Raw genomic sequence first — 72,089 nt, forward strand, 5'->3', positions numbered from 1 at the left:
TAAAATCCTCACAAACCAAAACAACGAAAACTGTTCTTTTTTTCCCACCACTATAAACATTGTCTGAGTTAAAGTTCCCAAGGTCTACAAGCCCCAGACTGGGGCTGAAAGAGAACTTTCTGCTGTTGCCGATAGAAAAGTGACAATCTGAAAAGAAACGCAGAGCCAACAGGCAGGGGAGGCAGGCAGACCGGAGCCTGGCCTTCTCCCTTCCAGATTACTCAGACTCCAGCTGCTCAGGTCCTCACATTCCCCAAAATCCTAGCAACAAAGTGCTGTCGCTCAGCCTGTCATGAATCATGTGAATGTAACCTTTTCACCTGGCCACCAGAAGGTTAATTCAGCAAAATAGATGTCTTTATTTATTGCCTCTGTGTAGGGTGGGGATGGGGAGGAGGGAGGAGTGGTGGCTCTGAGCATGCTAATGAGAGGTTAGCCTCTGAAATACACACACACACACACACACACACACACACACACACACTCCAAAATCGGGCCCACCCATCTCCTTGGGGACCCCTGGCTGGTTTAGCTTCCTATCTGTCTCCTCAGTGGTTGGCATTTCCCTTTACATTCAATCTGGGAAATCTTCCTGAGATGGTGTTGCCAGCCACAGCAATATTCCATAGGGAGAGACAGTGAAGTGTCCCTCCCAGAAAATGAATGAATACCAGGGTCTTAATTCTTGACCACACACCCATCCTCTCTTCCTTTTCATGTATCATAGGGTGGTTAGTTGGCACAGACCAGAGAGTATAAAATTGTAAGCTCCTTGAGGGCAGGAGCTGTCTTTTGTCTCTTTTGGTACCCCCAGCACTTAGCATGGTATCTGGCACATTGTTGTTGTTGTTCAGTTGTTTCTGACTCTTCGTGACCCCTTGGACCACAGCACTCCAACGCTGTAAATGGGGTTTTCTTGGCAAAGGTATTAAAGTGGTTTTCTATTTCCTTCTCTAGTGGATTAAGGCAAATTAAGGTTAAGTGACTTGTCCAGCGTCATACAGCTAGTAAGTGTCTGAGGTCAGATTTGAACTCAGGTCTTCCTGACTCCAGGTTTAGTGTTGTATTCACAGAGCCACCTGGCTGTCTCACCTGGCACATGATAGATATTTACTAAATATTAATTGATTGATTGATGTGTAGTTGGGAAGACCTAAGTTCAAATCTTGTCTCTGATACTTACTATCTCTGTGACACTAGGCAAATAACCTCTTTCAATATCAATTTTCTCACAGGGGGATAAAGTGTAAAATAGGAATAATACTAAAGCATACCTCACAAGATTGCTGCAAGTATTAAATAAAATAAGAGAGTATGTGTTAAATATTTTCAAACCTTAAAGCTCTAGCTAAATAAATATTGCTTCTTATCCTTTCTCACGAATGTTCCCCCCTCCCCCACATGTATCACTCCCCCTCTACTTCCCTCAGATTCCTTCCCTTTCTCTGTCACACTCATCTCTCTCCTCTTACAGCCCCCAGCAATAGTTGGTAGAAAGCCCAAGGTCAAAAGAATCGGCTTGATACAGGAAATGAACTGAATTGGGATATTGTTATGACCCCAAAAGTCCAGATGGAGACATTGGTCAGGAAACTGTAATCTTCAAAGAGGTAGCTATCACTTTAGCCCAATTCATGGCTCTACTTCATCACCTCCCACCAAGTGGTCATCCAGTCTCCATCTCAACAACTCCAGTAATGGGCAACTCACTATCTCCAGAGACAGCCCATTCAATTTAGAGGTATCTCTAATGATTAGGAAGCTTTTCTGCATATCAAGATGAAACCTGTCCTTCTGCAAATTCCATTGTTCTCCTCTGAGACCAAACAGAGCAAGACTAATTCACCTTTTACATTATAGCCCTTCAAACATGGCAGCTATTTAGTCCTTTAAGTATCTTCTTTAAACTAAATATCTCCAGTTCCTTTAAGTAGTCTTCCTATGTATGTGGTCTCCAGTCCTCTCAAGATGCATGTTCTTTATCATGATCATCCAGATGTTATCACATAACAGAAAGATCTAGGATTTCATCCTGTGGAACACTACCAGTATGGGGACACTGTCCACCAACATAGACTCAGGTATGATTTCAATAAGCCCTGGGGAGTTGCCTGAGGTACAGAGAAATTAAAATGCCTTGCCCAGGGTCACAAAGCTAGTGAGGGTCAGAGGAGACATTTGTACCCAGTGCTTCCTGACTGTAATCCCAGTGATCTATTCACTACACACCACTAATTCTAAGGTCCTGGTGTTATTTTTTGTTATTATTTTTTTTTAGTGAGGCAATTGGGGTTAAGTGACTTGCCCAGGGTTACACAGCTAGTAAGTGTGAAGTGTCTGAGGCCGGATTTGAACTCAGGTACTCCTGACTCCAGGGCCAGTGCTCTATCCACTGCGCCACATAACTGCCCCCTGATGTTATTTAATAATTGTGTTATTGTTTGCCAGAGGTGAATCTGATTATGTCATAATCACTATACTGATCCTGTTGGGATAGGAATCGTGAAGTTTTAGTATAAGCTTTCAGTTTTGTGATTGAAATTAATGGAAAAAATATTACTGGTATTATATAATTTAATTTAGTTCAATTTAATAAAAGTGTATTAAATTATGAAAGGTAATGAACTGGCCTCAGAACAAGAAAAATTCAGGTTCAAGTCTTGACCATGACATATGTTGTCTGTCTGACCTTAGACAAGTCATTTAACTTCTGAGTGCTCAAGACAACTTCCCAAGATTATGTTATGGAGAAGATGCATAGCTAGAAGGAATTTCTTCATCAGAGAGTTCCTACATTGATAAATTTATGTCCAGTCCCTATTTCTATTATTAAATTGTTATAGGGCAGCTAGGTGGTGCAGTGGATAAAGCACCAGCCCTGGATTCAGGAGGACCTGAGTTCAGATCTGGCCTCAGACACTTGACACTTACTAGCTGTGTGACCCTGGGCAAGTCACTTAACCCTCGTTGCCCCTCCCCCAAATGTGTGTGTGTGTGTGTGTGTAAATATAATATATACACATTATATATTATATATACACGCATTATATATTATATTTATATACACATTATATATTATATATCTATATATATAAATGGGCAGAGCAATCTGCTATGTGCTTGGAATACAAAGACAAAAACAAAACCTCAACCCTCTACATTGGGAGGGAGGGGAGTAGGAAAATCAGGTCAAACAGAAAGTACCACATTAGTTTGCTTTTTTAAAAAAATTTTGTTGTTATTAGTATCTTCTCTTTTTGCATTACTTCATTTCCTAATATATCCCTTCTCCTCCCTTTGTAACCAAAAAAAATTAAAGGAGAAAAGTATCATTTCAGCAAAACCAATCACAATATGTATGTATCTGACAGTATATCAGATATTCCATACCCACAGACCTCCCACTTCTACAAAGAGGGGAAGAGGGAGCACATTTATATCATACTTTGAGGTATGTGTCAGAGACTGGATTTAAACTCAGATCTCACCTTATAGTCATGGTTTCTTTCCAGACACCACTTTGCTACAGAGATCACTTTCTACTGTGGTGGGGCAGGACAATGAATAGAAAATGAATTTCCATGCTGATGGAAGGAGGACCCACCACAGAGCTACATAGAAGCCTGGCTCTGACTTATCAACTAGATCCTGAGCAGTCAATTAAAGCATATAGAGGTGGTGATAGAGACACACAGATAGTGTCAATAGTAACACTTGAACTCAGGTCATACAGACTGTCCAGAATTCTATCTACTAAACACATCATTGGCATTTATTTCCAGAATTAATATCTCTGTGGACAATTGGATAATGAATGGAGACCAGTGTATTGACTCTGAGCTTCCATTTACAAGATTACCTTTGGCTTCTGAGTTCTCAATTCATCCCACCCCAATTTCCTTTCCAAAACACCCAGGGCTCTGCCTTCACTCGCCCCTGGCCTGACCTAACTAGGGTATATGTCCCTGACTCAGGGTTTGACCCTCTTGGAGGCAATGCCCCTGGCTGAAAAGAAAAGGAAGGAGACCAAAGTGTTCTATCTAGGAAGACAAAAGCAAGCTGAGAGCAGTTAGTTTGGGCAAACTGGATTAAAGGAGAGGTAAAGAATCATAGGATTTTAGACCTGAAAAATACCTGAGACTTTCTAACCCCCTCTTTATTTATTTATTTTTTTAGATAAGGAAACAAAAGTCCAGAGAAGTAAGACTTGCCCAAGGTCACACAGATGGCAAATGACTGAGCTGAGATTCAAACCTAGTTCTTCAGACATCAGATCTAATGTGAGCTCCACTAGGACAAGGGGAAAATCTATGAAAAGCTAGAGCCTCCCTCCATAGCAGTTTCATCTACAACCCCTGGAACATGAAATTCCAAGTTGGAGTAGGAGTTTCTCTTCTCAATCCTTGAAGTCAGGGATCATGTTTTTGCTTTGCTTTGTATCACCCATGTTTACTACAGTGCCTGGAACATGGCTGATGCTTAATAAATACAAGTTAAAACAGACTGATGAGGTTTGGGGAGAGGGGGGAAAATATTAAGTCCTCATCCTTCTGTTCTGCTCAGGTGGTTAGCATAGCTGCACTCAGTCAAGAATACCTAAATGAGGGGCAGCTAGGTGGCACAGTGGATAGAGCACCGGCCCTGGAGTCAGGAGTACCTGAGTTCAAATCTGGCCTCAGACACTTAACACTTACTAGCTATGTGACCCTGGGCAAGTCACTTAACTCCAATTGCCTCACTTAAAAAAAAAAAAAGAATAGTTAAATGAGTCTTCTTTTAGGAGTTCCTCCTCTCCCTCTTTCCCACCCAAGATCTCTAGCCGTTGTTGCCCCACACCCCCACACCCCCTCTCCTAAACAGCCTATCCTTTGACCTCCTTTGACCTGTTTAGGAAAACTTTGCATCAGGCTCATGAAACCTTAGGTCAGTAGTGAAGTTTCAGTTCAGTCCCACTGCAGAAATAACTCTTTGCAGGAGCATTTGGTTCATGGAATGGCCCTTCAGTAATATACCAAGCCTGAAAAGGGGCAGTGAGGTGGTGCAGTGCATAAAGCACTGGCCCTAGAGTCAGGAGGACCTGAGTTCAAATCTCACATCAGATACTTAACTAGCTGTGTGACCCTGGGTAAGTCACTTAACCCCAGTTGTCTTAAACATCCAGGGCTATCTCCAGTCATCCTGATATAGATCTAGGACCCAAATGGCTATGGAGGAAAGAATGAGGTTGGTGATCTTGCATAGCCCTGCCTCACTTAAATCCAATTCAGTGCAATTCATGACATCACCCTGATGTCATGGTCTTCTTCGAGAACAAAGGAAAAACAACCACAACAACCAAACCTGAAGAGAGTTGGTGAGGCATGACTGACTGGGTGGAAGGTTGGCCTTGAAATCAAGAAGACCTGGATTCAAGTATTGCCTTGAACACATGCCTTAGCTGCCAAGTGACCATGGGCAAACAATAACTTCTCATGCCTCCAAATAAGCACATAAATTCCAAACAGTTTGCTCTTGGTGGAAACTCCAGAGAAAGGGTAAATTCAAATCATACACCCCACTTCCTCCTGCCCTTTCCCCACTCCAACCCACAGTGGGATATGTGACCTGCTGCAGCTGCAGTGGAACCAGACCAACTGGTAAGTGACAAAGCTGGGTGTCTTTGTGTGGAAGTCTGTGATATGACTGTGTACATATTACTGGTTTTCTCCTTAGAGAAGCTTGGAGTAGTGAGCCTCAATCTGGAAGTAGCCCAAAGATCTGGGTTCCTTTCCCATACATTTGCTAGCTTTGGTGGTTTTGAGCAAGTCATTTTTACATTTTTGAGTCACAGTTTCTCCTCCATAAAATGATGACAGAGTTAAGGGTTTATATATTTATGAAATGAAATGGTGTATGTGAAATACTTTAGGAAGTCAGTGTAAGTGCCAGCTATTAGTATGAAACTGGGTACTTCCCAAAGGACGATAGAACTGTGCATACCCTTTACAATTACTCTTCTAGCTGCACATAGCCTTTAATCCAGCAATATCACTGCTAGGTTTATATCCCAAAGACATCCCAAAAAGAAAAAAAGACCTATTTGCACAAAAATATTTATAGCAGCTCTTTTTGTGGTGGCTAAGAATTGGAAGTCAAAGGAATGCTCATCAGTTGGGGAATGGCTAAACATGCTGTGGCATATGATGGTGATGGAATATCATTGTGCTATAAGAAATGACAAGCAAGATGATTTCAGAAAGGCCTGGAAAGATTTGTATGAACTGAAGTATGGTGAAGTGAGCAGAACCAAGAGAACATTGCACACAGGGACAGCAATGCTGTTTGATGAAGATCTGTGAATGACTTAACTATTCTCAACAATACAATGACTCAAGACAATTCCAAAGGACTATTGTTTTTTTGGGGGGGGGTCCTTTTTGGTGAGGCAATTGGGGTTAAGTGACTTGCCCAGGGTCAGACAGCTAATTAAATATCAAGTGTCTGAGGTCGGATTTAAACTCAGGTCCTCCTGACTCCAGGGCCAGTGCTCTATCCATTGCACCACCCAGCTGCCCCCCCCCAAAGGACTATTGATGAAACATACTATCCACCTCCAAAGAAAGAACTAATATTGATGGAACACAGATGGAAGCATGCTATTTTCCACTTTCTTTCTTTTTTTCTTTTACTCAAGTTTTCTTATATAAAATGACTAATATGGTAATGTTTTACATGATTACACTGTATAACCCATATCTGATTGCTTACCACTTTAGGGAGTCGGGAAGTGGAGGGAGGGAAGGAGGGATAAAAATTGGAACCCAAAACTATAAACAAAAATGTTTATTACTTTTTAAAAAAATAAACTGGGCACTTGTGTGGGGTGTGTAATTTGTTTGGCATACAGAACATCTGTGATGCTGTATTGTGTAACTAGCTGGTATTGTGGAAATTTATCAAGTTTGGTTCAAAGGCTGGGTTTCTATGTGCTACCTATCCTCTTGGATAGGTAATATTTCTTGGATAGGGGAATATTTACATGTTCCATTTGAAAGAGATGAAGAGTTTTAGGGAGAGAATAACTGACAGGATACTACAACATCATACTTTTAAAAAGTGATAGATACATTATGACCAAGTTGGATTTCTACCAGGAATAAAAGTTTGGTTCAAGAGAAAAAAGCTGTAAGCATCATAGACCATACTATTTCAAAATCACTGTTTACTTAGAGCTTTCAATTTTGCAAAGCACTTTAGCTGCATAGTCTAATTTGATCCCTACAACAACCCTGTAAGACAGGTAGTGAAGGTATTCTTATCCCAGTTTTAGAGTCAGAAACTGAGGCTCGTAGAGATCAACTTCCGTGACACCACCAAACGTCATACACAAATGTCAGGGGAGGGGTTCGAAGGGAGCTCTTCACTGACTGAAATTCGACAACTCTTTAGACTCTACTGAGGATCAGGCAGGAGTAAGCGGCTAGGGGGTTTTCCTGTGGAGGTAGTTTCAAGCCTTAAAGGCTTGACAAAAGGAGGTATTGCACTTGGTTGCTCTCATCTCCCAGACAAGTCTTGGGGCTTCACAGTTCCAAAGCTGTGACTGTGTGTGTGTGTGTGTGTGTGTGTGTGTGTGTGTGTGTGCAAGTAGCTGAACCTTCCCCGACCGCCTCTCCCAGCCTATGTCTAAATGTACGGGGACAATCCCTCCCTTCCCGGAGCTGGGTTAGGGACCCGCTGGCATGTAGGTTGGATGCAGAACGAAAGGTGCAGGTGGGGGCAGGGAGATCCGGGTCGGGGAAAGGAGAGGGAAGGAGAGCAGGGTGTGGATGGCACTGCTCCCCAAAGAAGATCCAAGCCAAGGTCTGGGGAAATCGAAGGAAAGGAGCTGTTTCTCCCTTGGAACTTATTTGGGGAGCACATAGAAACAGAAGTTTCCTCCTAGTAGGAAAGCGGACGAAAGGAGTCCCATACTCCATGCAAGACACCCGGGCCTGGCTAATGACCGTGTAAACTCCCTCGAACTTGGGTTTCAAACAGCGCGAATGTTTGTTGAGGAATCCGGACCCGAGACCAGCAAAGCTGTGGGAAATCCGAGATGCCTCGCAGTGTCAGCCCAGTGTTGAACGGTTCAGGACCAGGCTGTCTCTCTCATTCTCTCTCTCCCTGGCCCTTCTGGGGATCCTGGAAGGCTCGGTCTCTACCTCCAAAACCGAGAATTGAGACTTTTCTCTACATGTTGCAGGACTCATAATATCTCCCAATGCTAATGTGATAATTTTCGGGAACTTGCCTCAATTATCTGTTTGCTTTGGTGGTGAAGACAAGAAAAAAAATCGCATAAATACACTGTAAAGCTTCTTCGAATTTTCTTTACCATGTTTCCCCTCCCAGCCCCAATGTAATCAGTAATCTTAGAGTCCTGAACTCCAAGCCATCCCCAAACTGGGCTCTGGCTGCCGCCAAACCCGCACAAAGCGAATACCTGTCTGGGAAGAAGTGTACACTAACCTTTCCTACCCCCAGCCTCGCCCTCATCTTCGTCCTCGTTCTCCACTTTCTCACGTATTCTTCTGGGATCTATAGGCTTGTACTGGAGGTGAACTCGAGTTAAATTCCTGTTCCCCAAACGAAAGCCAAGCTGAGGATGACTTGAAGCATTGAAGCCTCTCCCTTAGCCTTCCGCAAAGGGCAGTGAAAAACCTCAAAGTGAGTCCCAGTGAACTAGCTATCGGCTCATTCAGAGCCCCCGCCCGCTACTCCTAACTCAGGGCTTGTTCCTTAAAGCTATTTTAATACCGCACCCTGTAGCAAGCTCACACAAACGCCGTGTTTCAGGCATTCAGGCATCTTCACCAGCCCAGGCCCTCAGATCTTGCTTGGGACCCACACCGGCACATCTCTGAATCACACCTGATCCAAATATCCAACCTTCGGGTTGACGTTGAACTTATTTTCCAACCCTGGCTCCAATCCCTTGAAACGGGCCTGGGGTCCTGCTCCCTCAGTCCCCCTCAGGACTTTCTCCCTGCCCCCAAATTTTGTGGATAACTGAGGAGTTCCGAGGCTGGAGGAGACTGAACAATGGAAATTTGAAAGGTGTGATTCGAAGAGAGACGGGCTGAGAAACACTGGAAGCGTCGGGATGGGACAGGATGGGGCGTGCCAAGCCAGCGTGCTTACTGCACAAAAGCCAAGAAAGTAGTCGAAGCAAGTGTCCCCACCCAAACAAAGCTGCATTGGCTGAAGGAACTGACTCGGAGAGCCAGAGACTGGGAGGAGGTGCGGGGTTATCTTCGGTTCCCTTCCTGACTCCTAAATTTCCCCAACAGTTTCAGAGTTAGCAGGCTCCATTTAGCGCAGTATCCTAAAGCCCAAGATGGAAATGGTGAGACTGCCACGGCTGAGACATGTTGGATAATACGTGCCAACACAGCACCTGAGAAATGTTCCGTAGCATCCCAAAAGGAACACGCACTACTCCGTGGGTGAGGAATAACAAAATATTTCTATGCTCCCCGTTAGATTCAAAATATGACACCTCAACATTTCAAAGGTCCGTGGTTTCATTGATGTAGAGTACTCCCTCCACCAAAGAAATTCACAATCCTTCTGCCATTTAGAAGATCGTTCTCAAAAGTCTCCGTGGCTAAAAAATTCCTGCCCTTGCAGCCAACCTAGGGACAAGTCTCTCCAAATTTAGCTAATCTGGTCCTTGGCTAACAGCCTTAACAGGCTTTCATTGAGTCACACTAAAAATTCTCTGACGACTGGGTAGAACCTGCTAGAGCCCGTTGCTTCATGGGTATAGCCTTTGAGAATCCAGGGTCCTCTTCGCGACTTGAGAACTCACAATAGGACTTTCCTGGAGGAAAATGTAGGAAGATATAGATTGTATATATAATCTGTAATTATTTATAAACCTATTATAGTCTTGTATTTCAAACATGTGTACATCACATATCTTGAGGATAACTTTATTGTAATTATACACTTAGGCAATAAGTGATCCCACATATAATCATATATGTATTAATTTTATAGCTAATTTTTTTGGGGGTGAGGCAATTGGGGTTAAGTGACTTGCCCAGGGTCACACAGCTAGTAAGTGTCAAATGTTTGAGGCCAGATTTGAACTCAGGTCCTCCTGACTCCAGGGCCCACTCTCTATCCACTGCACCACCTAGCTGCCCCCATATATGTATTCATATAGTTGAAATCACAAACGCAGGTGTGCAGAGTGCAGCCTGAGTTGGGAGTTAGCCTTGGAATCAGGATAACCTGGTTCCATCTCTGACACATCCTAACTGTGTGACATTGAAGGAGTCACAACCTCAATGTAGATGGTGGGGATGGATGATGATGATACAGTTGTATATTCGTATATACATGCATCCATTTGTGCCTTATTGGAATAAGAAAAACACACACATGTATGGATGCCTGGTGTAGAGAAAGAGCTTGGTATAGAATAACCAATAAAGGTAAAATGATGGGTTCGGAGTTTTAACCTCTTACTTCTTCCTCCTGTGTATGACTATGGACGAATCATTTCAATTCTGAGTGTTCTTTTTTCTTCTTTTTAGCTTGTAAAATTGTAACAAGTTATTTGTAGGGAAGATGTATGCGACCTATTTTTTTTAATTAAAGACAGAGCATCTGATATATTACTGAAGTAAGAGTGATGGGGTATATTATAGTATAATATCCATCAGCTTTATAAAATAATATATCCTTTGGGGTAAAAAGAATAAAATGTCATGCTTATATATGTATGTTGTGTGTATGCATGTATGTAAAATACATTATATGTACCATGCTTCCTAGAGCAGGAGAGTAAAATGTATTTATTACAAATCATACCAGCTCGCAGAACAAGAAACTATGTTATTCTTATACATAACATTTTACAACTCGGAATAGCATTGTGCTACATACTATATGTCTACTATAGGACACCAATACATTGTGTTATGCCATGAAGACGCTTCTGTCTCAGAGAGATATGGTCCCATCACTCTCTCTTTAAGCCACTTGGTTTCTGGGGTGTCCCAGGTCCAGGTGGTTGCCAAGGCAGGGCTGCGAGCTTCACTTTGAAGAAAGTTGGACTTTCTCCCCCACCTCCCACCACAGTTACAGAAGCCACGTTGCCCCCTTGTTTTAGGACCTATTTGAGTCGAATTCTCAGTACCCCAAATGAAGGTTTAGCAGTTGAGCCGGGGCGCTTTTGAGTGAATTCTGAGAAAGGCCTTGTTAGGAACAGTAGTAGGAGTGGGGAGTTCGGAACTCTAGGAATTGGTTTTGGGATCGGATCGACCTAAAAAGTCATTGTCTCACAATACAACGTCAGCTGAACTTGGAGTTAGCTAAGGCTGTTTTATCGTTTGTAAAATAAGGTGTGTGTGTGTGTGTGGTGGGGGGGAGATGGGGGAATAATAGGTACACTAATTATCTCACAGGTAGTTCTTCACAGTTGTGAAGAAAGTGCTTGTAAACTTTAAAGTATTGCTATCAGTATTAAGCCTTTGTCGGCTGCAGGAACCCAAGGGCTGGGTTTCTGAAGTAGGGAAGGCTGCCTTGGGCTTCTGGACCCCCAGTAGCTCATGGATGACGTGGAGAAGGAACCATCAGACCTGACATTTGATTCCTTTCGTTGACTTTAAAATGTCTTCACTAACCCCGCGGCGACGGCTGGACCGCTCTCGGGGTAGGGAATCCCACCGCTGGAGAGAGAACTCAGTAAATTGGCTGGGTCCTTTCTCCAACAGCTGGGTCCCGACCCTGAGGAGCAGCCTGGGCTTACGGGACGGCTCTTCTTTGAGCTTGAGACCCAGAGAACGAAACTTTTGCCTAGGGTATGAGGGCCCTTATCTTATGTTCTTCAAAGTTGAGACACTTATATTCAGAATCTCTTCCGGTTCCTCCAAAAACCCACCTCGAATATCCACTCCCACCTCCCACCCCAAGGCTTTTGCTTGGTGCAAGATTCCGAGTTTTTCCACTTGTTTAATAGTTCAAAAGTCCCACCACGGTGTAGACAAGAACACACAGCAAATTCTGTCTTGGGACTCATAATTCCAACTACCTTGCGCCAGGTGTCCTTAAGCTTTGGAGTGTATTCGTGTTGCTCGTTGTGGGAAACTAATATTGGATTTGGACTCACCCTCAGCTTCCAGCCGCCCCTCCAGGCTTCGGCCGGCTTCCGGGTCAGACAGGCCGCAGGGTTCGAGATCCCGCTTTGGCTTTCAAAACCACTGCTTGGCCCACTGCATGGGCAGCGTACGTACGGGGCTGGGAGTGGAGCGAGACCCAGGGGGACACACCTTTTTTGCATTTAGAATAAATAATCAACCAATTCATCTCTTAGTTGCCCTCTGTTCCAACATTGGGAGACAGACCCAGAGAACCCGGCCCTGGAAAAAGAGAATTTTGCCCACCAGATCATTCAGGCCCCTTCCAAAGAAGCCTGGGATTTCTCTGCTTCGCTCCAGCCTGAAGCCAAATTCCCAGAGAAAGCCGTGCAGGGTCACGTGGTCCCTCGGGCCAGAGCCCGGGAGCTGACCCGGGCTGGGGGCTCAGGGCTGCCTGGAGCCCCCCAGGAGGGCGCCGGGAGATGGGGCGGGCCGAGTCGGGCGGGGCCGGCGCTGACCTTTGGAGAAGCTTAGCGGCAGGGGGGTGGGTTCGAGGGGAGTGGAGGGGAGGGGCTGGGGCCGGCCCGGCCCTCGGCGGGATTCCCTGCGGCGCAGCCTCTGGCTCCCAGGTTGCTCGTCCGCTTCGGCCGCTACCCCCTCCCCTCCACGCCACAGTGAGTATGATGTCTCTGCCCACCTTTTATCTGCCCGCCCGGCCTTATCTGGTATATGGGCCGCTCTGCTCCCGTGTGGATGCGGGCTCCCCGTGGAAGCAACTCTCCCTAAGGCCCCCTCCCACCCCAACCCGGTCCCCGCCTCCCTCTCCCTGCTGGAGCACTGGGGCCCTTCAGGCCGCTGCAGGGTCTCTGAATCTCAGCCGATCCTGCCGGTCTATTTCAAGGCAAGACTTTGTCATCCCGTTAGGCCTTGATGGTGCCAACCTAGACACTTTCCGTGGGCCTACACTTAGCTCCCCCCCCCGGGGGGGGCAGCTGTTCCGTGGGCGCGCCAGGGAGAACCAGAGACTCCCCTCACCTCCCGCGTACTCAAACGCTCTCCTGGGACAACCTGAGGAACTAGGTCTAAGGAGTGAACGCCCTCGCCGTTTTCTCTCCTTTCTTCCTTCTCCCTTCTCCTCTCCCGGGGAGTCCAGCTCCCTGGAGACGCTCTCCTGCGCCGGTTCTTTCCTTATTCTCCATGGTGTCCTAGTCCTAGAAACTTAGCTTTCCGGAGTCGGCGCAGTGCAGAGGGTTTCTAAGATTAGTCACGGTTTAGTGGTGCAATTTTTCACCAATCTAGTCCACCTCAGGGTCCCCAACCTCGAAAAATCTTAGCTCAACTTTTCTTGCCTGGAGGGAATCGGGTCCCTGCAACCTGGGTGGGGGTAGACGTGTGGAAGTGGAAGTTACCTAGGTTGGTTCTCTCTTGTCATTGCTTCTCGGTCACCCTCCTCCGAAAAAAAAAAGTGCTGGAAAAAGCCCTTTTCTTTAGTTTAAGACATTTGTTGGGTTTTACTTAGAAGCGAGTCCGAAAACGTAGTACCGAGGTTACAGCAATCGCCTGATCAATTACTCTTGCTTTTGCGGGGGAATGGAGTTCCTAGGTAATAGGGAATGGGGTAGGGTGAAGAGGGAGTATTGAAAATTGGCTACGTTGAGAGCTGTCTTCAGCCAGGCCTTTCAGACCCCCAATCTCCGAACCTATTTCTCTTTTCGAGGGAGCCGGGTATTGCCTCTATTCTCAAGCTCCACCCTGGGAAGTGTGAAAGGGATAATATATCTAACCAGCGGAGCTAAATGTGAAGTGAATCTCCCATTGGTGTTTCAGGTCTGGTTAGGGCTTCTCCGGGATTAAGCAGGATGGCTCTACCCCGGAGACTGAGGAAGGAAACAGGGAGAAGACTCAAATGCGGAGGGCAGGTGTAGTCCCGAAAGCTGATGGGGCGTTTAGGGGAGGAGGGTGATTTAGGGGTGCAGAGAAAAGTTCTGGGTCCATAAACAAAAAAGACCAAGTTGATGGTCTTGTTTCTCTTTTTCTCCTCCCTCCAGGTAACATCCTTTCCTGGCAACATCTGGATACCAGTCCCCTAAGTCGACCCAGATAGCCAGCCAAATAAAGGAGAGAAAAACACCCAGGTCTTACACTGGGGGTAAAATACAACCGAATCCTAACGCTTTGTTCCTTTGGTCTCGGCACCTGGCTCTTGCTGTACCCCTCCCGCTGAGCTTCCAGTTTTAAGCGCATCTCCAGCCGCCCCATTCTGGGCCAGGAACTACAAGGCCTACTTAGAGATGTACCAAAGTTTGGCCCTCGCTTCGAACCCCGGTCAGACGCCCTATGCCCACGACTCCAGTAGCTTCCTGCATTCTTCAGCGGCCAGTTCCCCCGTATATGTGCCCACGACGCGGGTGCCCTCCATGCTACCCACGATGCCCTACCTGGCGGGCTGTGAGGCTGCACACCAGAGTCATCCGCTGGGCAGTCACCCGAGTTGGGCCCAGGCAAGCAGTGAGGCCTCGGCCTTTAACCCCAGCAGCCCCCACCCGCCGTCTGGTTTCTCCTACTCTCACAGCCCTCCGGGGGGCAGCGGCGGGGGACGGGATGGAACCTACCAGAGCCCCTTGCTCCTGAGCAGTGGCACCAGGGAGCAGTACACCAACCCGTTGGTGCGCTCAGTCAGCGGATCCTATTCCAACGCCTACCCAGCCTATGTAAGTCCGGACATGGCCCCCTCCTGGACCACAGGCCACTTCGAAAGCAGTGTTCTACACAGCCTACAGAGCCGCCAAGCTGGCCTTCCGGGCCGGAGATCCACCTTTGGTGAGTTTCTTCCTCCAGTCAGCCGGTGCCCCTCACCACCTTTCCTGTGACTCTACTCTGTATTCCTAGTCATTCTATCTGTGAGTTCCCCACCACATTTCCAAAACCCAACCAGAATTCGGCCCTGCTGCTCCTGCGGTGGAGTGAGGAGGAGGATGGGAAGAGTAAAATGGAAGGTTGGGGAGTAGTTAAAAGGGTAGAAAGGGGAAACTTGTTTCTCTTCTTTATCCTTATTTTGGAACAAAATTTATTTTTGTTTTTCTGAAGAAGCAAGTCCTGGTCACCTGCTCCCCTTTTCTGAAATGTCTTAGTGCCTGAGGTCAGGTTCAGAAGCTCACAACTAGTCTGGAGGAGTTCCCATCCCCACCCTTCACCCCCAGTCTCTAGGGGATTAGGTCCCAGTGTCTTTGAGATAGGAGGCTTCCCTTGAATCTTTGCCCTTCTCAAGGTGGGGGAGGTGGGGGGGGGGGAGGGAGAGGGAGATTAGGATAAGGATCATTTCTTTCAGGGACAGACCCTTTCTACCCTACTCTAATCTCAAAATCTCACTGGTTTCTGGAAGGGTAGTACATATTCTCAACTGTTAGCCCTTGCCTACACAAAGGAAGTGTGGGCATGTTATTGTAAAGATTTGTTAAGAGATTTGTTATTTAGATCAATTAAAACACTCTCACCCCAATTTTTAAAAGCTCATGCAAAAATAGCAAAAACTGTCCCCCTAAAACACCCTTTCCATCAATAAGAGGGATTTGGGAATGAGGACAGCCTCATAATTATTCTGATCCCCCTGTATAGCCATGCCAGGTATAACCTACAGTTCACCCCATACCCTCTCTGGAGTCTGAGGAAGGGGAAGGGGTTTTTAGAATAGGTGAAGCTCTGCCCTAGCTCAGTGGAGGAAAACTTCTTTGAAACAGTCTGTAAGCTCCAAGTTTCCCATAGGAGTCTTTCAACCAAAGCCAACTTCTCCAGAATCTTTTTCTTTGCCCTCACCTGGGTTCAGTGGTCCCTGTCTGCTGAGCTAAAGGCCCAGTGTTTAAGCCAGAGGAGCATATTTACAGGGCTTTAACATTTAAGTAATTTATTGAGGTAAATTAGTTTATATCTGAACCGACTTTTGGTCTCCTGATTCAGCTTCCAAATAATTCCCAAGTTGCCTTGTTCTCCCCCTTCCAAGGAGATAGTGAAACTCAATTAGGAGGTGGTCAATAAAAGCCGATTGGGTTCAGGGCCATTTTAGCCCATTCTTTAACTCACACCAACCCCCACACCCCCTTTACACACATGCAGAGTCACACCCTTTTGCTAGGTAGCCCTTTCCAGGACTAAGTTGCTTCTTCTTTCCTTGTGGTGGGTGCTCAAGACCCTTTCTACAATTGCTAAAGTTCCTCATTCTCCTCTCCCCTCTATTTCTTTTCCTCCTCTCCTCTCCTTTTCAGTCCTCTCCCTCTCCTTGTTCTCTTTCTCTTCTTCACATCCTTTCCTTTCTCTCCTTTTCCGTTCTTTTTTCCTCTTCATACTTAGTACTGTCTCCTTCTCTCCCTCCCTCTCCTGCTTTCTTGCATCTAGATTTCCTTTCCCTTTTTCCTTCTCTATATTTACAACTGTCCTGTCAGTCCTCTTCCACCTCTTCTTTTTCTTCATTCCTCCCCTCCACCTTCCTCTTTCAGTGCTCTCCTATATGAAATCTCCAATTCCACCCCCTCCAAAGTTGATGTTTTGTTTTGAAAAGCACTTCAAGCCCTCAGTGGAGTTATCTCCTTCCCAGCCACCCTCGCCCCCACCCCCCATCAACTCTATGCCTAGGCTCCGGGGAGCTTATCTCCACAGAGAACAAAGTCACCCAGAGGAGAGGGTGTGAGGCCTCCGCCTTCTCTACCCCTCCTCCTCCACAATTGCACAGCTCCCAACCTAAGTTGGGAAAATATTCCATCCCTTCTCCCCCAGTCATAGACCAGCTTTACACATCTCAATTAAATGGATAATTTAGATACACACACTCACTGCCAAGACCCAAAGGATCATCCAAATAGACAATGATTGTCTGAAAACCAACATAACCTTCCATTTTCCTTCTGGTTTGTGCTGTGAGTTACTCTGTAGATTTGCCTTGGGGTAGAAGGAAACTGGAGTTTTGGCTTGAGGGAGCATGATAATGAAGAAACTTCTGGTTTAGGATCCAGAAGATGAAAAGCTGAGTATTTCTTGGCCTGGCATTCACTAACTAGCATCAGCTTCCCCAGTTGAGTCTGATGTTCCATAATGGCTCATCTATTTATTTGATCACTTTCCCACCACAGATTCCCAGTACCTCTCCTGTTCTGCCCTGGAGGAATGTACTGCCTAAGAATTTGAAAGACTCTCGGTCCACTACGGGGAAAGGAGGCAATTGACCTGGGAAATTCCAAATCTTCTTTATCTGGATGAATATCAGTCAAGAACTAGCCTACTTTTAGACTCCCTCCTTGCCCTTAGGATGTGTACTTTCTTTATGCAGCCATAAGGTCTAGAATTGGAAAAGATCTTAGAATATAAAAATATCAATTGCTGGAATGGGTTTAAGAGCATAGATTGGCAGAATTAGAAGGGATCCTAGAACATTTATTGTTAGAGCTGTGGGGGGAAGAAAGGAATTTAAAGAAGGGACCTAAGGTATCTTAGTCAAAGTCCTTCGTTGAAATAGAGACGCAGAGGATGGGCAATGGCTTGCCCAAGGCCAAACATGTAGTAAGTAGCCAAAATTATCAGAAATGATGACTACAGCATACTGTGCTCCTGAATAATTAGGTCATCAGTGAGTTTGAGTTTCTTGGGATTTATCCATCACCTTTCTTGGCCGGCATTTACTGGAGGGACTGGGGAGATGCTTCGGAGCCAGATGACAAGCGGAGCTAAGAATTTCGATTTTTCAAAAGGAAGTATTTATGCGTGTGGCCTCTAGCTGCTGCTCGCAAGACGACAAAATGGAGTGGACTAAGCCCCGGGCCTCCTCACTCTCAGCTCTGTCCTAGTCCTAAGTCTAGGGTCTCTGGTCCCGGGTCCAGTCCCGCCTCCACTCCCCCCTACCTCCGCCCCCACCCTGGCGCGGCTCCTCTGTCGGTCCGTGGCAGCCCGGCCCGAGGTGTGATTGATCCTGCGTCACCTCCCCCCTGCCCACCCCCTCCAACAATCCTAGCGCCCGCGGCCCCCACACACATTCCATCCGTCTTGGCCCAGCCTGCGCGTCGCCACCAGTCAAAGCCCCCAAAGGTTTGATGGAAATCAGGGAAGCCCCCGAGTCGGCCCCCAGCCCCTCCCACACCCACCCACTCACCCACCCCCGCCTTTAATCGCCTTACAATAACATCGCTTCTGAGCCCTGTTTAGACAACCCGGCCAGCGGGCCAGTCTGTCCGCCGTGCCGGCCTCAAAGCTCAGCCGGGCTTGGGGAACGAGCGGAGGCCAAGGGCTGGGTTTGGACAGCCAGGGCCCCGGCCTTGGGAGAAAAGAAGGCAAAAGCCGCGACATTAACACCCTAAGCTGGGGGTGGGAGGGAAGTGCGGGGGTAGAGGGAGGAAGGACAGAGAGGAAGACTGGAGAGAAAGGGTGCGTGGGCGCAAGGGATAAAATCAAACTTCTTAGCTCGAGACACTCAGGAAGGTTAAGTAGAAACGAAAACAGGGAGACCTGGCCAGGCTTTGATTAACAGATCGGTACTAATTTCCACTCTTCACCCTTCAAACCCTCGGAGGTGGGGATCTAACTGGGAGCTTTCTGGATTTCCCTGTACCTCGTCTTAGAGGAAGGGCAAGGATGTTTAGCCATGTGAACTAGGGAAGAAAAGACTAGCCCAGGAAAAAGCAGGGAAAGATTTCGGTCCCTCTGGCTCTTTGCTGTTATAGACATTCCTTCCCTAAGCGGCTCCAAGACCAATGAAAGCGGAAAGGGGAGATACTTGTCAGGAAATTACAGAGCGCACAGAACTCGGGTTCCTGAGAGTTCTGTTTTCGAATTCCCTTTCTAATACTCACTGCCAGACTCCGGATTGCCAAGATGTAGTGGTAAGACCTTGGACAAGTCACTAGTCCTAGAGGTCTCAACTTTTTGAGATTGTAAAATGGGCTCCTTGGATTACATGACCTCTCAGTTCCTTCCAGCTCTGAATTCTGTACTTTGGGAAGTTGGTTTAGGATTCTACCACGAAGAAGGTGGACATGATGGCACTAAATTCTATGTCACACTTCCCCGTTCTTTGTGTATTAGGTGAAGTCACAACCCTGAAGCCAAGGCTTATAAAAACCGAAGCTTCAGGCCCCAAGGATTTGGATTTGGTGTGTTTGTTGTTTACACACAACACATTCAACTTTGCCTTCTCCTTTCCAATGAGAAACACCAAAATCTATTATCCCCCATACTCTCCTCTACCTACATCCCTCCCCTCCCCCCCCAAAAAATTTCAAAAGCCTGGCAATTAGGTCAGTCTTCTGTTCCTGGGTATAGGGGATTTAGATGTGGAGAGACATTAAGGGGGAGGAAAGAGCACTGGATTTTAAGTCGGAAGGCGGCTCTGCATTAGCTGAGTAATCTTAGATGAGTCGTTTTACCCTTCTGCCCTCAGTTTCCCCAGCTGTAGAGTAATGGGTTTGGACTAGATGGTCTCAGAAGTCTCTTCCAACCCTAAAAACTCTGATGTGGAGGGAAGGGCGTCCCCGGCTCTGCAAATGCAGCGTTCCCCCTTCTCCGCAGACGGGACCTGAACACCTTTCATTCTCCCTCAGTTTCAGAATTCCTGGAAGAGTTCCCGGGTGAAGGCCGAGAGTGCGTTAATTGTGGGGCTATGTCCACGCCGCTGTGGAGGCGAGACGGCACTGGTCACTACCTCTGCAACGCCTGTGGCCTCTACCACAAAATGAATGGCATCAACCGGCCGCTCATCAAGCCCCAGAAGAGGCTGGTAAGTCAGAACTTGGGAAGACGGACACGTCGGGGTATTGTGGCCAGGCACTGTTCTTTCTACCTGGGAGAGAGACTAAGTCTCCGCCCTGGAGCTAGGAGAGGAGGGGGATTACTCGCACGAGGAAGGCTAACAAAGCAGCATTTTTCTATGTCCTTGAAGTACCTGGAAAATTCACTCCGGGATCTGTTCTGACTTGGAGACCCTGAACACTGAAGCGGAAGGAGAGGTCTCGAGGGAGAGAGGAGTGGAGTAGCTGGAGGAAGCGAGGTTGGGAGGGGGGAGGGGGGAGAGAAGGGTACAGGAGAGGTGCTGCATCTGCAAAGCAGGGTCAGTTAGATGAGTTTTTTGTCCAAACCCACACCAGAGGCAGGACTGGTGCTCTAGGGCTGACCTCTTGGGATGGGGGAGGTGGAGTGTGCAGTTTGTGTTCCTCTCCCCTTCCCCGCCCCCCACCTTGGTAAAGCAGCTGGGCAGAGGACAATGTTCAAGCGAAGTGAATCGTAACAGAGTTGAATGGGACCTAAGAAGCCATCCAATAGTACAACTACCTCATTTTACAGATAAGGAAACTGAGACCTAAAGATGTTAAGTAATTTGCCCAAGGTCACACAGAAAATAAGCATCAGAGGCGACATTTGAACCATGTCCTCTGAATTCCTTTCTGTTGCCCCAAAGGTTGGTTTCTGAATTCCAGAATAAAACATGTAACTTTTACTTGACTCTTTCCCCCTCACTTTAGGGCAAATGGGTTTGAGATTTAACCTGTCAGTGCCTCCTCCCTCACCTCGCCCCTCCTCCCCGCAGCTTTCAGACTAAAGCCTAATTGAGAAGGGTACCCCCTTTCATTTGGCTTCTTGCACTTTCGAGTTGACTAGTTCGGGACAGAGTAACCAGCGGGATTGTTTCCCCGGATTGTAGTCCAGAGCATTTAGAGCGTGAACTTGAGGCAGGATGCTCACAGAGGCCAGCACCTTGGAGCCTACTCCAGACCCTGGGGAGCTCAGTTTCTGAAGTATTTCTCGGTTTGTGTGATTGGGAACTCTTCCACTGTCCCCCTTGGAGGGGAAAAAAATTATAAATAAGCTATTTTTAAAAGACGTTTTCCTACCCGTAATGAAGCTGATCTTTTTGGGTTTTGATTGCGGCCAAAAAAAATCGGTCCTGTTAGGGAATGTACTCAAACAACATTCATAAAGCTCTGGGAAGAGGCTCCCAGCCGGGGCTACGACTTGGGGGGGGGTGTCTAAACACACTAGTAGAGGCTTCCTCTGAAAGCATATTCTCTGTTGATCTCTGAGAAAAGAGGTTGAACAACCCGAGGGTTGTCCATACGGGGAAAGACTGTAGACTCCGGAAATACCACATCCCCAGAGTTAGTGAGAAGTCATATTTGATGTTCGAATTAAGATTCTAACATCTTTCTCTGCAACTTTCCTTCTTGGTTTCCAAAAGAACCTAGCTAGTATGGTGCAAAACCAAAAACAAAATCCGGCGTTCTTGATACATGGTGACAAGTTTACTCTCTGAGTGTAGCTGCTAAGGTTCCCCAGGGAGCACTTCTCAGTTTGAATCACACCTGCCCAAAAGCTACATCTTAGGACCTTGGCTATAAAAATGTAAAATCATTCTTCCCCAGAAAGGGGAAAAATATTTCACACAAACAGAACTAAAGTGTTTTGGGCAATGTAAGAAATTCTCAAATCACTCCAGCAGAATTTTAAGCTACTGGGAGAGAGAGAGAGAGAGAGAGAGAGAGAGAGAGAGAGACCTAAATTCTTTAGCAATTAGCCATTTTAATGACATTAGGTGTCTTTTATTTTCTAATCATTTTGTCTATTCCTAGAGGCATATGCCCTTAAACAGAAGCCCCAGGGCAAGTGGCTGAATTTTCTTTTCTTAACTTGGAATGGATTATTTATGTTGGCTTCAACCTGGGCTTTCCATTTGTTTTGAAAGGTTTAGCACCTCTTGAGAGTGTGGAGAGCCTAGTAGATCTGGGGAAAGAAAACAGGAATTGGTCCGAAACTTCTGGTTGGTTGACATTGATCAAAGCCCACTGGCTTCAGAGGGATAAGGAAGCTGCTTGACTTTTTGAGTTTTCCGCAATCTAAGATGTAGTTACCTTTGGAATTGGGCTGGGCTGGGTCTAAAGTAGTTTCTCTTGTGTAGGACTTGGGACTAGATCCTTTTTATGGCAGTTTGTGAATTGACTATATGGTTTGGGAGTAGGCATATACCTACTTCATCTTTAGAATACATTTTAGACATTTCCATAATTCATTTAGGTTTGTGTACACCTTTCCTTACAAGGTGCTGAGTCAAATGTTCTCAAGTCCTCAGGTATAAGGCCCAGTAACTCGGTTTAATGCTTGCTCCCATACACCAAGATAACCCCACTTCAGAAGAGTTGAATACAGGGCAGCTAGGTGGCACAGTGAATAAAGCACTGGCCTTGGATTCTGGAGGACCTGAGTTTAAATCCAGGCTCAAACACTTGACATTTACTAGCTGTGTGACCCTGGGTAAGTCACTTAACCCTCATTGCTCTGCAAAAACAAAAACAAAAACAGAAGAGTTTATGTTTTACATTTATGTTCATATAGTTTCTATAGTAACAGTAAATATGGTCTCTGTCACTATCATGAGGCTCAATTGAGAAATTCTATGTACTTTGCAAACCACCTAAATGACTGCCTAAATTTCAAAAATGACTTTCTCTCTCTCTCTCTCTCTCTCTCTCTCTCTCTCTCTCTCTCTCTCTCTCTCTCTGAGACACACACACACACACACACACACACACACTAATGGTTCCCTATGAGCTCCATTATCAAAAATAAAATCCTCTCTTTGGAATTCAAAGCTTTTCTTAACTTGGTCCCTTCATACCATTCTATTTTTTCTTATACCTAGCACTCCTCTTCCCTCACCCCACATACTCTGAATCCAGTGATATGGGTCTCCTTGCTGTTTCTCAAACAAGATACTCCATCTCCAGATCCCTGGCATTTTCACTAGCTCTCCCTCAGGCCTGGAATTCTCCATCCTTTTCTGTCTTCTAGCTTCCCTGCCTTCCTTCAAAAGCCAGCCAAATTAGCAAGTTCTACAAGGAAGAAGCCTTTCCTGATCCCCCTAATGCTAGTGCCTTCCCTCTGTTGTTTATCTTCAATTTATCCTGTATATATCTTTTTACATACTGTCTACCTGTTTTCTCTCTTATTACATTGGGAGCTTCTTGAAGGCAAAGACTGTTTTTTGCACAGTGTAGGCACTTAGACAAGAAGGACCAGAATTTAAGAATACCTTTAAAAGGACCAAATTATGTCAATTGACTAAGTGCATTTTTTAATCCATAAGGCAAAGAAAATGGGGATAAGATAAATGTTTGAGTTTATAATAAAAAATTTGTTTCAGTTGATGAACCTGGTCCTTCTACTGTTAATAAATACTTGTTGACTAATTAAGTATTTACTATTATCAGGGATTGTGTTAAATGCTGGGGTGTAAATACAAGGGAAAAAATAGTGCAAGCCCTCAAGGAGCCCAGTTCTAATGGAGGAAGACTAAAAAGCAGAGAGGTAGGAAGGTACCCTGGAGGTATGGTGTTCAGAAGCAGAGCCAGGAGACTTATGAAGGAAGCTAGACATGGGCCCCTCCCCAAAATGGAGGTTCCTCATCCAGGGAGACAGAGGTGGTTACAAGGTGAGAAGGCCAACAAAGACTAAGGGAAAATCCAAGATGAGAAGGGAACTGAGGCATGTGTCAAAGTCCATAGGGTCAGAAGCTGAATGAAGGAATATTATTATAAGGTACTTTTTAAGCCAAGATTTTAGTAATGATAGGACCTCCAATGTGTATCACTTGATAGTATTGGTGGTAATGGTAATTTACTAATACTTAATGATCTTTTGTGATAATGGCACTTCAGTGACATCAGTAATAATTGGTTGCAGCAACTCTTGAAGAGAGTTAATAATACCTCGTAAATTTTAGAAGGATTGGAATTTCTATAGATGGAGGGAGTATTCACACTGACTAAATGACAGATCTTTGATGTCTTAATGTAGTGTCCTAATGTAGAGTCCTAATACAGAGTCTTAATGCTTTAGCAGATTAATATTAAATATTAAAATTTAAGCTTGAAAAAGCTTAAAGCTTCACTGAGACTTTTGGGACACTCCATAGGCGAATATCTTTAAACCAAATTTGGTTTAATTTAAAAAAAAAATCTGTAAGTTATTGTCTATTCATCAGCTGATTTTGTTTGAAAATAATTAAATGGTAAAAATCCAGTTAGTTGCAAGCCTTTTTTTTTTTTATGAGATATTTTATTTTTTCCGTTACATGTAAAGATAGTTCTCAACTTTTGTTTATACATGCTTTACAATTTCAGATTTTTCTCCCTCCCTCCCCTCCCTCCCCCCCTCCCCTAGACAGCAGGTAATCTGATATAGGTTATATCTATATATCTCTATACATATACATATATATATATATACACACACACACATATATATACACATAATAACATTAATCCTATTTCTGCATTAATCCTGTTACAAGAGAAAGAATCAGAGCAGTGATGCAAAACCTCAAAATAGAAAAAAAAAACACAGCACCCAAAACAAAAGAAATAATGTGGTTCAATCAGCATCTATACTCCACAGTTCTTTCTTTCTTTTTTTTTTTCTTGGATTTGGAGATCCTCTTCTATCATGAGTTCCCTGGAACTCTTCTGTACCATTGCATTGGTGAGAAGAATATAGTCCATCACAGTAGATCAACACTCAATGTTGATGATACTGTGTACAATGTTCTTCTGGTTCTGCTCATCTCACTCATCATCAGCTCACGTAAGACCCTCCAGGTTTCTCTGAACTCTTCCTGCTCATCATTTCTTACAGCACAATAGTATTCCATTGTATTCATATACCACAACTTGTCCAGCCATTCCCCAATTGATGGGCACCCCCTCAACTTCCAATTCCTTGCTACCACGTAAAGAGCAGCTATAAATATTATTGTACATGTGGGTCCCTTTCCCCCTTCCATGATTTCTTTGGGCAAAAGACCTAAAAGTGGGATTGCTGGGTCAAAGGGTATGCACAGCTTTATCGCCCTTTGGGCATAATTCCAAATACTTGCAAGCCTTTTAATGTTGATGAAGTTTTGTTCAAAACCAAGGTTGTAGTACCATGAGATTTGAAATTAGGTCTCTTTGGCAACTCACCTAAGAAGCATTTTCACCCTTTATCACCCTGAAGAAATATAAATAAGTCCAATGTTCTGGGTCAAGAGTAAGGTGAGATGGTTTAGGGTGGGACCAAAAATAGCAAAGCCCTAGATGGGGCTCGACACAGTTAAATATAAGCACTTAATACGTGCTCTCAGATGATACATTCAGGTAGTGTCTACACAGGGTTTCCAGATTAACCATTTGACTGAACTGGCAGCCAATTTGGTTGAGTAATTGATTTTGTGTGTGTGTGAGAAGCAATTGGGATTAAGTGACTTGCCCAGGGTCACGCAGCTAGTAAGTGTTAAACGTCTGAGGCCGGATTTGAACTCAGGTACTCCTGATTCCAGGGCCAGTGCTCTATCCACTGCGCCACCTAGCTGCCCCTGAGTAATTGATTTTTTAAAAACTGAGCTCACTATTTTTCTGCAATTCTATAGACTTTCCCATTAAAATTCTTCCCATTAATTTCAGGGAAGGAGGTAAACTCTGGGGCTGGGGGGATGGCTTAATGTAGAGAATAGCTAGATAGGCTTGGAATCAAGGAGACCTAGACTTTCTTCCCCTAACGATTGAAAGGCAAGTTTCTTAACGTCTTGAAACTTCACTTGCCTCATCTCATGGAGATACCAGTATCTGTAGTACCTACCACAAAGGAGATAATGCAAATAAAGAGCTTTGTGAGATATATGTGTGTGTGTGTGTGTGCGCGCGCGTGCGTGCGCGCGTACACACATAAATTTCACATACATGTGTATATATACGTGTGTGTATACAGATAGATAACAGCCATTACTCAACTAAATCTACTACAATTCCATAATAAAGTGTTTCCATGGGGGGTGGGGTCATTTTTTAAAAAAATTGTACTTTGAGAATAAGGATCTTAGAGATGGAAAAAAAAATCATTAGAGATCTAGTCATGTCATTATAAGATGTCAGAATTGGGAGAGGTCAAGTAGTTTAGCCTTCTCATTTTATGGAGAAAGGATATCAGAAAGGATAACTGACATACCCATGTGACACAGTAAGTCACACAAAAGCCAAAGACAAAAGCAAAAACTTGAACAAACAACAACAACAACAAAACCCACCCTAGAATCTGAATCTTCGATAATACTACCTTCCGGAGGGAGGGAGGATAGGGGAAGATCTTTCCTGCATTTCTTTTCAGAGGGAATGAATACGAAGCCTCACAACTACAACATTAACCTCAGATTACTCCTTTCTCTAAGTCTGTTGGTCCCTGTTTTACACTGTTTGTTTCTCAATATCTCTGTCTCTGTCTCTCTAACTCTGTATGTCTCTTTTGTCTCCTCTTCTTTCTTCTTTCTGTCTTCTCCTCTCCTTGACCTTTTCTTTTTCTCCCCTTTTTCATTTTTACCAAGGCTAGAAGTGCAGCAGCCTCTCCCAGGCCTGTCTCAATGCTGACAGGAACAAAAGCTTTTTCAACCTGGGTCAGTTTGACCCTCCTCAGAAAGGTTGGTGGCCCTCTGCCCCTGAGGGCTCACAATAATTATGTCAAGGTTAAAGTGAAAACCCAATTAACTTTAGCCCTATCTGATCAGCTTTAGCTTAGAACGTCTAAACTCATGTGATCCATTAGCCTCAACCTTCCTCAGTAGCAGGTATTATGGGCATGTGCCACCATGATTTACCTATTACTTTTAGAAGTGACTGATGAGGCCATCTGTCATCTTGTACATGAAATGTTCAGGAAAGGAAACAATTTCCAGTTGACAGCCTATTTTTAAAGATCCTGGACTAGAAACCCCCATGGTATTATTTAATAATATGGAGAAAATTCTTGATATTTTTAAAACAAATGGAGTGGGCATGACTTCTTAGGATGGTTTCTTGTTTTTCACTATCTGGAAATGTGATAGAATGTTTATTTTATTTATGATTGAGCCCAGGAACTGGGTTGAGTATAATATAGTATTGTGTAGCCCAATCATTGCTAGCTTCTTTCTCCATGGGTGACAATAGAATTCTGAATCTCTTCCTCCTCTTTCTCATCCCATCTAATGCCATCCTTCAGAAGAACAAGGAAAGGAACTCCTCCTCCTCTTCCTCTACATCTTGTTAGCTCCATGTTCCTCTCTTCTTTCTCACTCAGCATCTTCCCAGTCTTCCTTTCTAAGACCCTGGAGTCTCATCTCTGCCCTGTTGTGGAGCTATAGGAGTTCACTTGATTTTTCATCTCCATTTTTACAAGGCCCTCACTTCATGTCCCAGATTTTCCTCATTCAGAAGCCACACACAGCATTTAATGTGATATCTTACAACCAGGGAATTTGTGAGATGATCCTCGATACTAGAACTTACTAAAAATCCACAATTAAAGAGGCAAAGGGAGGGACCACTAATAAATTAGCATTTCCTATCAAGCACCATGATTCAAGTTTCAGAATCTCTCAGACAGGTAGAGGAAGGGAAAATAGTAAAGGATAATTTTGGTGTTGGTATAATTACAAGCTCAAAGACACTTCCGTGTATCTCAGGGTGAAGAAAGTCACCCAATCCTATATATGAGGATAGAAACTTTTGTTTCAAATAAGGAGTATCCTCTCAAGGTTATGGTCAAAGCATCCAGAGGACATTACTAGAGTTGGCATTGAAGGCTAGGAGGTTTCTTCTTCTTCTTCTTCTTCTTCTTCTTCTTCTTCTTCTTCTTCTTCTTCTTCTTCTTCTTCTTCTTCTTCTTCTTCTTCTTCTTCTTCGGCAGTTGGGGTTAAGTGACTTGCCCAGGGTCACACAGCTAGTAAGTGTTAAGTGTCTGAGGCTAGATTTGAACTCAGGTACTCCTGACTCCAGGGCCAGTGCTCTATCCACTGCGCCACCTAGCTGCCCTGAGGAGGCTTCTTCTTGACATTCTTTTTTTAAAAAAATATCTCTAAGATTTTGGGTCTAGTTTGGAATTCATAGTTCTGAGCCACATTGCAAAGTGTAAAGCCAAGTAAAAACTGGATCATGTTGATGTTGATGGTGGCCATCAATCAGTCAATCAGTAAACATTTATTAAGTGCCTACTATATGCCAGGCAATGTTATAAGCCCTGGGGATTTCTGTAATAATTTTTCTGCCTCATACAATTATTGGAGTCTTCCAGTTCTCACCTTCTGGCCTGATAACCCCAACAGCTATTCCAAAGGCAAACCTCATAGTGTTCAACTCAATCATTCATTCATTCATTTATGCACACATGTATGGATTTACTTACTCCCCCCACTCCCATCAAATACTTATTCATGGCTTGTTGTATGCAGAGCCCTGTGCTAGTTATTGGGGGAGAAACAAAGTTTAAATAAGACGGGGTCCCTGGTCCCATAAAATTCATTCTCCAACAGTGGGCTCTGGTACAATAGCTATAATATATACTATTATATGATAAGTACCATTGAAAGGGGGTGGTACAAAGAGATCTCCAAGGTCTGAAGGGGAAGATCATCACTGACCAGGACCACTTCACTTAGGACTCTGCATTGGAAACCCCCCAGACTCAGAAAGTGATCTCCTGGGGCAGCTAGGTGGCGCAGTGGATAGAGCACCGGCCCTGGATTCAGGAGTACCTGAGTTCAAATCCGGCCTCAGATACTTGACACTTACTAGCTGTGTGACCCTGGGCAAGTCACTTAACCCCCATTACCCTGCAAAAAAAAAAAAAGAAGAAGAAAGTGATCTCCTCACTTAATCAGGATGTCTTCAGATGTATTCCTAGGATACAGCCATCACTTTGTGGAACACAATGGGCCCCTGGTTTTTCTGCACTATTTTGACTACACTAGGGCCACATTTTTAAGTGATACACAAGTTCCACACCTTCCAAGTTAAAAAGGCTGGTTTCCAACATTGCTCATAATTGGAGTTCTGTTGGCTTTTCTACTATCTTTGAAAGCGTTGTGAAAAGAAAAGCAGTCAAAGGTCATAGTCCTCCAAGAACTGCCCCAGTGACTCATAGGGGCCACAGTCACCATTCTGTAAACACAAACCATTTTCTCTTCTGTTCCTCAAGAGTATTTCACTGGGGAAAGACTTCATTTGTTCATTCATTCATGAGGCAGCTGTTGGCATGGTAAAAAGAGCACTGGGCCTGGAGTCAGGAAGACCTGAGTTCAAATCCAAGCTTAGACATTTACTAACCATCTGACTCAAGATAAATCTCTTAACTTCTCCCTGCCTCAGTGTTCTCATCTGCAAAATGGGGATAATAATAGTACTTATATCCCAGGATTATTGTGAGGATCAAATGAAATTATATTTGTAAAATACTTTGCAAATTTTATAGTGATACATACATGGTAACTATTAAAGTGGTCATGATATGACTGATTCTTTTTTTCTTAATCATAAAAGTATTTTATTATTTTCTAGTTACATGTGAAGATAGTTTTCAATATTTGTTTTTATAAGATTTTGAGTTCCAAATTGTTCTGCCTCCCTCCCTTTCCTCCCTGCTGCCCAAGACAGGAAGCAATCTGATCTAGGTTACATATGCTGATAGCTCTTTTTATTGCTACTGCTGAGCAAGGCAGTAAGAACAGAGATGATGCTAATAATGTAGAGGATGTAGAGGAAACTGGGACTGGACCGTATGACCCTCTCAGGCCCTTAGAGCCCAGTTTAGGAGAGACCTGTGGTCATTATCCTCAGGTAATTCTTGGCACTTGGGGCAAATAGTACCCTATTGCACCAGATGTGCCCTAAAATTTCATGATAGGAAATTTTATGATATCTTTCATGATATGAAAAGATACAGAAAGTAATTCAGTTGCATAGGAAGAGGAGTTAAATGCTATAGTAACTCATTGATTGATATATCTAGTAGCTTTTTAAAAATGGCTTCTTTTTATTAGTTAGGTCTTAAGGTCAGGTGTTTTTATATGTATCTTATGTTTTTGATCCCTCTAGATTTTAGTGTCAGTAGGCAAAGTCCCCATGGCTATACCCTAGTTATGGTTCTGCCTCAGTTAAGTGAACTGAGGGCCCTGAACCCTCTCATTTCTCCAGTAATACACTTGTGCTTGAGTAATCATGGGAACTCAGGGAAAAGTCAAGCCTGAATTATAGTAGTACCCTATTATACATAATTGCCCAGTTACAGGTATTTATCCAGAGAGTCAGGGAACATCCATAGTCCCCAAATCACAATGTCCATGGCAAAAGTCTGTTAGAAAAAATGGTTACTAAAATAGGCCTCCATCCTAGCTCAATTGGGCTAGTACTAGATATCAGAAACTGTCTCCCACTTCTCTCTGCTGCATCTTCCTACATTGTGGAAGGTCCCTTAACCTGAGCCATGGAGGCTTGAACTGCTCACTATCTTATGATTTTTGTATTCATCTATAGTGAGCCTGTTTCCACATCCATAAAATGAAGGAGTTGGACAAGAGGATTTCTAACATCCCTTCAAACCCCCAAATCCCATGATCCCATGACAATTAACCTGGTTAATTCAGCATCATACCATTAATCCAACAACTCTACTGCTAGTCCCACTTCTACCTCCCAACAAATAAACCACCTAAATCTTGTTTTTTTCCCCTGAGATTTAAGTTTTCCTTTTGTCCCCTTAACATGAATGATTATCTCAATTCTCTACTTCTTCTTACCTGTATGGACACAACCATGGTTCTATTCCCTAGATCTTATTAATGTTTCTAGAACACTTCCAGCAGTGTCCTATCACTGAGATCTGGTGCCTTGCACAGAGTGAATGCTAAATTTATATTTACCGAATGAATAAGGAAGCTGGGGAGGGGGGGTAAGAGGGAAGGAATAAGCATTTCTATAGTAACAACAAGCATAGTGGCTAGAATGAGCACAGGGCCTGGAGTCAAGAAGACCTGAGTTCAAATTTAGCCTCAGACATTAGCTGTGTGACCCCAGGCAAGTCACTTAACCCTATTTGCCTCAGTTTCCTCAGTTATAAAATGAGCTAGAAAAATAAATGGCAAACCACTCCAGTATCTTTGCCAAAAAAAAAAAAAAAAACCCAAATGGGCTCACGAAGAGTCCAACAGATTAAAAGAATTGAACAGCAAATAGACACAGTGCTAGGCACTTTTTACAAATATTATGTCACTTTATTCTCATAAAACCCCCTAAGGGGTAGGTATTATTATCATCCTCATTTTACAGTTGAGGAAAGTGGGATAAACAGGTTAAGTGACTTGCCCAGGGTCACACAGCTAGTAAGTGTCTGAGGCCCAATTCAAACTCAGATCTTCCTGATTTTGAGGCCCGGTTCTCTACCCATTGCTTCACCAGCTGCCTAATAAATTAATGAATAGATGAATGAATGAATAAGCAAACAAAGTCTTTCCCTAAAGCAACTGCCCATGAAAATCAATGATGCTAAGGTTTATATGAGGCTCTGGCCTATTTATAAAATCTAGACATTCACCATGTAGGTTATATAGAAAAGAAAGCTCTGGACTTGGTTTTATGTCCTGGCTCTTCTTTTATCTATAAGGCCTCTCTGTACCTCACTTCTAAAATGGGGATAATAATACCCACCCTATCTCCTCACAGGATTGTGGTGAGGTTCAAATAAGCTGGCAGATCACAGACATTTAGAAAGTAATCCCATGTTTGTGGAACTGAATCACACTACTGTGTTACGGCCATGGCCTGTGCTGGTCACTGGGGTGTAAGGAGAAATGCTATACTATATAGTCCCTTCCTGCTAAAGACCTGTTCATGATCACGATGATATTTTCCCTCTCAAAGAAGGGGCTCCTTGAGGAGAGATCTGAGTAGCAGATGTCCCAACTCCCCTCACAGCTGGTCTTGCTGCAGTTTGACTTCCAGAGTCTCTTATCCCGAAGCCTCAGATCCCAGGAATGAAGAGGACACCCTGCTACAATAACTGCATCAGAAAGACATGCTATGTGAAGTCATTACTAACCAAGGGCCCTCCCTTTCACCAGGGTCCTGAATTGAGACCCCCTCAATCTCTTTAGTCAAAGACAGAATCTCCTCACCTAACTACACCACAACAAATAGTTGCATACAGATGTTTTCTGATGCATATACCCATTGCCTCTCAAGAAGTAGCACAGAAGGTTGCCTCTAACACTGCACACCCTAAGCTTCAATGGGATTTTGGTGGTTTATCAGTTTACATATGGTAAGCAGAGGGCGGGCCAGGGAGGAGGAGGAGGAGGAGTGGTGGTGCTATCGGATTGCTTGCTACATTAAAAAAAAAAAATAAACATTTGAGTACAATGTTGAAGGCAACAGCTTCTTAGACAAGGTCATCCTGAGAAAGAGGGGCTCCAAAGGAGGGAAGTTGGCCCAGGGGCCCTGCCTTTGCAGAAAGCTGCTGGTAAATTCCAAATAACATATTATGCTGGTTGTCCTTCAGTGAGCAAAATTGTAGCCTTGGCAGTAGTTCCCGCCTCCCCCAGGATGATGAATCCCAGCAGAGAAAACAAAAATAGGTTGGAACTAGGCCTTTTAGTCCAAGGGTGATGATACCTCCTAAATCTATTCAGATCTTGCAAATTCAGGTTTCATGACAAATGTGACTCCCAGATTTGCATTGAATTCAAAGTTGAAAGATTATTTATCCCTTAGTCTTGATGACTAAGAGGATTCCCATCAGAAATTCATAGCTATTTCAAATCAAAAGAACCAAGAAATGAAGAATTCTTTCAATTTTTTCAGTCTAGTGATTCATATACTTTGGTATTGTGTAACAGGCCAATTATGGAGTCTAACTCTTTTTTTTTACTTAGTACTGTTTATTGTACCTTAGACCAACAGAATATTATTTCTCTTAATTTTTTTTCTCTGACAGCATAATGTAATAGAAAAACACATTCATATTCTCTCTGTCCTCACAACAGTGCTGTGACATAAGTTATCAGTGTAAATTATTCTGCTCATTTTATAAAGACAGTAAATGTGGTACAGTAGAAAGGGGATTTAGTTGGGGTCATAGTTGTATTCCAGTATGAACTTTGCCTTTTGAGCAAAATACCACTTCCCTGTACCTGTTTCCTTATTGGTCAAATGGAGACAATAATACCTTCCTTTTCTACCTCAGAGGGTAAGGTGAGGGTAAGGTAGAAGTGAGGAAAGGGATGAAAAAATGTAAAGTGCTATGAAAAAGAGCCAGGATAATTACTCTCAGGGGTGGGAAGGGAACAAGTATTTATTATACCTTCTATGTTGCCAGGTACTGTGCTAAGCACTTTTTACAAATATTATCTCATTTGATCCTAACAACAACCGTCTGAGGTAGGCCTGTTATTATCTCCATATATAGCCAAGGAAACTAAGACAGGTTATGTTTCTTGTCCAGGGTCTTGCAGCTAGTAACTGTCTGAGACCAGATTTGAATTGCCCAATTCCAGGTCCAGCATTCCATTCACTGTACCACCTAGATGCCTCTTTGGGGTGTCCATCCTTGGATCCAAAATATATTCAGCAACATATCTCTCAAGTGATTCTCACAACAAAACAAAACAAAAATGGATGTTTGTTTTAATAACTGTTACAGCACACTAAAATGGAAATAACCCTGAACCAGGAGTCAGGAGAGCTGGTTTCTTAGTTCAAGCTCTGCTGTGTCACTACTAAAGTCGCTTCATCCCTATCCATAAAATGGGCATACTGCTGCAGCGCTCTGACAGCTACTATTACTGCTACTGATGATAATGATCAGTAGCATTCTCTTCCTCTTGGAATTCCTTTGCACAACTTTGTATGTGCTCCTAATGAATTTGTGCATAGATTATACTCTCCCTCTGCCAGTAAGATGTAATCTCCTCTTGGGAAGGAATCTTTTTCTCTTTTGTCCTTGTGTTCCCAACAACAAGCATAGTATCTTGCATGTAATAAGTATTTAGTAAAGGTTTGAGGATAAATGCACATTCAATTTGTTTCAATGAACATGTACTGATTAATATGCCTGATCTCATGGAATGGTGAATAGAGAGCAGGCTCCAGGCAGTTAAGAACTGGGTTTCAATCCATTCTTGGAATGATTAGGTAACCCTGAGCATACCTCTGAATCTCTCAGTGCCCCCTGAGAACTCTTATAAAAGGTATAAAATGCAAAGCTTAAGTTGATCAACATTGATAAAGGAAGCTTCCTCTCCAAAAAATCACAGATACAGACCACATGCAAGATTAACTCTGTACTGGAGGTCTGAGAAAAAAAAGACATCATTTCTGCCCTCGGGGAGTTTATATTCTGCTAAAATAGCCTGAAAGTACTTTGTATAGTAAAAAGTATAGAAATGAGATGTTATTAGAACCAAAGGCCTTCCATCCAGTATGAGTTAGATGGGGTCTCTGCAAGCATTACCTGGTCCAACCACCTTAATTTACAGAAAGCTGAAGTCTAGAAACAGGAAGTAACAGAACAGAGAATGGACCTCACTTCTGACTCTGCTCAGCGTTCTTTCCTAGGCATATTACTGAATATTGTTTTGATTTGGGGTTTTTTTTGTTATACATGAAATCAAGTTAAAGCAGTTCTGTTCCACCTTCCTTCTTTCAAACCTGAACCCAAACCTCAAAGGCGTTAACAGCCTCCCTTCCTCCCCATTTTGTGTTATTTTTGAGATGTAAAATTTGTCCTAGCTACAATTAATCAGAATGGGACGTTCCATCTGCCTTAATGAAGTAGTCTCATCTTTACCAGGCTCCTGGCCTTCCTATTTCCTTCCCCTTCAGTTCATTTATCATTTGGCCCTGGGGGCTGGGATGATGTGGCGTCAGTCTGGAAAAGTAAACAGGGATAGAATTCTTAGAAGCATGCCTCATTTCTAGCCAGTCACTGGGATAGGCCTGGGGAGCCCAAGGGGAGGAGACATTCAGGGATGGATTTTAGGGTTTATGGATTTTTTTTTTTTGGTGGGACTGAAGAATATCACTCCAACACCTAAGTGGAAAGATAGCTCACACTCTGCAATGTGACTCAGAGATACATGGACACTCATTCCAGGCTCCCATTAACATTTCTCAGATGCCTTTGGTCCCCAGGCATTAATAGGAAACACCCCAAGTGCCAGAGTTGACAGGTGAAGGCTAGAGAAAGAGCTGGCAGCCCCATCAATGCAGTGATAGGGGAGGGGGCAGATCTCTTCTCCAACTAGAAATTCACAGGAGGACAGACTAAGCAGATCTTATTTTTCTTGTTAGAATCATAGAGTCAGAACTGAGAGAACTTTTTTTTTTTGCGGGGCAATGGGAGTTTAGTGTCTTGCCCAGGGTCACACAGCTAGTAAGTGTCAAGTGTCTGAGGTCAGATTTGAACTCAGGTACTCCTGAATCCAGGGCTAGTGCTTTATCCACTGCGCCACCTAGCTGCCCCCCTGGGAGAACTTTTAAAGGACATCTAGTCTCACCCTTGTCACTTTAAAAATGAGAAAACTGAGGCCCAGAGAGTAACTCACCCAATATCACTGAGAAGAGGGGTAGAGTGAGAAGTAGAACCCAGGAAAAACTACCCAAAGGATATGTACCTTGAGATAAGCCTTGAAAAAAACAGGTATATTTGGGATAGTTGGGGGGGGGGGAGCAGTCTCACATTCTTGAATCTTTCACTTGTCTTTTTTTTTTTTTTTGGTGAGGCAATTGGGGTTAAGTGACTTGCCCAGGGTCACACAGCTTGTAAGTGTTAATTGTCTGAGGTCGGACTTGAACTCAGGTCCTCCTGAATCCAGGGCCAGTGCTGTATCCACTGCGCCACCTAACTGCCCCCCCTTGTCTTTTAATATCACTCATAAGTGCTTTGGTGCCATAGGGTCAAGAATGTCTGAGTCCGAATTCTGACTCAGATACTTATTAGCTTTATGACTCTGGGCAAGTCACTTAACCTTCCTCAATCTCAGGTGCCTCTTCTGTAAAATGAAGATAGTATAGCTCCTGTCTCATAGCATTGTTGTGAGAAGCAAATACAATATGTAAAATGCTTTGTCAACCTTAAAGCTAATATATAAACATCAGTTCCTCTTACTAGTTTTCTTATTATTTTAGCATTTCTAAGGGAGGGGAAAGAGTGAAATGTTAAAACCTTTTCCCCATGGGCAGCTAGGTGGCACAGTGGATCCTGTGGAAACATTGCCCTACAAAAAACAAAAACAAAACTTTTCCCAGGAATGAGCTAGAGTACCCTGAGCTCCAATATACTATGTGAGGTGGTCTGGTCATGGAAGACAGGTCTGACCAGTCCTGGAGACAGGCCACATTACCAGGTCACTGGTCTAGGATGGCCATCTCCTGCAGAGATTGTCCTCTCTGTCCCTGTCTCTGTCTCTCTCTCTCTCTCTCACTCTCACACACACACACACACACCTCTTAGTCATCCACTTCAGTGTCTCAGAATCTCTTTTTTTTTGTTTGTTTGTTTTTGTGAGGCAATTGGGGTTAAGTGACTTGCCCAAGGTCACACAGCTAGTAAGTGTTAAGTGTCTGAGGCCGGATTTGAACTCAGGTACTCCTGACTCCAGGGCCAGTGCTTTATCCACTGTGCCACCTAGCCGCCCCTCAGAATCTCTTTTGCTAGAAAATTCAGCCCCAATTCCAGCCTTGTTCTCTACTTCTACATTTGCTAGGAAATCAACACAGGGACCTTGGGAAAGGGAGTGGGGTTTGGACCCTAACGCTCATTTGAATGTCTCTGGTTCCAGCCAGTTCCAGGCACTTGAGGGCCCTCCCTGACTCAAGCCCTCCCCACCCCTCTCCTCTCCATTATGAAATATGAATGTGACAGCTAGATCCCATACATTCTCAGGCAGAAAGGCATTAGGAATCTGGCCAGGTTTATCAGTTTAATGAAAGGGCTCTGGGGATGTGGGTGATCTCAGACACAGGCTATGCCTTTCATCGGCCCCTTATCTCTCCCCTGACCCCTTTCCGAAGTTTTCTTCTCCTAGGAGAAAGTCATGGGGCACTGAAGTCCAATGGGCAATGAAATTCTTCTCACTGCAATCAAGCTCACCCTCTCTATCTCTTTCCCTCCTGTTTAGTCTTCAACTCGCCGGGCTGGACTTTGCTGCACTAACTGCCACACAACCAACACCACCCTGTGGAGGAGAAATGCAGAAGGGGAACCAGTGTGTAATGCCTGTGGGCTGTATATGAAGCTTCATGGGGTAAGTTGGGCCTTGGGGCCAGAACTTGGTTATAGGTGAGTGTGAAAAGGGGACCCTCTGGCCAGACAGGTGAGACTAGTATTCCATGCCCTCCTGAGTATTTGGTTTCTATCTAATGACTAACCAATAACCTCATGGGGGGGGGGGGTCGGGCAGGGCAATGAAGGTTAAGTGACTTGCCCAGGGTCACACAGCTAGTATCCAATACCCTCTCTAAGAGCTTCCCACTCATATCAGAAAGACTCCATTCCAAGCTTCAGAGCAGTGAGTGGAAGGATGGCTCTGGTCCCTTAATAATCACAGACTATCCAGTCTGAACAGGACTTCAGAAACCATCAACTCCAGTAGTTCTCAAAATCTAGTCTGAGGATCCCCAGGGTAAAAACAATTTTACACTAATTGCCTTTTGGGGGGGGGTGCAATGAGGGTTAAGTGACTTGCCCAAGGTCACACAGCTAGTAAGTGTGAAGTGTCTGAATCCGAATTTGAACTCAGGTCCTCCTGAATCCAGGGTCTGTGCTTTATCCACTGTGCCACCAACTGCCCCCTAATTGCCTTTTAAAATCTTCCATTTTCTCTCTACATATCTATTTGAGACCTAATTGTCCTCACATACTTTAATCAAAACAATATATTAAAAGAGATTGAATGTATAAGCAGATATGAGAATCCAACTTCTATTAAGCTAGACATTAAAAAGATTTGAAAAAGAAATATGTAAAACACTGCCACTTCTCACTAAATTTTGTTTTGGAAAATAGCAATGATTTTCATAAAAATGTTGTTTCTCTGGGGCAGCTAGGTGGCACAGCAGATAGAGAACTGGCCCTGGAGTCAGGAGGACCTGAGTTCAAATCCAACCTCAGACACTTAACACTTACTAGCTGTGGGACCCTGGGCAAGTCACTTAACCCCAATTGCCTCACTAAGAAATTTTTAAAAATTAAAAAAAAAATGTTGTCTCTCTGAACATGTGATAGGTTTATTGTGGGTTTTAAATGAATTAATAATTCATTTTAAACATGAGTTATAAAATGATAAATGTAGATAGATGTGTTCTACATTCTTAAAAAGTTCTTTGGGTTTCTTAATATTTTTTAAGACTGAAAGGGATTCCTAAGGCTAAAAAGTTTGAGAATTGCCAATCTAGTCCAACAAATGAGAAAATTGAGACCCTAGTAGGAAAAAGGACTTGCTGCCCTTCAGAGTTAGTCCAGAAATCTGTCCATCATCAACAAATACTTGCCAGCCACATACTGGGTGCCCAGCTGTGGGAGAAACATGTCAAAGAGAACATATTGTTTCATAATAAAACGAGAAAAATCTTTTAGAAAGGCATATTAACTGGCTGAGGTCAGGGACTTGATTTTGTGGTTATACACCCAGGGTTTAGCCCTCAGCCTGAAACAAGGTAGTGATTTTTTTTTTCATTAAAAAAGATGCAAGGAGGGTGGGGCGGGGGCAGCTAGGTGGCAAAGTGGATAAAGCACTGGCCCTGAATTCAGGAGGACCTGAATTCAAATCCAGCCTCAGACACTTGATACTTACTAGCTGTGTGACCCTGGGCAAGTCACTTAACCCTCATTGCCCCTCCCCCCAAAAAAATTAAAAAAAAAAAAGATACAGGGGCAGCTAGGTGGCACAGTGGATAAAGCACCAGCCCTGGATTCAGGAGGACCTGAGTTCAAATTCGGCCTCAGACACTTGACACTTACTAGCTGTTTGACCCTGGGCAAGTCACTTAACCCTCCTTGCCCCACAAAACAAACAAGCAAACCAAAAAAGATACAGTGTGTGCCCTTGGGAAGCTCACATTTTAGGATTTCCATACTGAGCCATTTATACTAGGACCCAGTGTGTATTACTAAGTGCTGAATTAGGTGACTCCAGAAGACTGTATAGCAAGACAGGAGTGGGAGTGGTGAGAGGAGGCTTCTTGGGGAAACGAAGGGGGGATTATTGACTATAAATGATGAAAAGAAGCCTAGGAGGAAGAAGAAACTGAGAGGAACTGCCACAGTTGTGGGAGGGACACATGCTCAAGCTTCAGGTTTCTCCAGGTGATGGAAAGGAGCCTTGACTGAAGAACTACGGCACCCCTGGGGGCTAAAAGCAGAATGCTAGGGACCTCAAAACAAAACTGAACTCATTATCTTCTCTCCTTAAACCCTCTATCACTTTAGGGTACAACCATCTTCCCAGTCACTTATGCCCACAGCCTCAAAGTCATCCTCAACTCCTCACTCTTTCTCACCACCTCCCTATAAATGATCAGTTGTCAAGTCTTGTTATTTCTACCTTCTATCTCTCATACATCACCCCAACACATACACCTTTTTCCCACTGATAATGCCTTGATTCAGGTCATCACCTCACATCTAGACTATTGAAATAAACTGCTTGCTGTTCTCCCTGCCTCAGTTCTCTCCCCATTCCAATCCATTTCCTACTCAGCTGTCAAATTAACTGTCCCAAAGTGCAAATATGACCATGTTACCACTTTCCATTCACCAAACTAATGGCTCCCTATCACCTCCGGGATCAAATATTATTTCCTCTCTTTGGCTTTTAAAACCAAGCCTGGCTCCCTCCTACCTTTCCAAAGTCTTATCTCTTACTTACAGTACTCTTCAATCCAGTGACACTGACCTCCTTGCTGTTCCTCAAACACAACATTTTATCTCCTGCCTCTTGACATTTTCATTGGCTATCTCCCATTGCTGAAAATATCTCCCTCCTCATCTCTGCCTTCTGCCTCCCCTGGCTTCCTTCATGTCTCATCTAAAGTCTCATCTTTTACAAGAAGCCTTTCCCAGACCTCCTTAATCTTAGGGCTTTTCCTCCAAGATTACCACTGCGGCCACCCCCCTCCCCCAATTTATCCTGTATACTTTCTGGACATAGTTGTTTGAATACTGGTTGTTTTTGTTTTTAAACTTGTATCCAAAGAGTTCTTAGCATAGTGCCTAGCACATTGTAGGTACTCAATAAAGGCTTATTGTTATTAGCTCTTACTGATGCCTCTGTGTTCTTGTTAAGGTGCCTCGTCCCCTTGCCATGAAGAAGGAGAGCATTCAGACGCGGAAACGGAAGCCCAAAAACATTGCCAAAGCCAAGAGCTCCACAGGTATCCATGGCTTGAGCCACCAATCAATGGGGCTAGGACGGGACATCTCCAATACTAGGGAAGGAAGCTTCTAGTACTGTGGGTGGTGGGCTGAGGGGAGTACCTAGGAGTGAAAATAAGCTCAGTGTGCAAGGATGAAGCTCAGCTCCAGGCCAAATCTCTTATGCCCTATTCCACATTGGGGTTCTTTAGAGAGTGTGTTTTTTCCAAGTAGGGAGCAACTTTTGATTAGGTATGGTATGTGACTGCCTGCCTCAAGTGATGGGAGGGAGCATCAAGAGCCATGATCCAAAATATTTCCTGACCTCCCTGAAATGCCCCCAGTAGAGTTTCATTGTATATTTATTTTTGGAACAAACATTTTCTTGTAAAATGAACATACCCTTGGGAAGGGTAACCCACTTAAATCTCTAAAACTTCATTAGAAATGAGGTTTTTCAGAATCCAGAACCAGACACAGGCTCTTGGGACAAAGGTTTAAAGCCAGGAAAGGTTCCAGAAGGAGAAGGTGGAAGGGGCCCCAAAACATCACAATCCTCCCCAGAACAGCAGAAGTGGAAAAGGTGGAGAGGAGTTGGACAAGGCTTTTGCAATGGGCAAAAACCTGTGAGTGCTCAGAGAGGGTTATATAAGAGTTGAAAGACAGAAAAAATACAGGATTTTCTATGATCTTGGACAAGTCACTTAATGCCTCTATGACCCAGTTTATCCTAAAGGAAGAAAATTTGCTAGTTAGTCCTTAGGTCCATGGGCCCTAAATAGAAGTACTTCCCCAGGCATACATATCTACAGGAAATACAGAATTATCTCTTTCCAGGGTCAACAGCCTCAGCCACAAATTCCCCATCTTCTATCACCAACCCTGACAGCACTGCCACTTTAAAATCTGAGCCAAACCTGACATCCTCTCAGTACCCAGGGCAGACCATCGTTTCTCAGGTAAGACAAGGAGGGGATGAGGGAGGGTTTCAGGGAGACCAGAGCAGAGCACTCAGGGGTAAAAACTCTCATGGTGTAGCCAGTTCAGGGAATCTAGGCAGGAGCTCCCCAAGAGCTCTCTCTGAAGTGAGGTACAGGGGAACAGTGAGGGCAACCTTCCTAGGAAGAGGGCACAGGAAGGAGCTCTCCAACATGGGCTCTTTATGAAGGGTCATACCTGCTTAGAAGTGGGCAGAGGAATTACCAAATAAACCTCTTCAAGTGCAGCCGCAGGTTGGCTAGTTCAGTATGGGCATAAATGAATTAAGGACAGTGCCTTCTTTACCACTCTAGCCTCAAACCCCGCCCAGGTTATATTCTCCTTATCTTAATTTTTTTCCCAGGGGAGGGGCAGGTGGGGGTGGCTCAAGATGGGCCAAAAACGAAATGCAAAGTAGACACATCTCTGAACTCATTATCTCTATTAACAATATGTGGCTTATCCATCCACAGATTTCTCTCCCACTCACCCCCTTTCAAAGAGGACCCCAGTGCTCCCTTACCTGTTAATTTACTGAACAAATCCATATAATTCACTGTCATGATTTTGTAGATTCCTGTGCTCTTATCTCTTTAATCTTCACCTTTCCAGGTTTAAAATCTCAGATTCTTAGTTTGTCCCCACTATGGCCCTGTCCTGCTTCACCCAGTTGTAAAGCAACTCTGGGACCCTTCACCATAAGTGGTAGCAAATTTATGTATGATGGAGCCATTGGCCCAATCGAAGGCAGGGGTCTCCCTGCCTATTAATACTGAGTCATAATGGACAACAAGGCCTTTGTTTGCTCCTGCCTTTGGGGCATATGTTTGACACCAATCAGAATCCTAGGTCAAAGTATAGGCCCATTCCCAGAACCATGTGTCTAGGCTTCCCATGTACACTTCTTATCCCCACAGCAGGGTCCTAGCCCAGCAGAAGACCCTCTGGGCCCCAGCCACTCGGAGTTCAAGTTCGAGCCTGAGGATTATACTTTCCCATCCTCCGTGACCTCCCAATCAGGACTCAGCGTGCCCCTTCGCCAGGACTCATGGTGTGCCCTGGCTTTGGCTTAAATGCTGGAGCTCCTGGAAACATCATTTTTGGACCAACCTTCCTACCTGTCCCTCTGATGGATGACAGAGAGGCCAGATGACAGCCAATGACCTGACAATTTGCTTATGAACCAGCCCAGTGAGAGACTGAGAGAAAGACCCTGGGGATATTGGCCGATTTCTGCCACTCACCCTGTTTGGTTCTATCAACTTTAACTCAGCAGGAACAAATTGGACATACCTCCTGGGAGCAGGAGGGATAGGTTTGTTTGTGAAGACCCCATACTGTTCCTCAATCCTGGCACAAAAGTCCCTAAATCATATTTTTATTCCCAATGATTTCTTCTTCCTCTGACTACTTGGAGTGCAATTTGTCCCACTTCTCAATAAAGACTGATTATGTGGCACCACCTAATTTAATGTTTTTGTAAACAGAGTAGCCATCAGTTCATCTAAAAACACAACCTGTTACTTTAAAACTTTACTGTATTATATTGAAAGCAATCATCTCTAGAGTGTTAGCTTCTGAAGCATGTATGTGCTCACCCTGAAAAGTCACTGGAGATGCAGGCATTGCTCTTCCTGCCCTACTTACAAAGGATTTTTATAAAAATTGAGGAGCAACACAGCCAAACACACCTAAAGAATTTGGAGAAATAAAAACTTTGAAATCCAGTCTTTTTTGCATCATTGAGCCATGGGAATTTTCTGGGACAGTTTCTGTCTTTTGGTGCTTCCATAATAAAGAGATTCACCCAGCTTTCCCTTTCACTCTTCCCCCCACATTCAGAAATCATCCCTCAAATCAAAATAAGTGAAATGAAATCAGTAAAAATGAGCTGGAGTCCAGTTGTTAGGAATAGACATAGGGAGAGAGGCATTTATCCTTGCCAGGCTTCTCCTCAATTCATCCTTCTCTGCTTCCCCGAACAGTTACACTTGAAATCAAGGGCCAGACCTTGGCATGCTAGGGTGAAGAGTCAATGAAGAAACAAAAATGAAAGTGGTCAACAGTGGGGTTGGAAGATACAGAACTTGGATGGTGGGGAGTAAAGATAAGGTGGAGGGAGAAATAACAAGGGCTAGAAAGCTGCACGTGGCTTTTTCAGTCTTTCTCTGAACTTTGTGTCTGCTGATTCCCAAAATGTGTTCCTCCCAACTGTGTCTCCAGAGCACATTTTATCTCCTTCAATACAACAAATTCAGTTCAATTCAACAAACATTTATGGAGCGTTAAAAAAAATGTAAAGGACACTATGGAATGTAGGGTGCAGTGACAATAGCTAACATTTAATGCTTTAAGGTTTTCAAATGACTTTACACATATTAACTTAGTCTTCACAACAACCTTGTGAAGTAGGTCCTATGATTATCCCCATTTTTCAGATGAGAAAACTGAGACTAATCCAGAGACATATAGCTAGTAAGTATCTGGAATAGGATTTGAGCCCAGGTGCTCTTCATTCTAACTCCAGTGCCCCAACTACTAGTCCATCTAGGAAATACTTTTTCAAGAGTCCCTGACCTTAGATAGCCTGAGAGACGGTAAAGGAAAAGCACTGGACGAGGGAGTCAGGAGACTATTGTCAGCTATGTTACCTGCCGGCTTTGTAGCTTTGATTAAGCCAATGATTTCTCTCTAGTCCTCATTCATCTTTAAAATGAGGGAGGTGGTGCAGCTAAGTGGCACAGTGGATAAAGCACTGGCCCTGGATTCAGGAAGACCTGAGTTCAAGCCAGGCCTCAGACATTTGACATTTACTAGCTGTGTGACCCTGGGCAAGTCACTTAACTTTGCCTCACCAAAAAATAAAATGAGGGAGCTGCACTCATTCCTTCCAGCTTTAATAGTCTATAAGTTAAGTGGAGATTTGGCACTTACAGGATTAATCTAATATGTTTAATATGTTTGTTTTGTCCTGGGGATGTCCTTGCAAATGTTTAACAATTAGCTCTAGAGGGGGAAAATGTTCACATGATACATCTTTCTTTCTTTCTTTCTTTCTTTCTTTCTTTCTTTCTTTCTTTCTTTCTTTCTTTCTTTCTTTCTTTCTTTCTTTCTTTCTTTCTTTCTTTCTTTCTTTCTTTGGTGAGGCAATTGGGGTTAAGTGACTTGCCCAGGGTCACATAGCTAGTAAGTGTCAAGTGTCTGAGGCCGGATTTGAACTCAGGTCCGCCTGACTCCAGGGCCAGCGCTCTACCCACTGTGCCACCTAGCTACCCCTATGTGATACATCTTTAATGTATTTTATTTTTTCCAATTACATGTAAAGACATTTTTAACATTCATTTAAACATTTTTTGAGTTCCAAGTTTTTCTCTCTCCCTCTTCTCCCTCTCCCTAAAATGGTAAGCAATTTTATATAGGGAATGCATGTGCAATTATGTAAAACATTTCAATATTAGTCATCTCATGATACATTTTGTCTTAATCTGCATTAATACATTTTAAGTTTAGACAATTAACAAAACAAATGGACCCCCTAATTTGTAGCTTTTGCTGATTTCTGAGGTATCCATGTTCACAATGAAAATTTCACATTTCATTCCAGCACACCCCTGCCTTCTTCCCTTCACCCCATACAAAGGCTATTGAACCTCCAAGAATATCCAGCTAAAGTCTGTCACAAACATCCTTCCCTATGCAATCCTAGCCACACTGAGCTCCCCATCTCTGGACTCCTAAAATGCTTATTGTCTGGTTCAGCAGCCCCTCAGCTTGTGATAACGTGATGTCCCACAGTGTTCTTTGTGTGAATCTTGTCTCCCCAAATAGACTGTGAGCTCTTTGAGGATAGGGTGGCTCAATGGAAGGAGCCCTGGATTCCTAGTTAGAAGAACTGAATTGTAAGTGGCTGCTTACTTCCTGCATGACTTCAGGCAAGTAATTTACCCTTTCTGGAATTCTGTCCCCAAACCTATAAAATATAAGGGGGATGAAACTAAATGACCTCAGAAGTCCCTTCTCGATCTAGATCTATGTCTTCTAATCTTGTCTCCTAAGAATCTAGTGCCTTATAAGTACAGTTATCCTTTCTACATTGTGGGGGTTGGGGGCAAGGTACCCCCCTCTATCTGAAAGATCCACATAAAATGTTTTAGCCCTCCATTTGTACCAGAGAAGAAATTTGAATTATTATGGTATTAAAAGATAAAGTATGTTGATATACAATACATATATATGTATATGTATGTGTATATGCAAATCTGAGTATCTAAACTTTGTGTCATCTGTAGCTTCTGCAAAACTCCCCAAAACTCATTTGATTTTGTATGCTAACCCACAATATACTGAAATGGAACCTCCATGGGAAAACTCATGATGTGCAAGGGATAACTCTGGTACTCAGTAATTTTTTTTTTTTGCGGGGCAATGAGGGTTAAGTGACTTGCCCAGGGTCACACAGCTAGTGTCAAGTGTCTGAGGATGGATTTGAACTCAGGTCCTCCTGAATCCAAGGCCAGTGCTTTATCCACTGTACCACCTAGCTGCCCCCTAAGTTTTCTTAACTTCTTAACCAGAGGACACTAAACAGAATTTAACCTTTTCTTGATGACTCAGGATTATCATTTTAAATATGAATTATTTCACTGTGTGATAATGCCCTCACAGTCTGTTAATGTATGTAAACTTCTTTCTCTGAAACTAAATGTTTCTTGCCTGCTGTGACTTTTTAGTTCTTCTGCCTGCTTTTTATCCTTTTTCTGTCTCCCCCCTTTCAGCTTTTCATTGTAATTGCCCATAACAGCTTCCTTTCCTTTTCTGATTTGTTGCTTCTCATCTGCTAAGGAGGCAGGTTAACTAGATAACCAAATTCATTTTTTTAAAAAGCATATGAAGTAAGAATAAATCCCTTCTTGGTTAACCTGTGAAGTAAAGGAGAAGGGTTTTCCCTGATTAGAGCTTTAGTGCATGAGCTTTGTGCATTTGTTTTGGCTCCTCGGATGTATTTTCTATTTTAGCTGAATTTCTACTGGGTGAGTGGTTCCTGTGTGATCATGGGATCATAAAATGTTTGAGTTGGAAGGAATTTAAAGGAAATCTAGTCCAAATCTCTCATTATACTAACGAAGAAATGCAGGCTCAGTGATTGTGAGTTCTTCAAGCTCCCATAGCTAGTAAGTGGTAGAACCAGCACTTGAATCTTGATCCTCTGGCCCCTAATTCAGCCCTTGCTCTCTTCCTACAGTGCAGGTTGGGACCATGTCATTCCCCCATTCACATATACTCAATAAACTTCAGTGGCTCCCTATTAGCACCAGAACCACATATAGAATCCTTTTACATTCAAAGACCTTAATAAGTTCCTTCCTGCACCCAATTTCTAATCATCTTACACCTTACCGCCCTGCTGCCCATAAACTCTGTGAACAAATGATACTGGCTTACTTGCTCTTTCTTGAACATGACACCCCAATCTCCCAACTCCAGGTATTTTCATAGGCTGTGCCCCCAAGCCTAGAATACTCTGCCTACTCATGCCCTCCTCTGATTTCCTTCTAGCCTAGCTAAAATACCACCTTTTACAGGAAGCCTTTCCCAATCCCCCATAATTCTAGTGCCTTCCTTCTGTTGATTATCTCCAATGTATCTTGTCTATAATTTGTTCATACATAGTTGCTTGCATGAGTGCAGGTACTATCTTTTTTTTTTTTTGATAAACATTATTTTTTGGTGAGACAATTGGGGTTGTGACTTGCCCACAGTCACACAGCTAGTAAGTGTTAAGTGTCTGAGGCCAGATTTGAACACAGGTCCTCCTGAATCCAGGGCCGGTGCTCTATCCGCTGTGCCACCCAGCTGCCCCGATAAACATTTTTATTTAAAGTTTTGAGTTCCAAATTCTTTTCCTCCTTCCCTCCCTCCCCTCATCCCTCCCTGAGGTGGCAAACAATCAGATATAGGTTATACATGTGCAATTGTGTAAAACATTACCATATTAGTCATTTTGTATAAGAAAACTTGGATAAAAGAAAAAAATGAAAGAAAGTGAAAAATAGCATGCTTCAGTCTGTGTTCAATCAATATCAGTTCTTTCTTTGGAGGTAGATAGTATACTTCATCATTAGTCTTTTGGGATTGTCTTGGATCATTGTATTGCTGAAAATAGTTGTCATTCACAATTCTTCATCTAACAATATTGCTGTCACTGTATACAATGTTCTCCTGGTTCTGCTCACTTCACTATACAGCAGTTCATACAAGTCTTTCCCCAGGCCTTTCTGAAATCATCCTGCTTGTCATTTTTATAGCACAATAATATTCCATCACAATCATATACCACAGTTTGTTTAGCCATTTCCCAATTGATGGACATTCCTTTGATTTCCAATTTTTAGCCTTTACAAAAAGAGCTGCCTTTCTTTGTATCCCCAAAACTTAGCAGTGTCTGACATATATTAGCTGCTTAATAAATGTTTAGTGACTGACAGACCCAGTTAGAGGAAAAATTTTGTTGGTTTAGCCAAGGATGGAGAGTTTTACTCTTATTTTCCCTCTTCTCCCCAGTAAGTACCACCAAAGGGAAGATTTCCCATGATGTAGCCAGATGAAGTAGGCTCAGTAATCACTGTCATTTGGATAAACAATATTGGGGCTCGTCTGTATCATAAAGTGCCCTAGCTCTTTATTATTGGCTGACAGGTCATCAGGAATGCAGTTCCTTCTAAGGTGTGAATAAAAAAAGACTCTCAATAAAATTCAACAAATATTTTTAAGCACCTACTTTAAATAAGGCTTTATGCCAAGGGCTTTATTTATATTTCTTTTACACATTTATCATGTGGAATTTACAATCTGGATATATGTTATCACTCTCTTGTTCTCTATTGCCACCATGATAAAATACAAACTCCTCAGTCCGATATTGAAAGTCCTCTATAATCTAGTTCTAGCTACTTTTTCAGCTTTATCTTATATTCTCCTTCGAAAACTCTATATTCCAGGATTTGTGTCCCCTACAAATTAGCCTGTACCAAACAGGACTATTAGCTATTCCTTGAACTCTGAAGTCAGCATTCCTTCTGTGCTGAGTGAATCATCTTATAGAAGGTCCCAGACATTCATAGTGTCTCACAGAAATGCCTTAGCATCCTCCACCTCTACCCCTTGTTTCTTAGAATCCTTAATTTCTTCCAAGGCTCAAATCATAGTCTACTTTCTACAGGAAGGCTTTTCTGATGCCTTTTAGATGTAGGTGCTATCTCCCTCCAAAAATTACCTTGAATTTTTTTACGTGTACACATTTGTATTCCACCCTCTTTGGCTCCACCCACCCCCAGTAGAATGGAATCTTCTTGAGGACAAGGACTAAGATTTGTTTTTTCTTTAAATCCCCTTGCCTGGCACATAATAGTCACTTAAGATTATGAAATCAAAATGCAAACAAATAGTTATAATTTTAAAATAGATGATGATAAAAGCATAAGAAAAGTAATAAAAGGTGCTATGTGAAGTCTGAGAAGGGAAAGATAATCCTCAACTAGGAGGATTAAGGGTGAGTGCAGAGAGTGACATTTCAATTAGACTCTGACAGTTTGCTAGGATTTCAAGCAAGCAGCAAAGAGACTGGTTTAGGGGGAATCTGCAGGAATAGGGAATGGCACCAGGAAGTCCTGGCAGAAGAGCAAGGAAGCTCTAAGGGGAATAGAGTTGCTTACAGCTTTGAAAAGGATGAAAGTTCTTGGGTTTTTTTGGAAACCTTTGCTTTGGGTCGTGGCTACAAAATAAAAAAAGTAACTTGATTATATTGATTATAAGTGAACTTTTTGATCCTTTGAATTATAATCACCAGCCTAAATGACAAAGTTCTTTCCATTCCTTTGCTCTGGGGGACAGAAAACCCTTGAGTAGAGAGGCACATAGGAAGACACTGCTCAAATCATCAAGAATTAGCAATGAAGAAAAGCCCAAGTGTGTTCCTCAATGCATTTTCCCTTTCGGGATCCCAGTAGCTCACAGAGGGTCATAGAAGGTCATAGCATTTCATAGAAGTGGACTAAATCCTAAATTTCAGTGAATTCCATGATCTCTTCAATATGGCCCCATTCTTTCAACTGATACAAAGCACAACCTAAGCATGTCTTCCCATGTTTTTGATTCCCATTTCTTTTTATAAATCCTGTATAAAGTATCTGCCTCATATGTATAAGTCTTCCTCTGTGTTATGTTTAATATTTCAGGGATACCAGTGAAACACCATGGTAGAGTGGATAGAGCACTGGGCCTGGAGCTAGGAAGAGTGAAGTTCAAATCTAGGCTCAGATATTTATTCGTTATGTTACGCTGGCCAAGTCACTTAATTTTTGTTTGCCTCAACTACAAAATGGGAATAACAGCACCTACCTTGAAGGGTTGTGGTGAAGATCAAATGAGATAGTATTTGTAAAGTGCTTAGCATAGTACTTGGCACATAGTAGATGCTTATCTCTTCCTTCACCTTTTCTTCCCCTTCCCCTTTTCTTCCAATTCCCTTCACTCCTGTATGTTTGTCATCCCTCACTCTTGCTTCATGACTATCCCATTTCCTTATCTTGACATGCACATACTGAAAGGTATCTCTCAAAATACTTCTTGTGCATGCCAAAGTTATTGTTGGGAAGAAGCATGGTACAATTGAGAAGAATCATGGTGCAGTATTGGATTTGGAGTCAAAGAATCTCAGTTTGAATCCAAATTATTTAAATTACTATGTTAGCTCCCTTGGGTAAGTCACTTAATCTCTCTGGGCCTCAGCTTCCTTCATTTATCTGTAACAAAAGTAGTTGTGAGTATTGCTGTACAGGGTGGGATTGGCCAGGCAATATTTATCACCTTGCCTCTCTACTACCTTTCTCTCCCAAGATTTAATCAGCAACACCATCTTATAATAATTAGCTCATTTTTTTAAAGGTTAGGAATAATACAATGGCACTCCAGGTTCAAGTAGTCCCTTCTGTTTCTTTATGGAATTTATATCCATCAAAAAGCTAAGGATACAATCACCATAGCTCAGAGCCCCCAGTTAGGATAATTCCTAATATTAGGCTCTAATTTAAATTTGTGTTTATCTCTAGCTAACCCTGGTCTCTTTAAGGTTGAGGCAAAAAAAAATCATATACCAGAAAACTCAGCAGAAAGAAAGAAATCTAGTATTTTACTGCATCTTTTAATAGACAGGCATCAGGAAGGAAAGTTCAAGAAAAGCAGATCTTTTCTTAGAGCTAGTCCTTGAAGAGATGAGTACAACTAGTAGCTTCAGATGCAGTCTTCTCCTCTAAGATATTTGTAGGGGCTGTTGGTCTTCCTCATTCTCTGCCTTTACTACCAAAACTCAGTTCTACTTTTTCTTTCTTTCTTTGCTTGTTGCCCTGGTGCTACCAATTCTTTGGTTTTTTGTTTGGTTTTGGTTTTGGTGGGGCAATGAGGGTTAAGTGACTTGCCCAGGGTCACACAGCTAGTGTCAAGTGTCTGAGGCCAGATTTGAACTCAGGTCCCCCTGAATCTAGGGCCGGTGCTTTATCCATTGTACCACCTAGCTGCCCTGGTGCTGCCAATTCTTTCCAACTCAGATATGGAGATCTTCCTTCTTCCTTTCAATCTGCCTCTCAAAAAATTATGTCTCTTTAAGAACTCCAGGGTGTGACTCAATTCCTGATTCAAAGACAGCAACAATTTTCCATTGCTCTGAAGACTGAGAGGGAAATACCGTCCCTCTGAAATATAAATCTCAAGATACCAGTCAGTCCTCAAACCTGTGTTGTATGTAAAATGAATGAATTACAGCACTAACTCTGTGATTCTATGGCCACAAATCTTTCCCTTGCCCTTTGGGTCATCTGCTATTGTGATTCTTCTGAGATACTGGTAATGAGTGATTTTCAGCCATAGAGCATCTCAGGGACAACATTAATGTTAAAAATAGAAGAGTAGTTTAGGAGCATTGAATGGAATCCAGCCCATTTTCCATTTCCCATTCGGTCCTAGGCCCAGTTCAGGGTGCATCATGGACTGAATATGAGTTGAAGGACTCCAAGAGTGAAATTGATAAATAAGGTGAAAGGAAAAGTAAATCATTTAAAATGAGAGGCTTGATTGGGGACGTAGTTGGAATTAGGGATTCAAACTAAAAAGGGACCTAATCCTGTCTGAATCTGAGATATGGATGCCGAAGGGATTTTAGAGAACATCTAATCCAACACCTCCCCCTCCTTTTATAGGTCCCCATGAGTCAAACAGCCGGCAGTAACAAAGCTGGTAAGCCAAAGAACTGAAGTTTAAAACCAGAGGTCTTGATATTAAATTCACCACTCTTCCTTCTAGACCCTCTCTCTCCTGGATTCCCACACTGACTCTCAGGAAGTGCTTACATAGTTCCTTTCTGTTCTTTCTGCATTCTCCTGTCTGCAAGATCAAGATGGATATGACTCCTCTCGGGCCTCACTCATTTGGACTAAATTTAGGGCAAGGTGAGACTAATTTGGTGATTAGTCAGTGGCACAATATTCTCAGAGATGAAGTTATATTTCCTACAAGAAGTACACACAAACTAAGCTAACATAGGGTATAGCAGGGTCCTGGGGGAACCTGCTTAATGATGATTTGTAAGTAAGCTAGCAATTGTTTCTTTGTGAATGGTGTCCTAAAGGGCATGGAAACTGTTCACTCTCTTAATTCAATTCCATTTGATTTAATTCAATTCAGCAAACACTTTTATTAAGCCCAACTGTCTGTGAACACTATGTTAGCAAACCTTGGAGTAGACATAACCATTAAAGTGAGTGCATAAGAGAGGTGACAGCAATGTTCTATGCCAGGTCTGAGTGAAGAACTCATTTATGGGGGTGGGAGGAGAATTAAGGAAGGTTTCCTGGGAGTATTTTGGAGTAGGATATGAAATGGATTTTAAAGGAGAGGAGGAATTCAACAAGGCAGAAAAGGAGGCTAAACATACCCTATGCAATTATCATCTCACTCTTCGTTTGCTTACAAATGTCTTTGGGAATGTCCCCTTTATTACTCATGCTCAGAAGCAAGCTTACCAAACCATACTGTGTATCCCTTAGATGGTTCCAATCCATGTGTTTACATAAAGATAAATGTCAGACCAGCCCTTTTTAAATTCTTGAAATAACCAATTAGAAGAGTCTGAATGAACATAGGCTGGCTGCCTTCATGATTAACTGGCTGAAGAAGAGACAACTAGAAAGGGGGAGTAGACGCTTCAAGATGTAAATGAATCTTCAGTGGGGAACCAAGTCTTCATTTACTCTAAAAACACACACACAAAAGAATGGGCTTAACTTGCCCATTTCAGTCGAAACTTAACCTAATTTAGAAATAAGACATCCCTAATTTTAGGGAGTGAAACACAGGAAAGCAATGATTATTGACAATATACTATGAGCTCAATCCTATTCTAGATGTTATGGGAGAGGGGAAAGGAGGGTTTAAAGGCGTGTGGATCTTAGCTTCTTAAACTGGGAGTCACATAACTGAACATGGGGGTCACAAAAAATTTGGCAACAGTAAAAGGTTATGTATACCTTTTTTATATACCTATATACCCGGGGTGGGGTAAACATTCTGGGACAAAAAGGGCTTGAGAGTGGAAAAAGTTTATGAAGCCCTGGTATAGATCACAGTCCCTGCCCTTGAGGGACTTACAACTTAGTTGGGAGAAAAGATACCCACATATTTTTTTAAATTGATGATTTTATTGATGCAGGTAACCCTAACATCAATGCAGATCACAGACCCTCCCTGCCTTAGTAGACTATTTCATGAGTTTCAGTGGTCAAAAAAAATATATATATATATAAATTGTCTTGCAGCAAAACCCTCTATTTTAGAGTCTCTCCCAGTTTAGATTGCCTGCTCCTTGGACAAGCATCAATAGGACCACATGTGAAGCCTTTTTGGTTTCATGTCAAGTTTTTCATTTGTGTCAAGCTTGTGTTCCATGGGCCTAACTTTCGTGACCCCAGAGTTAACTTCATATCATGATGAAGCATCAGAAAAAACTCATTGAGGAAATGGTTTTTGTTGTTTTTAAACATGGATTTTATGGATATCCTTTGTTTTCTACATCTCCTCCATTTCCTTGTCTCCCCCCACCCCCATAACCATCCTTTATAACAAAGAATTTTTTAAAAGGAAGAAGAGAAAAATCAGCAAAACCAATAAGCACTTTGAAGAAGTCTGACATCTTGTACAATGGTCCATACTCACAGACCTCTCCAGAGGATCAGGGGGAAATTTCATCTCATATCTCTTCTTCAGGGTCAAAGTTGGTCATTATAATTTCACAGCATTCAGTTTTGATCATTTTGTGGTGGTGATTTTCCAAATTTACATAGTTGTTATCATTTTGTATATTATTTTCCTGCCTCTGCCTATTTCAGTCTTTCCATGCTTCACTTTATGCCTCAGGTTTGTCATTTCTTACAACAGTAATATTCCCTTACATCCATGCACCATAACTTGCTTAGAATGGCCATAGTTAAATCACAATAAAAGACAAAGACCAGAAAGAACTAAAAACACCCCATGAGCAGTACTATATGAGTGGAAGGCATTGTAGTGCAATAGGATTTGAGAGGAAAGGGTTCACTGTGGGTCAGAGGGACAGAGAAAACTTCTTGGAGGCAGAGAAGTTTGAACAGTGTCTTGAAGGATGAGTAAGATTTGAGATAATTGATGCATATAAAAGTGGGGAAAGCCTATGGCATGTGGGCAGGGAAGTGAAGAGAATAGGTTGACTAGAGCTATGCTTTCTTAATAGTTCAGTTTTTTATTATTTTCCGGTTACATATAAGGATAGTTTTCAACATTTGTTTTCATAGGATTTTTTATTCCAAATTTTTCTCCCACCCTCCTTTCCCTCCCTCCTCCCCAAGACAAAAAGCGATCTAATATATGTTATATATGTGCAATCACATTAAACATATTTCTGCATTAATCATATTGTGAAAGAAGAGTCAGAGCACAAGGGAAAACCCTCAAAAAAGAAGGAAAAAAGACATCCCAAAAGTAGAAACAGTATGGTTCAATCTGTATTCATAAATCACAGTTCTTTTTTCTGGATGTTGAGAACATAGAGTTATGTTTTTATCTGTGAAATGAGGGGCTTACACTTAGACCATAGATTTAGAGCTGGAGGAGACCTTAGAAGTCATGGTCCAAGCCCTTCATTTTACAGATGAGGAAACTGAGTCCCAGAGAGCTCAAATGCCTAGCTAAGTTATGCATGCATAGTAAGTCAGGATTGGAACTCAGTTCCTTTGACTCCAAATCCAGCACTCTTTCCAATGTATCACCCTGTTTTCCAGTTTTGTCATCTGATCCAAATGGGAAATAACCAAAAATATTCATTTTTCTCTATTCCTATTTTAGTTTTGAAGAATGTGCTTAGCAGTGAAGCAAGGCCTACAGAAATTACCTTTACAGTCACTTTGCAGCTAAATTTAAAGTCTTCCTAATGAATCGGCTATTCATGGCCAGGAAACTGTCAAGCAATAGGACCTTAATATAGCGGCCACAGGGTACCAAGCTTCCTGTAATGCCTCTTCCGTCTGTCAGAGTGAATGCTCTGCCCAGTTTTTATTATAAACAACATGATAAATACAATGACTGGTGAGGCCTGGCAAGAATTGAAAAAGGTTCTTATCAGAAGAGGGGAAAAAAGAGGCTTAATCTGAGAGGCATAAACTGGTTTCATCTCATTTTCATATCATTTTGTTTGGAGATTTAACAGCTACTCATAGCTAAAGTGCCATTACAAAGAAATTGCCATTGTGCAGTGGAAAAAATATTGTATTTGGAATCAAAGGGCCTGGGCTTTGTTTTGGCTTTAACACTTTATATCATTATGTGACCTTGGACAAATCATTTAATCTCTCTGTGTCTCCATTTCCCTATATATAAAATGTGCTGTTAGAGTTAAAAGCTGGAATAGATATCAGAGGTCATCTAACCTCATCCATACATTTTACAAATGAGGAAACTGAGACTCATAGGGGCTAAGTGATTTATCCAAGGTCATACGGTTAGTAAATAACAGAGCCAGGGTTTGAACACATGTTTTTAACTCTAAATCCAGCCCTCTTTCTAGTGCTAAGCATATCTGTATTAACCAGCTCATGTGTACTTTGTAAACTTCCCATCCTATTTGAGTCAATAAGCATGTAGGAAAAGCCTACCATGTGGTGGTAAGCATTGGTGCTGAACATACAAAGGCAAAAATTTGAGTGTTCCTGATCTCAAGGAGTTTATAGTCATCAGGTGCTACATACAAATTAGCTATCAAATCAGTTTATTTAGATTCTAAAGAGACAACCATATTGAACTGATGAAGAGCAAATGCTTTATTTTCCCTTCAATTAATTGCCCAACACATGTAATCAAGTGACTGCTATTTGCCCTGATTGCGCCACACTGTGACAGATACGGAAGTACTCCTTTTCAGAGAGCAATGCAAGATGGGATAGAATCAAGCATTAGACTGGAAGTTATAGATTATAAGGGCAATGGGAGTTCAGAAGAGATCAGAGTAGACTAGAGCAGGCTTCATGGAGGAGGTAGGAAATGAGCTGGACTTTGAAGTATGAAGTATTTGACTACTCAGAAAAGAGAGAAAAAGGACAACCTGTATGAACATAAGCAGAGGCAGAGATGAGCCTAGAAAGGGCACAAATAGTGAGGAGATGGGTCTAACTAGTGGGAACAGGATGTTATGCAGGTGACTGGATAAGGAATGAGATAAGTGAGAGGTCAGGTGGGGTAGAAGTGTGAAGGGCCTTCCCTTTTAGTTATTCTTTGGAAGATGATTTTGCTACTCATACTCCTCTTTGTTTTTTGGGGGGGTTGGTGGGGGTTTTTTGGTGAGGCAATTGGGGTTAAGTGACTTGCCCAGGGTCACACAGCTAGTAAGTGTTAAGTGTCTGAGGCCGGATTTGAACTCAGGTCCTCCTGAATCCAGGGCTGGTGCTCTATCCACTGCACCACCTAGCTGCCCCTCATACCTTTCTTTGAATTTAAATGCATACAACCCCACTGGAAATCCCCTACCCCATCTCCACTCCATTTCTTAATGAGTTCAGTTATCAGTGCAAAGGGACTGTTCCTATGTCTAATCCACTCTGGGCTCTATGCTGGGCATGGAGGAGAGAAGCAACAGATTGACCACCTGGATTCTAGGCCTTGGCAGTGTGGTAGAATAGCAAGAGAGAGAGGCAGCTGGTGATGCAGTAGATAAAGCACTGGCTCTGGAGTCAGGAGGACATGAGTTCAAATCCAGCCTCAGATACATAGTAGTTATGTGACCTTGGGCAAGTCATTTAACCTCTGCATGCCTCAGGTTCCACAACTATAAAATGGGAATAATAATAGTACTTATCTCTTAAAGTTGTTATAAGGATTAAATGAGATAATATTTATAAAAAGCACTTATTACAGTACCTGACACATAATAGGTATTATATAAATGTACCTCTAGCTATAGAGGCAAAAGACAGGCTAAAACCTGGTTCTGCCTCTACCTGTATGACCTTAGATTAATCACTTCCTCTGTCTGGGGAAGTAGGATGAGATCATCTTAGATTTCCTTCTAGCTTTAAATTCTATCATATTATCTCCCCACACTTCCATTGATTACTTTTTTTCTTTTTGGTGGGGCAATGGGGGTTAAATGACTTGCCCAGGGTCACACAGCTATCAAGTGTCAAGTGTCTGAGTCCGGATTTGAACTCAGGTCCTCCTGAATCCAGGGCTAGTTCTATTGATTACTTAACATCAGTTGATTGCTTGAATCAGCTTCTATGTGATAAATATAGGAATTCAAGCAGAGCCAAGCTGAAGTGCTTTGTGGCCTCTATCCTCCCCACCCCACCCCTGCCTTTGACAGCATTCTCCTTGCTATCTCTGTATTGATTATTTAAGAGGTGAATTACTTACTAATGCATTTCCAAAAACCTTGCTGACTAGTTCGATGTATCAAATACAAAACGAAATTATAAAAAATCAAATCAGATTTCTTTCTTTTCACATTTTTCCCCTTGCTCTTTTCTGAAATAATAGTTTTACTCCTTTGCCACCTAATAGGACAAGCCAAATCCAGCAAGCATAGCAAATGAATCAGCAACCCATTCACCCCCTCTCCACCTCCTCTTCCAACTCCCAGACTCATCTGCTACCTCCCAAGCTCAGAGCCTCTGAAGCAAACAGTTCCTGGGCTTGACAAACTTAGAAGGCCATGATAAAGGACAATGGGAGTGCTCATGGGGCAGGGAAATTGCCAGCAGAGTCAAAGAACCACTGGCTAGAAGGTGAACTGAAAGCTTCAGATCCACACTTCTGTGACCCTATTTGTTTGGGAACATTAGATTTAGGATAATAGGATTTGGATGTGGGGGAGACTTTAGACCAGAGATTCTTAATCTTTTTCCATCACGGACTCAGTTAGCAGTTTGCTGGTATGTTTGGATCTCTTCTCAGAATAATATTTTGTTGCCTGGATTCATAATTATAGAAAGTGATAAAATTTAGTGAGATGTTAATGAAGATTAAAATGTAATTTTTTTCAAACATTCAGTCCACAGACCCCCGATCCACAGACCCCTTGGGGGGGGGGAGGTGATGTTATGGACTCCAGGTTAAAATAATATAAATTGGAGTTGATGACCTTGTCTAAAGTCCCTTCTAGCTCTAAACATGATCTTGTATAGAGGTGTCAAACATGGGCTGCTTGTGGCCCACAACACTCCTGAGTGCAGTCCAAATCAGATTAAAATGTAATTGGGAAATGTTTAACAAAATAAAAGAAACACAATAAATCATAGATAATATTACGTTTTAAAACTAAGTCAATATGCAGTCCGTGGGGATCCTTATATACTGTCTGGTTGCCCCTACTTCTATTTGAGTCTTTTTTTTTCTTTCTTTCTTTTTTTTCTATTTGAGTCTCATACCATTGATCTAGTACAACCTCTTATTTTGTGAATGGGAAAACTGAGGCCCAGAAAAGTAAACTCACTTGCCCAAAGTTGCACAAATAACAAATTTCAGAACTAGGATTTCAGAACAAGGGAAAAAAATGCAAAATGAAAGAAGTCTGATTTGCTTTTTTATAACTCAGTTTTGTGTTTGATATATTAATCAGCAAGGTTCTTGGAAATGTCTGCTTGACCCTGGAGGGCAGAAGTAGGAGCAAAAGAAGCATACTGCAAAGGAATCTGAACATTCTTTCTCACCTAAGAGATCTAGGGCAGAGGACAGAAGTGAGGAATAATAACAAAAATAATAGTTATTATTATAAATAACATACACTAATACAGTGCTTTAAGGTTTGCAAAGCACTCTGCATACATTATCTCATATGATCCTCACAATAACCCTTCAGAGTAAGTACTACAGTTGTCATTAACTCCATTTTACAGAAAATGAAACTGAAGCTGTGAGGTTAAATGAAGTGTCAGGGGCAAGATTCAAACCCAGGTCTTGTCTTATTCTGAGTCCTACTCTTTTCCTACCGTACCATACAAAACTAGCCGCATCACTGGGGAATGGGGGAATGAGCAAGTAATAACAATGGTACAATTTCAGAAGAAATCCAGAGACTTCTGTCAATCATGTGCAAATACCAAAAATCCAGCCTCAGTTCCTGCATGGAGCTCTGTCTTCAGGAGACCCCAGTAAGGACTTCTGCTTCTGAGTGGACTTTCTTAGATACTGGATGACACAAATTTTCTTAAACTCATGGTATATTAGAAAAAAAAATTACATGTCCCAACAGGAGGATGATTGTTATGACTATTAAACGATTAGAGGTGGAAGGGGATTTGGAAATGATCTAATTGAACTCCCTTTTTTTTTTTTTTTGGTTGGGCAATGAGGGTTAAGTGACTTTCCCAAGGTCACACAACTAGTAAGTGTCAAGTGTCTGAGGCTGGATTTGAACTCAGGTCCTTCTGACTCCAAGGTCTGTGCTCTATCCACTGTGCCACCTAGCTGCCCCTCCCTTCTTTTTACAGAGAAAGAAATGAAGACCCAGAAAAATTAAGTGATTTGATCAAGGTCACCCAGCTAATAAGTTGCAGAATCAGATTTCAAACCCAGGCCTCATACTCCAAATCAAGGGCTGTCCATGATAATTAATTTTGTCCCAGTATCTCTGTCTCTGTCTCTTTCTGTCTGTCTGTCTCTCTCTCTTTTTCTCTGTATCCCTCCTTCCCTCCCTCCCTCCCCCTCTCCTCTCTCCTTTTACTTTGTAACCTTGGTAAATTCTTTCTCCAATTTAGGCTCAGTTTCCTTCTCCATAGAATGAGTCAGAGGAAAGCACTGATTCCCAAACTAAGTCCCAGATAGATAGACAGAGATGTATAAATAGATATTGATATATGTGATATATTTATCCTATTTATTATGTATGTATATAACTATAAGTATATACTTATATAAATATGTATACACACACACACATATATATATATAAGCTATATGTCTATCCTATTACATTCATATACACACCAAAGTTTGCTTAGCCATCCCACAAGCAGCAGACATCCACTGTGGTTCTAGTTTTTTGTTATTTCAAAAAGTGCCCCAGAGAATTTTGTCTTTGGCTACCTTGGAGTAGAAGTACAGTAGTGGGATTGCTAGACCAAAGGGTATGAACTTTAATGACTTTTTCATCTAATTGCATGTTGTTTCCTATAACAATTGGATATGTTCAAAACCCCACCAAGAGTGAACCTATATTCCAATAGTCCCTCCAATACTGTACCAATCTTTGATCATCTTTGCCATTGCGAGGAACATGAGATGAAACCTCAGAGTTGTTTTGATTTGTATTCCTCTTATTCATTAATAAATGAACTGTTTGTTCATTTCTTTTGTCAGTATATTTCAAGCCCCCAAATGTTCCATGGCCAAATTAGTCTGGGACATCCTGGATTCAAAGCTCCCTATGATCTTTCCCAATGTGAACATTCTATGAGTCTATGAAGAGACAGGTAAGATATAGAAAGCTAGTAATGTAAATGGAAGCCTCCCTGGACTTGCTGTTGCTGCTACCTACCCCGCTGACCTTTCCACCATCCCCATCCCACAGACTACACTGTTAAGTCCCTCACCTTTGCCAGAAGTTGAGTCAGCATCTCTACATTGTAACTATAGTTCAGGCCACTGGCCCAACTCAGAAAAAGGACATGCATCGCTTGAGCTCCAGGCAAAAAGCCAGGCTGACTCCCAGCTGGGCCAAGTGTTCCTGGGTGATGCTGATGTAACAATCATAACAATCGTCCTCCTGTTGGGACATCATTCCTCTCAAAACGCTGATAGACATTCTGCCCTATATATGCTTGCGACACACCTGTGAAGGTGGCAAGACCAGGACTCTTACTTCCATTTGATAAAAAAGCACAACTGAGGCCCAGAGAGGCCAGGCCCAAGGCCAGACATCTGGCTGCGGAGGCTCTGAAGCTTAAGAAGCTTTCTGATATGACTAAGAAAGTGTTAAAGCCCCCTGATTCTCTTGAAGCCTGGAAAGGGAGCAGTCTTTGAAGAGGGGAGGGGAGACGGTGGTGGCAGCAAGGCCAGGGAAATGCTGGGAAATGGTCAAGTCAGGCCGCTCAAGGCAAACACTGCCAAGATGTTGACACTGATGGCTCCAGCTGCCTTATTTATTATCTGATAAAGTGCCTTCAGCTAGGCTCCCTTGGATGGCCAGTCTGGCCTTGCTGGGGCCTAGACTGAAAGACCAAGGGATTGAAGGAACCTCCTCCCATCAACTTGTTAAAAGTCCCCTCACACCTCCTCCCCCAACACCCCTGGCTATGGTGGTACCTCATTCACTAGCTGGGTGAGGCTTGGAGCTGAAAGACTTTCCTCTGGAGAAGAGACAGACACTCTCAACTTTTTTGGCACCTTTCCCAATCTTCCCTATTGCTTCAAATCTCCCCCTCTTACCCAGATTAGACCCTCAGCTCCAGCCAAGCACATTTCTTTCCTGTCTTTTGAACATGTCACATCCTTTCCCAGCTCTACATCTTTACCCAGACACATATACCTTTTCCACCCTCCTTCCCACCCAGCCTTTCCACTTTTCTAAATCTTACCCATCCTTCAAAGTCCCAGATTATGCACCATAAACTTCTCCAGGAAGCCTTTATGGAGAATATATCTCCATTTCAGTGTCTGTCCTCTAAATTCCTACAACATTGTCAAACAAAATGAATTCACTCATTGTCTATGTAAAAAAAAAATAGATGTAATATTATGCACCATGAATTGATTACCTCTCTGTCATCAGGTGAATAGCATGTTTCATCATCAGTCCTCTGGAACCATGGATGGCCATTCCATTGATCATAGTTCTTACAGTATTCAAAGATATTCAAATTTGAAGGTAATTCAAATTGGGGGTCAGACACTTCCTAGCTGTGTAGCCTTAGAAAAGTCACTTAAAATCTGTTTGCCTCAGTATCCTCATCTCTAAAATGGGGACAATAATAACACTTTCCTCCCAGGATTCTTGTGAGGATCAAATAAGATAATAATTGTAAAGTGCTTAGCAGAGCTTCTGGCATCCAGACCTATATAAATGCTAATTATTATTATTATTATTTACATAGTTGTTAATGTATAAATTGTTCTTCTGGTCCTGCTTACTTCACTATAAATCAATGCATACAAGTCTTCCCATGTCTCTTTGAAATCATCTATTTTCTTCATTTCATAGAGCACAACAGTATTCCTTTACATTGATATACCACAATTTGTTCAGGCATTCTCTAACCGAGGAGCATCCCCTTAGTTTCCAGGTTCAGGTTTTGGGGGTTTTTTTGCCACCATAAAAAGAGCTGCTACAAATATTTTTGTATACATAGGACCTTTTCTTCTTTGCTTGCTCTCTTCTGGATTTAGCAGTGGTACAGTTAGGCCAAAGGGCATTCACTGTTTAGTAATTTTTTAACTTAATTTAATTGTATTTATCTGTCTATCTATCTATTTGTTTGTTGCTGGGCAATGAGGGTTAAGTGACTTGCCCAGGGTCGCACAGCTAGTAAGTGTCAAGTGTCTGAGTCCAGATTTGAACTCAGGTCCCCATGAATCCAGGGCCAGAGCTTTATTGACTGTGCCACCTAGCTGCCTGTTTAATAACTTTTAATGTATAATTCCAAAGTGCTTTCCAGAAAAACATGACTGTACTCATTCACAGGTCCAAAAGTACATTTTTTCTTCTTTTCTTTTCCATTTGGGTGGGAAATGGGAGGGAGAAAAATAGATTTTTTTTTTTTTAGTGAGGCAATTGGGGTTAAGTGACTTGCCCAGGGTCACACAGCTAGTAAGTGTCAAGTGTCTGAGGCCGAATTTGAACTCAGGTACTCCTGACTCCAGGGCCAGTGCTCTATCCACTATGCCACCTAGCTGCCCCAAGAAAAATAGATTTGCTAATTAAAATAAATTTTTTTTAAAGTAATATAGCATTTATGGCCTGTGCCATTCACATTGTTACAAAGATATCACTAAGTAGAATTTCCTCACCCAAATTCCATTATACCAATGAAATGGCTGGTCCAGTCCTTATCTTTCCTATTCATTTTGGTGCTGAATCAATCACACCCTCCTAAGACTCAAAGATGGAACCTTACTGCTCAGCCACTCACCACTCCCTCTCTCATTTTGCAAATTAGAAAATGAAAGTCCAGAAAAGGGAAAGGATTTGTCCAAGGTCATGCAAGGGAAGGAACCTTGTGTTGTTCTTATCAGCCCAGTGAGATTATGAGATCCTCCATTTTCTCTTCCTCTTCTGGCCCCCTCATGACAGAACCCCCCCCCCCCCCCGCCCCTTGCTTTTCTCCACAACTAATTACAAACAAGGGATGAGATTAAACTTCAGTGAAATTCCATCAATTTCAAGGTCTACTAGGGACAATCCTATGCACAACTATGGGATTTTTGGTTAAGGCCACTTCCCTCTCTGGATCTAATAGTTTTCACAGGACATATACCTCGAAAGGACTTTAGAGATCATCAAGTACAGCCACTTCATTATACAAATGAAGAAACTGAGATCTAGGCATTGGAGGTTGGACATAGAACGCCAAGTTTAGGGAATAGTTAGTCACCCAGCTTGGCTAGAATGTAAAGTGTATGAAGGCAATTAATATAAGATAACTCTGAAAAGGTAAATTGAAGCCAACTTGTAGAGGGTTTTAAAGACCAGACAGAAGAGTCTTCATTTTTCTTTAAGGCCAGTAAGGAGCCATTGAAGGATTGGGGGCAGAGGTCACAATGGTCATATGGTCAGATCTCTGCCCTAGAAATATTATTTTGGCAGCTGATTGAAGATAAATTAAAGAGTGGAGACATTAAAAGAAAGGAAATAAATTAATAGTCTGTTAAAATGATCCAGGAAGAGGTAATATGGGACTGAACAAGGTTGATATAAGTGAAGAAAAGGGAACATGATATGAGAGATGTGATCAACGTAGAATTAACAAGACTTAGCAACCAGTTGGTTGGGGGGATGAGGTAAAGAGAAGAATCTAATATAATTCCAAGCCCAGATCACCATGAGGCTAGTGGTATCCTCCACAGAAATAGGTAAATTTGGAGGAAATATGGTTTTAGAGAAGAAGATAATCAGTTTCACGAAAGTTTGAGATGTCAATTGGGATGCTTAGTGAAGTTTACAAAGAAATGCCCCAAAGAGGACATTTCATCTCCTCTTTTCATGTCTATTTACAGACTGTCTTCCATGCCTGAAAGTACACTGCTTCCTCATCTTTGCCTCATATAATTTTTATCTTCTTTCAAGGCACAATTCAAGAGTTACTTCCTATGTGAACTACTCTGTTCTCCTCCCTACCCCCTCCCACCCACAGCTACTGGTATCCTGGCCCTAGAAATTACTTTGTATTTACTTATCTGTATAATGTTGTGGGTTTCCTCCCCTGATTGAATGTAAGTTCCTTGAGGGCTGGGAATATTTTGTTTTTGTCATTGTATACTCAGCACCCATCATTACATCTGGCACAGTCAGTACTTGCTAAGTCCTTTTCAGATGCTGAATTTATGAATGAATGTAATTTTGAGGGAATGAGGGGGTAGACAGGGACTCCCCAAGAGCAAAACAGAAACCAAAGGAGTTGAGGGAGAAGAAAGGCATACTAAAACACTATTAGTGGAACTGTGAGTTGGTTCAGCTACTTTGGAAAGTATTTTGGGACTATATACCAAAAGCATTAAACTGTGCATTCCCTTGGGCCAAGGTATATACCCTAAAGTGATGAAAGATAAAGGGAATGACTCATGTACACAAATAGTCATGGTAACACTTTTTGTTGTAGCAAAGAACTGACAGCTAGGGTCCCCATCAATTGGGGAATAGATGAACAAATTATGATATATGAATATAATGGAATATTATTGCCCCTCAAGAAATGTTGAAAAGGATGGATTCAGATAAACCTGAAAAGGCTTGAATGGATTGATGCAGAGTAAAGCAGTTAAAATCAAAACAATCTTTAAAACAATGACTACAATATTATAAAGAAAAACAATGCTGAAAGACTTAAGAACTCTGATCAATGCAATGACCAACCACAACTCCAAAAAACCAATAATAATAGCTAGCATTTATACAGTATCTACCATGTGCCAGGCCCTATACAAAGTATGTTTTATGTTTATCTCATTTGATTCTTAAATCAGCCCTGTGCAGTAGGTACTAATACTATTCCCATTTTACAGATGAGGAAATTGAAGCAGACAGAGATTAAGTGACTTGCCCAGGGTCAAGCTAGTAAATGTCTGAGGCCAAATTTGAACTCAGATCTTCCTGACTCCAGGCCCAGCACTTTTTCCATTGCATCACTCAATTAAGGACCTGAGTTTGAAACATGCCTCAGACACTTACTAGCTTGTAACCTTAGGCCAATCATTTAACCTGTGTTTGCTTCCATTTCTTCAACTGAAAATGGGAATAATGGTCTATTTTTCAGGGTTGTCATGAAGATAAAATAAGATAATATTTGTGAAGTGCTTAGCACAGTGCCTGGACATAGTAGGTTCTTAATAACTGCTTGTTTCCTTCCTTCATTCCTTCCCTGGGCACTCTGGATCAATGGGCTCTGGAGACATTTAGCCTGGACAAGGATGAGGGGGAAGAGCAGAAAACATGATAACTGTTTTAAGTATTAGAAAGACTCATATTGAAAAGGGATTCAATATCTATTATTCAGCCAGAGGGGGCAGAACCCAAAGCAATAGGAGAAATCTGAAAGGAGGCAAATTTAAAGAAATATTTCCCAACAGTTATAGCTAACCAAGAATTTAATTGGCTGGCTGCTTTGGGAGGTAGCAGGGTCCCCCTTACTGGAGGTCTTCCAGAAAAGGCTAGATGACCCTTTGTTTGGGATATCATAGTGATGATTCTTTGGGAGATGTGTATTATTAGACCATACAACCAAAGAGGAAATAAGTACTTAATAAGCACCTAATACATGCAAGCCACTGTGCCAAGAGCTTTACAAATATTACCTTAGAACAAGTCGAATTTAATCCCAGGCTCACATAACTACTAAGTGTCTGAGGCTGGATTTGAACTCAGGTCTTCCTGACTCTAGGCCCAGTGCTCTATCTGCTCTAAAATTCTGGTGTTCTAGTGGAACTGGTTTCTACTGGCTTAGTTCTGCCTTCTGAGGCCAAACAAAACACATTTAATCCCTATTCCACAAGACAACCCTTCAAATTTCTAGAGACGGTTATTGTGATTTCCTGAACCCCCATCACTGTATCTTCTTTGAGCTAAACATCCCCAGTTTCTGTAACCAACCATCACCTAGCTTGTTTTAATTTTCTCTTGCCCTCCTGTTCTCAAGCTTCTCAGTGTCTCCCATAAAATGTGGGGCCTGTTCCAATCACTGTCACCTTTACTGTTGTCCAGCTGTTACAGAAGATGTAGGCTCAAAGATCACTGGACCAGGTGACTTTATAGCTGGGCCTCACTGCAACAATTCCTCCCGGCCTTCCCTCCCTTGCCCTTTACACCAGAGGTTCTGTCTGGTCCCCCACCCTCACAAATACCCCCAATCCTGATTTATGGCTCTGCTAATGGCAGACTCCAAGCCCAAAGGCCTCCCCAGAGGGATCACAGAGGACAGAAGAGGCAACAGGTGCCCCAGGACCTTTACAGCCTGAGGCAGATAATAGACTGTCATTTTTATGAAATAATGGGACAGACAGGTTGTTGTGCTAGGAAATTATTTGCAGAGGAATAAATGCAAATAAAATAAAAGATCCTGTCAGGAAGAGGGATCTGGGAGCATCAATCCAGCTTCCAGCATCCTATGAGATATCTTTTTCAGTTCCACCTGTCAGAGGTGACAACATAAATTACAGGAAAGAGAATAGCATTTGCCCAACCTGAATCACACCATGTACAGATGCTGCCCTTGGAGAACATGACCCAAACTCTCCCTTCTGATTATTCAAGTACTGCTCATCCTCCAAGGCCCAGCTTGGTTTGATTGTCGATTGGTTTCCATTCTACTCTCCAATCCATCCTCTACATACCTGCCAAAATCACTGATCTGACTAGACCACAGAAATCTTCAGTGGCTCTACATCATTTCTGGGACAAAAAACAAACTCCTTAGCCTGACATTTAAGGTTCACCATAATCTATGGGTTTTGGGCAGTAGGTCAAGTTCAAAGTCCTTTCTATTTGCTCTTGGAAAGACCTGGCTGGTCATGAGTATCCCTCGTGCTGGTATTTTTCATAAGCCAACTGGCACCTCCATGCTGTGTCTATGTGACAAGGAGACCATAGCACAAATGGTACCTCTGGAGTCTAATCATTCCTTTCCTGGGCACTCTGGATCAACAGGCTCTGGAGACATTTAGCCTGGATAAGGATGAGGGGGAATCATTCTTTATCTTTGTCTCTTTGTCTATCTGTCTGTTGCTCTCTCTCCTTTCTCTGTCTCTGTCTCTATGTTTCAGTCTCTTTGTGTCTGTCTGTCTCTGTGTATGTCTCTCTCTCTCTCCCTATTCTTTGATTGATAGCCTATTACCATTATTACAGCAGAATGCATGGGGGCTGGAGAGCTATTCTTAACATTTGGGTTGTTTAAAAATAAACACTGCTGAACAGAACCAGAAGAATGTTGTACACAGTAATGACAATATTGTTCAATGAACACCTGTGAATGACAGCTATTCTCAACAAGAAAATGATCCAAGATGATCCTAAAGGACTAATGATGAAGCATACTATCCACTTCCAGAGAAAGAACTAATATTGATTGAGTACAGACTGAAGCAGGCTATTTTTCACTTTCTTTTTTTTTTATTGGGGTCTTCTTAGACAAAATTACTAATATGGAAATGTCTTACATAATTGCACATGTATAAATAACCTAGATCTGATTGCTTACTAACTCAGGGAGGGGAGCCAAGAGGGAAGGATAGAATTTGGAACTCAAAATTTTAAATTAAAATGTTTTTTTTAAATATAAACTCTGCTTTAGGATTTGATTCAGCCTCCCAGCACTCCTGGAAATTGGCTCAGGAGAGCTGGAACTTGTTCTCCAGGTGGTTCGAAGGTGTTTGGCAGTCCTTTGCCTCTCAGTGGGTCCCAGATCCAGCAACTGTTCATACTTAATCCTTCCTGGGCCACAATCTCTGTTTGGACCAAGGAAGGAAGATTTCTCAAGCAGATCACCCCACAATGAAGAAATGGAAGAGACAGGTTGTTGTGCTAGGAAAATATTTGCAGAGGAATAAATGCAAATAAAATAAGAGATCCTGTCATAAAGTGGGATCCAGGATCATCAGGATTAAACAATGGGCTCTTGACCTTTTTTAAACTCCCCTCTGGAAGGACAGAAAGAGCTACCTGGCAAAAACTTATTCTGTGTAGCTCCAAAGGATAGAGTAAAGACCAATGGGTGAAACTTGCAGATTTCACCTCAATGTTAGGAAGCACTCTTTAACAATTAGAACTGTCAACAATAGAATGAATGTGTTACTTCTTTGCATCATAGAATGAAAAAGAACCTGAGGAGTCCATTGAGTTTCTACCTGCCACCAGAAATATTCAAGCAGAGATTAGATGAGCTTCTATCAGGGTTGCTGTAAGAAGAATTCTTCCATCTGGAAAGTTGGACTTCTATGGCTTCTGTGATTCCTCTGAGATCCTGACTGAGTCTATGACTCTCACGGGTCAGCTCAGCTCAATTCAGTTCACCAAGGGTGCACTGAGCAACCACTGAACCACTTTACTTCTGGATATGGTGAAGTGGGCATCATAAGAAACACATAAAAGATGATCCCTGACTTCAAAGAGCTTACAGTCTTATTAGGGGAATGTCTTTGTGCCTGTGGGGAAAATAGTGAGATAACATGGCGCTGTATTAGAAATCGAATGTAATTAGTGTGTGTCTCACTGGCAAAGCATCACAAGGATCTGATTAAGCAGAACTCTCTGGAGGACATTTATTCAGACTCCATCTCTTCACAAACCTGATGAGGCCCTCCTTTTAGGTATCCTTTTGACTGTACCCGCAGCTAGACAGATAGTGCTGTCACTAGTGCTGGGCCTAGAGTCAAGGTCTGAGAACAAATCCAATTTCAGATATTTCCTAACTGGACCAGTCATTTAACCTCTGCCTGACTCAGTTTCCTCACCTGCCAAATGGGGATAATTATAACACTTACCTCCCAGGATTGTTGTGAAGACCAAACAAGATAACATTTGTAAAGCACTTAACATAGTACCAGGAAGATAGTATGAACTTAATAGATTCTCTGGTTCCCTTCATGAGCAAGGTCAGCCTAAGAGAGAGGTGTACAACAGTGTGTACTTGCCTCCTGAGATCATAAGACAAGTTATAGTCTACCAGTCTCCAGATGCTAGGTTCACGTTGACCATCATCTCATTATTTTCCTTCTCTGAGGAATGACATCAAAAGATAATTCCATGTCTTTCTTGGGAATCTCTGCTTTCATATCCATTAGTATTTTCAATTCACTAAAGGTCATGTCATTGGTATTATAGAATACCCATCAATCAACAAGAATTTATTAAGCATCTATTATACACTAGGTACTATATGTACATACATATATGTATATAGCATCTATAGAATATCCCCAGAATAAACACAACCAGAGGTTATTGAGGAGTGAACTGTTATTCTGGGAATGGATTCCTTAAGAAAGCAGTTATGAGTACCTACTATATACCCAATACAGGTACTCAATATTATGGGGGAAATAGAAGGTACCCATGAACTTGCAATCTAATTAGGGAGACAAGAAATGCATGCAACAACCAAAGAAAGACAATTAAGCAGGTTTGGGTTGTAATTATATGAAGCCTTTCCTGATTCTCCCTCCCCACAGCTGCTGGTGTCCTCCTTCCCATAAGCACCCTGGGCCATTAAAATATGTTCCTGTAAGACAATAATTATTTCACTTTTGTCTTTGTATCCCTGGAATTTAGCACAGTGCCTGGCATACAGTAAGCATTTAATGAGTACTTGTTGACTGGTGAGACTTAAATTAACATTAAGAGTTGAGACTGGTATAGCACTTTAGCGTTTGCAGAATGCTTTACGTGCATTATCTCATTTAGGTCTCAAAACAATCCTTTAAGGTGGCAATATTATTATCACCATCCTATAGATGAGGAAATTGAGGCTTAGAGGTTAAGTGAGTTAACCATGTCATACAGTAGCCACATTTTAGAACACTGTCAGAGGCAGCAGCATTTGAACCCAAGGTCCTCCTATTCCAAGTCCAGCATCCTGTCCACTACTAGACTCAGCTTTTTCATATGTCTTCATGTGGTGTCCATCAAGTTCATACAATAACTCTTTGATAGAAATGGGACAGGATGATCAGCTCCATTGTATGTCTTCCCAAAGCCCAAAGTCATATGCCTAATACATGGTGAAGAAGGAACTAGAATGCAGGCTTCCTGATTCCCAGCCCAGGGCTCTTTTCCCTACAATACTCAGTCTGCTTTCTTTCAAGGTGTATATTTCTAATGCTTATAGAGTCAGTTTAGTGTTCACATTGGTAGAAATCAAAAGAGAAAACAATGGCCTAGGAAGGCCAGTTCTATTTAAGAGGCCAGAGAAGAAAAATAGAACTGAAGCACCTCCAAGAACATAGCTCAGTGCGTCTGCATCTTGTTTGCAGAATGACTCAGGTCAGGGTAAGACAAGTTGACTCTCTTTTCATCCTGCCTTCCCATGCCTGAAGACAATCTTGCTAAGGCTGATCCTTGGGAACTGTGGGCACTGGGGAGTTGCTTGAAGTCATGGCCAGTAACAGCACCATTCAAAGTCTCCAGAAGTTTCCTAAAATCTGAATCTGCCTTTAAAATCCCCCATAAACTTTTTTTTTTTGGTGCGGGGCAATGAGGGTTAAGTGACTTGCCCGGGGTCACACAGCTATTAAGTGACAAGTGTCTGAGGCTAGATTTGAACCCAGGTCCTCCTGAATCCAGGGCCAGTGCTTTATCCACTGTACCACTTAGCTGCGCTCCCCCCCCCCGAAACTTTTAAGAAACTGAACTCAGATGATTTGAGCAGAGGCGCTATCTCTCATAAGGGCTTTCATCTTCAAGCTGATGACACACACCTTGAATTCTTAGGGGGAGGGTGTCATGAGTTGGGGAGAGCAGAAGGAGAGGAAAAAATCAGGGGAGCTGTCAGAATGTCTGGTCCCCATTCACAAATGAATAGCTGTAATGTCCTTTAATTTATCTGGGCTAGAACCAAAGAGGCTCCTCTGACTGCTAACTAAATAGGATTAGCTGTGATGAATGATTATTGGGAGGCTAGCCTCTCCCTCAATACCCTGAAGATTGGGGTCCACACTGACTCTAGCAGGGATTTGGGGATGAGGTGGGTAGCATTTTGCCAACACTAGCAATGTTCCTCAGCTAACATGGTGCCCAGCCCATTCTGAAGCCCCTGATCTTCCTTCTGAAAACTCTTGCCTACAAGAAGCAAGTGCAAGAAGGTGCTCTTCAGCACTTCCTGGGGGACAGTTTCCTGATAACAACAGTGTTCTTTGTTTCTTTTCCATTTTACACTGCAAACCAAAAATCTCCTGCTTTGCCAAATAGCAACTGGAACTAGTCAAGGGAGAACAATTTCAATCATTCGATTTGGGGGAAAGGGGAGAGCAGGCAGAAGATAATGAGTTTTTCTTTAAGATTATAAACTAAATAGAGAAAACACTTACTTACCAGTCTCTCTTATTTTAACAACAACTTTTATTAGATTGAGTAGTTCCTCCATGATTAATGGATGTTTTCCTTTGAAAGTCTGGGAGCTTTTCCTAGACACTGAGAATCCATGGTCCCCTTCCTTCAACGTCCTGTTTCCTACAGGATTTTCTGGTGAAAGATTTAAGACAATCAAGCCCAAACATGTTAACCTTTCTAACTAAAATGTTGAATCCAACCATTTCCTGGATGTGTATAATTTAAAAGCAGGCACATTTGCAGGTCAAGTTCTCCAAGGCAATTTACCATGCTGCTTGTCCTATGGACTCCTTTAAGAAAACACTGAATGAGTTTACAGCCGCTTTCAGATAAATCAACGATGTTTATTTTATGAATGAAAGAGGAAATTAAATACTCAAATAAAGTTGTACATCTCCTTGCCAGAAGCTCACCAGCCTCTTAAATTTTCTTGTCCTCTTTGCAGAAACCCTTAAAGAGAATTTATGGGCAAGAGAAGA

The 72,089-nt window shown here is 42.5% G+C and overlaps 1 protein-coding gene across 2 annotated transcripts; it reads left to right on the plus strand.

The window, feature by feature from the left end:
- The first annotated feature begins 14,398 nt into the window (after window positions 1–14,398).
- On the plus strand, window positions 14,399–42,975 carry GATA5 (GATA binding protein 5). 2 transcript variants are annotated; one of them, XM_043988849.1, is made up of 6 exons: window positions 14,399–14,927; window positions 19,685–19,860; window positions 37,084–37,209; window positions 40,249–40,336; window positions 41,154–41,275; window positions 42,212–42,975. In XM_043988849.1, exons 1-6 carry the CDS (start codon window positions 14,399–14,401, stop codon window positions 42,365–42,367), a joined length of 1,197 nt encoding a protein of 398 aa, XP_043844784.1. In that variant the 3' UTR covers window positions 42,368–42,975. The 2 variants fall into 2 exon arrangements, with proteins under 2 accessions (XP_043844784.1, XP_043844785.1); XM_043988850.1 differs by having other exon boundaries at window positions 42,215–42,975.
- Window positions 42,976–72,089: the final 29,114 nt, after the last annotated feature.

The sequence above is a fragment of the Dromiciops gliroides genome, chromosome 2 (assembly GCF_019393635.1).
Source record: "Dromiciops gliroides isolate mDroGli1 chromosome 2, mDroGli1.pri, whole genome shotgun sequence".
Taxonomy (NCBI): domain Eukaryota; kingdom Metazoa; phylum Chordata; class Mammalia; order Microbiotheria; family Microbiotheriidae; genus Dromiciops; species Dromiciops gliroides.

Bases quoted from the DNA above. Each gene is read 5' to 3' on its own strand.
- GATA5 (XM_043988849.1), top strand. From the start codon at position 14,399: ATGTACCAAAGTTTGGCCCTCGCTTCGAACCCCGGTCAGACGCCCTAT. The intron at 19,861-37,083 runs GTAAGTCAGAAC...CCTCCTGTTTAG, and splicing joins TCAAGCCCCAGAAGAGGCTG to TCTTCAACTCGCCGGGCTGG. The intron at 41,276-42,211 runs GTAAGACAAGGA...TTATCCCCACAG, and splicing joins GGCAGACCATCGTTTCTCAG to CAGGGTCCTAGCCCAGCAGA.